Genomic DNA, 72,089 nt, shown 5'->3' with positions numbered 1-72,089 from the left:
CAATTATGTCAGTCTTACTTTTGGGACATTCTTGTCTTTTCTCATTTAAAATATTTATTGATTAGTTCATATGATGCAAGCAATTGTTGTTGAGGATATTTGGAGACCTCTGTCTACCTTTCTACTTTGCTCATCCCATTCTTTTTCTTCCTGTTCTAGCTCTCAATCTTCATTCGATTTGTGCCTATGCGCATGTTTCTCTCTGCTTCTCAAGCGGAGGTTAGCTTCCTTTCTCCCGTCTCTAATGACGTCAAATGTCGCAGGGCGTGCTTTCTTGCGCAGCAATACTGATTCCAAATGATCTATTCGCGCCATCTCATAACTCCCATTTTTAGGCCATTGCAAATCTTCTACGTGTCTGGTCTGCCTGTGGCAAATTTCACAAAACATTATTGCCCCTATTCCATACTTCACATACATCTCAAACGCTGGTGACCCTACGGGTGGTACAGTCTGGCCAGTTTCCAAAGATTTTCTGCCGCAGTGGAAAAATCCCACTAAACAGGAAGACGATTTCCCAGGCATAGTTGATATTATTCGTACCTTACCCTGGGCGTTTGATCTTCCAAGAGCAACTCTCAACCAATATCAGGACTATTAGAATTGGGGCACGACTCACCTGATCAATCAGTTTGTCTATCAAGAAGACGCAATTGGTTCATATACTGGCGCAACCAAGGATCGTCGTGCCTGCGTATCTGGCTCAATCTGCCTCGTTTCGGGACCCTCGCCTTCTTGCTCTCTGGCCGGACACGTCATTCAGGGCCTGGTTGTGTACAGATCTGCAAAGGAGTCTCTCATCAATTTCACAGGGGCGCCCCAAACACCTCTCGATCCCAGCTCGATGTCATCAATTTAACAGGGGCGCCCCAAACACCTCTCGATCCCAACTCGACGGCCTCGTACTCAATTCATTTTTTCCACGTTCTTCAAATTTCAATGTACACAATGGAGCAAATGGGGAGGGTCCCTGTTCGGGCACCATTTTTTGACGGGCCCATGGGGGACCCTCGTGCATGTAAACAATGCACAATCACCACACATGAACTGAAACGCCAGACACGAGTTTCAATTCTCAAAATCAAGGGTTTATTGCAAAGCAAATAGTCTCAGTCGGCCGACCGGATCTCATGTCCCACAACGTGAGTTACCCAGACCTCGTGGGATGCAAGAAAACGAACATTTTACATCAGTTACATATATACAAAAAGATCATCATATTATCAGTAGTGACACATCAAAAACCGCCCATAATGTATCTTCTTTAGCAAGGGTTTGATGATTGACAATTATGACGAATATGACACCCTTAAAGACATTTATTCAGCAACAGTTGCAATCTGCAAAGGTGCAGACACTATTATTTGTTTCAGGGAACATAGTGCTCTTGTTCTGCAAGCAAACTGTGTTAGTAGGAGAAACAAATTCCAAGCCCTCTTATCTCCGGGTTTCTATTTGTGAGCTAGAGGTCAGCTCGATCTACAGGGGCCCACGAAAGGGGGGCCGTAAAGGAGAGCATAATTCAAGCCATTACTGTCTATTTCTACAGTTTCTGCTGTTTCTGCCAGACTAGCTGGCACATGCTTGGTGATTAAATGCCTTTCTGCTTACTTCCAAGGACTTGTGAGGGAGGGAAAACAGTGTGTTGCTGTCAAGGCTATCTGGGCTAGTCTCTTGGCATGTAACTTGTGGCCTTGCTCTGTGCATGAGCAGAACAAAATAGAATTCACTTTTAGCAAAGCATTAGAACAGAAAAGCAAGAAAAAGCAAAATTGCAAAATGGCGAATTCTATTGTTACAAAATGGACGCTCTATGGTTATGCTAACGATTCTGTACTGACGATGCTAGACATATGATGTGGTCGGTTTTCGGCCAACATAAAATACCATCTATGCTATGGTAGGGTATTTTCTAGACTAACATTGCAAGTGAAGCTATTCGCACTGATCAACTGATAGTGACACATGTGTATCGATGTCTGTCAATGTCATATTGGTGCGTTGACTTCTCAAAGACAGGGATGTGATCTTTCATCCCACTGCATGTGAAGCCAGAGTTGATGTGCGATCATGGCACAGTTTGTGCTGAGGGCAACAGTTTAAGAGCTTGTACCTCAGCAATGTGTCCCTGTATTGTCTGCATGCTTACAGGTCAAGCTGTCAGAGATGTCTGTTGCTACATGTAATAGGGTGGACAGCTGCCCAAGCAGGTGTGTGAGACCTCTCCACACGCTCGTATGGCCATGCTGTGCATAGCCAGCTCATGACTGGATTGTGGGATCCTGCATACAACTCGGTGTCTTGACACCAATGTCTTCCCAGCAGCACCCCAGACCAGCTATGCCTCCATGCATTCAGTGGTTGGCCATTTTACCCAGTGACTCAGTACCCAACCCTTTGCACCTGTTTTATGCTGCCCAGGGACACACTGCATGGGGGGCTTTGCCAGGGGGGGCCCAGTCCTTGGTCTGCATGTGCCCGTTGTGATCCTTTGGAATGCCCACTCATGTGATGGTGGACCTTGGGTATGCATGGTAGGCCCAGAGGGCTGGCTGTCTCTGGTTGTACTACAATATGGTATGTACTCCTGTTCAAGCTCCTCATCAGTGAAGCACTTCTGTATATGAGGAGGCATGACCATTTTAGGCAGGCCTCCTGCTCTGTTACCCCAAGTACACAGTTAGCAAGTTGGCATATTCGCCTTACTCTGGCCTACTGTTGAGAGTGTGTAAGAGTCCTGTCTGTCCTTCACTTGGTTCCCGCTGACACATCAAGGCTCCGCACATCCCCAAGATGGACAGAGGCCATTCACCACGCAATGTGTCAACAGTGCTTTGCCAGCTGGGGGCACTATTCTGAGTGTGGCAAGTACTTTAGCAGCCCAGCAGGGTGCCTGGCTGTCAAATGACTCCGATGACGTGTACCACACCAGCAAGTTAGCCTGTCGATCTGGCTCCCTGCAATCAATAAGTTCATTTGCATACTTGGTTCATCTTCAGTTGGACTGCTTGTCCATCCATGGCTGTTGAGACTGGCATCTACATACCACCAGAGTTGTGAAAGTGTTGAATGGAGAGCATGACCCCTCAGGGAGTGTCAACTTACATTTATGTCTCTCCCCTCCAAGCAGTGCTGCCGCAGAGTAGGCCAGCAGTTACCAAGTGGTCATGTGAGAGCACAGGGATAGTGGTATGTACAAGAGGTCTGGCCTACTCACAGTTGGTGTGGGCCCACATGGTCCATGCCCTTGCATTTCTCAGCTGAGCTTCTTTGTCAAATGCAGTCTGGGGCAAAGACAATTCCACAGGGTGGCAGGACACCCTTCACTACACCGGAGGTGTGGGCATGTGCAGCAGCTGCCCCTTTCTCACAAGATTAGTGCTTGGACCAAGGCTCTTCCTCCCACCCATCCTTCTGAGCTGTTAGTGCATAGATGACAAACAGGGAGACCTACCCTTTAGCATTGACCCATCCCATGAGGTCACGCAGACAGGCCCGAGGGTGTGTGTCTCATCCCAGGATGGCCACCTGGGCATCTGTCACTTGGCTATGTACTCAGTTCAGAGGTGGCACAATGCAACTTTAGGACATTTTATTTGTGTGGATCCCCGATACATGTCCAGGAATCCCTCAGTCACATCGAGTGATGTGGAAGAAAACAGTGCACTGTGCCATTTATTCCTACAACTGCGGACACAGGTCATGTGCCATGAATTGTCATCTTCCCATCACTGCTCAGAGGTCACAAGTCTTTTTGATGGGTCTCAACCTACAGATGTTGGTGACAGAAGGCCAGGACCTGGATGGTGGTATTATTGCTGGCACTGCCTTATGGTCACATGTCCATCTGTCCCTTGGGCCAGTTATTTTGTTCATGCACAAACTGCCCATGTGGCTGGGTAAGTCCTTCCTGATGGCCTGAGTAATAGCTGGTCCAGCTGTGTCCCACATGTGTCTGCAGCTGGGCTCAATGGACCCCCCTTTGTGCATGCATTTTATTCTGTGGGAAGTGTCTCCCTGTGTGATGGACATGTGTAATGAGCTTGAGCGGCTCCTCTGTGCTGGTACCGGGGTCTGACTACATACCTTTATGTGACAGTGGCTGAGCAAGGCCAACAGTTGAAGGTTCAGGCCAAAAACTGATCCCTGTAGGTGTACCAGGGAAGTGCTAGTGTGGCTCCATAAGGGAGATTGGTATTTCTATGCTGTGTCATTGGCATGGCACCAGTTGTGCACATTGTGGCCACACACTTGTGTGCCACTGTGTAGAGCATGGCAGGCAAGTTTCCCGGTTCCATGTGTGACTCCTCGTTGCCATCGTGTTTGTAGCTTTTCTGCACTGCATGTGTATGCATGCAGAAAAGTGATTATGCGATACAAGTAATGATGTTAGTGAGAAATGTGCCCAGGTGCAATTCACATGGTCTGACAGGGTTCAGAATTGCCAGGTGCTGAGAGCTATTTAGGCCCTGATAACAACCATGGGGAGTCTGTTTACTTTACAACAAACAGCTACAGGAGCTTTGGTTGACTCCCCAGGCAAGTGGTGACATGCATATATAGCTATGTGATATTAAGCCTGTAGTTTTGGGAATGTGTTTTACGGAGATTGAAGGACAGAAGTAAGCAACATTTAGAGGTCATTGAACACTATATAATGGGCAAGACATGATGGTTTGCATCTTCACACATGTTGGATTTGCTCTGCATGATGTACTTGCTCCTGCCCAATGGGTGATGCCTGATATCCAGGCAGTGCTTTTTACACCTGGTTGACAACTCCGAATTCCGACCTGTGGCCTGGCTGCAGATTACAGTTGGGTCACTTTGGCATTGGTATTGTGCCATGTCATGTTTCTTACAATGGGTTTGTGGCCACAGGTCAATGTTCTGTGTTGACATGTGCAAGTGTCATGACTGGAACTCATCACTGTCCCTACATTCATCTGTCAGTATTCGTGCCAATTGCATGGGTGTGTGTGTGTGTGGTTGTTGCTGGTTGACCCGTGCTGACTTAATGTTACTGTTCATGTTGTGTATGCTACACATGCTTTGTCACTGTTGACTAATATCAGTGTTCATTGTCTACCTTCCCACAGTGCTGCAGCTGCCAAAGAGGGTGGATGCAGTGCTGTGGAGTGGAGACGCAGAGGCAGGGCCTCCAGCTCAAGGCACAGAACCTAGCCACTCACTGTTAACATCTTCTCTTCCAAGGTGATGTGGCCGGGGAGCGTCTGTACCATTGGGCAAGGCTGCTGGGGGTAAGTCCCAGGAGGTGATTGTGGCGGGGGATACCTCAGAAGCGGTGGGACAGGGTGCTTCCACACAGGGACCATTGGTGAGGCAGGCCACATTGAAGTCATGGGGGGGATGGAGTTGGAGCTGGAGGAGAGACCCACTGCAACCCAGCCCACGGGGTCAGGTGGGGTCATCAAGCAGGGAGTCCAGGCTGCACCCCTGTCCCAGAGACATGAGGGTGTGCAGTCCACCGTGGAGTGTTCTGCACTACCTCCTGTACCCTGGCCATATGCTGCAGCATTGACCACCTTCCTGGATGCCTCAACCTATACCGATCCCCTGGTTGGTGCTGATTAGGCCACCCGAATAATGGTACAGCCCCTTCTGGCAGGTATAACCAGGCAGACGGAAGCTATCCGTGATGCTGGAATGGCTTCTCACAAGGACCTTGTACAGCATCACAGGCAGGTGTGCATCTACTTGGACCAGTTGGCATGTGCACTGCTATCGTGTGGTCATGATGGGCTGGCCACATCACTGGCCCCCTCCTCCACCTCCTCCTCTGGAACCCTGTCATCACCCATGCAGGCTTCCCCGGCACATACTACCATGGCCCCCTGTGCACCAGTCACACCACCACTGCCCCATCTGGTTGAGCCTTCATCCCTGCCCAAGGTTGGAGTCCCTGAGACAGCATATGAGGTGGTCCATGACCTGCCCAGGTGTCCACACAAGAACTGGCAGTGGAGGGACAGCAGGCACTCCAGGGCAGTGCCAGTGCGTTACCCCTCTGATGACGGTCATCAGGTTGGAGTGCGTACCTCTGGAGCTTGCACTCTGACCTGCAGCAGCAGATGGTGACTGTAAGGGGGCATATGAGGTGGTCCCTGACCTTCCCAGGTGTCCACACAAGAACTAGCAGTGGAGGGACAGCAGTTCCTGCAGGGTAGTGCCATTGCGTTACCCCTCTGATGACGGTCATCAGGTTGGAGTGCGTACCTCTAGAGCTTGCACTCTGACCTGCAGCAGCAGATGGTGACTTTAAGGGGGCAGATTTTTACAGGGAATTTCACCCAGAGCAGGCAAGTGGCCCATGTGAGGCAGGAGGAACACAGGGGAGCCCTACAGGCCATGACCTCTGTGTTTGGGTTATACCGGAGGCAGCTGGTGGCAGAGAGGCAGCAGACAGTGGAGGCAGCATTGATGGTGGACAGGGCTGAGGTGGCACAAGAGGTAGGCCTACAGGCAGAGGATGGTGAATGTGAATCAGCCCTGGTTGAAGCATTGTCAGACATTTTAGATGTGATATGATATGATATGATTGTTTATTTATATAGCGCCTATACACAATGTGTTTCAAAGCGCTTCAAGGCAAAGGAGGGAACAAGGGAAAATACGACGACATTCTTACAGGCCAAGAACAGTAAGGATGTGAAATTAACTATCGTACTCGGCCTGACGACATTTCAGATAGTGCAAGAGCTAAGATATAGATAAGGAAGGGAGGGGGAGAGTGGGAAGGAAATGGAAACAGACAGGCGACTACCGTACTAGGCCTGACGACATTTCTGGTAGAGCCGGAGAAAAACAAAAGGTGAGGGAGAGGGGTGCAGAAAGGGAGGAGAGGAACAAAACAAGCGGCTATCATATTAGGCCTGACGACATTTCAGATAGTGCTGGAGGGGTGGTGGGGAGGAAAAAAACAGTAATGGGAGGGTGGAGGAAACAGACGAGGTTGCTATCATATTAGGTCCAGGGACAATTCTGATAGAGTAAGTGCATAGAAGAAAGTAAGGGGAGGAGATAGGAAAAGGGAGAAGGTAAAGGAGGAGAGAACAGAGAGTAGGCAGTCAAAAAGAGTGGAGAAGCAAGAGTGGAGAGCGAATACAATTGCAGAAGTCAGTAGTAACACATAATGTTGCAAGCCAGGATACAAGATGAAGATGGGAACAGCATGATTCAGGGCCACCATGAGTACAAGATGCAAAGGAAGTCCACCATGAGAGTTGAGAAAGAGTGACGCACCGTGAATGAAGTCCATAAAAGTCAAATCCAGCATTGGCCACAAGACGGTGATGGTGAAGGAAGGTACCAGGTGGGCAGGGCTTGCTAAGTGGTGAAACAAAGCAGCAGGCAGGAAGACACCAGGTGGGCGGGGCTTAGGCCAGGTGACCTAAATCCACTTGCACCTGCTCCCCATCTGTAAAGGAAGAGAAGCTGGAGGGCTCCTTAAGTAGGGAAACAGAGCAACAAGCAGTGTAGCCTGCTGTCATTGTATATACTTACATAGCATTAGGTATCACTTTTTATGTTTATCCCTGGAGAGTTTTAACCTTCCCATCATTGTATTATTTTATTATTGTATTGTAAATAGTTCATTCAGTTCATTCCATGCTTCTTGCAGTTGCTTTGTCTGTGTGCACATTTACTTTTTCATGTTCTCCCAGTGCATATGTTCTGTGTCAGTCATTTGGATTGGGGCCTCAATGTGTGTGTCATGTTTTTACTGAGATGTTTGCTGGGGGACGTGTGCAGATGTGTTTGACATGTAGGAGTGGGGCCATCAGACAGCTGGAGGGGGCACTGGCTGATTATCAGATTATATTCTGTGTCCAGGGGCACTGCATTTCTGGTGTCAGTATGTTGGTGCTGTTGGAGTATTTAATTGTTTGTGATGGTATACATACATGTATGGTTGTGGTGATGTATGACATATCTCATGATGCTGTTTGGGGTCTCTCATTGGGGATAGATACTCACTTGTTCATGTGTGTTTCGACATGGTCCAAATTGTTTTGTTGTGTATTATGTCTGGTGTCAGCTCATTTGCCTCTGCGTATTCACTACTGGAGTTGAGGTTATTGTATGTTGAGTTTCTTTCACATCCGCTGATGTTTAGGAGGTCCTTTGGCACTTTCTTCCAATGTGCATGTGCCCACACTACATTCACTGTTGTGGGTATTTGGCATTGTGGGTGTTGAGGTAGGATATGGCCTCACTGTGGATGAGTGGGCTACACCCTTCAGTTGTGCAATCAATGGTAGATTGCTGTGCTCCTCTCAAGGTACAGCCACCCACTTGCACACATTTGCAATCAGCCACTACCTGCTCTAATTTCCTCCAACTTCTCTGCCACTGGAATGCAGCTGTGTCCCAAGATTGATTCTACATTCTAGCTGAAAACGTTATCAGTCTCCTTGACTCGCACACTCTCTGAGAACCTCCACATTACTCAACCACAGGCCTGTTCAACTTGGGCAATAGCAGTAACTTTGCAACCACTACCTACCTACCATTGCACAGGGTAAAATGCAAACATGCATTGTATATCAGTTGGACAAATCTATGATTCCTCATACTTTGGACCTCTAAGGCTATTTGTCTTCAGCACTTTGAGGCCATTGCAATGGCATAAAGGTACTATAGAAATACAACATTGCATTTGTATCTCACATGTACATGGAGTTGTCAAAGTGTATCTTGTGCAACAGTGGGAGGTGTCAGGACTTGAGGGGGCTGCCAGGGGTGAGGGGTGATGGGTGGAGGTGAGTGGGGTTAGTGGGAGTAGGGCGGACTAGCAGGGACCGCCTGGGGTTGGGATGGAAGTGTTTGGGGGGTAGTGGGAGGTGTCAGGACTTGAGAGGGCTGCCAGGGGTGATGGGCAGGCGGGTCGTGCAGCGGGAGTAGGGCGAACTAGCATGGGACTGCCTGGGTTTGGGCCGGAGGTGAGTGGGGGTGGTGGGAGTAGGACAGACTATCAAGGGGTCGCTGGTGTTCTGCGGAGGTAAGTGGGGGTGGTGGGACTAGGTCTGACCAGCTGGGGGCTGCCTGGGGTTGGGGTGGAGGTGAGTGGGGGTGGTGGGAGTAAGGTGGACAAGTAGGGGGTTTCCTGGTGTTGGGGTGAAGGTGAGTGGGATTAGTAGGAGGCATCAGGAATTGAGGAGGGCTGCTAGTGGTGATAGGTAGAGGGGAGTGAGGGGAGTTGGAGGTGTCAGGACTAGAGGGGGATGCCCGGGGTGATGACTGGCAGTGAGTGGGGGTAGTAGGAGGTATCAAGACTTGAGGGGGCTACCAATGGTGATGGGTGGAGATGAGTGGGGGTAGTGGAAGTCGGGTGACCACCAGGGGGGCTGCTTGGGGTGGGGGTAGAGGTGAGTAGGGGTAGTGGGGGCTGCTAGGGTTGATGCACAGAGGTGAGTGGGGATAGTGGGAGGTGTTAAGACTTGAGGGGGATGCCAGGAGTGATGGGTGGTACAGGTACCAGCCAAGGTACATCCACCCACCTGCACACATCTGCAATCAGCCACTACCTGCTCTCATATCCTCCATCAACTCTGCTGCTGGAGTGCAGCTGTATCCTATGATTGATTCACATTCTAGCTGAACACGTTATTAGTCTCCTTGACTTGCACACTCTCTGAGAACGAACACGTCACCCAAGCACAGACCTGTTCTACTTGGGTCTATAGCAGGGACTTTGCAACCCCTACCTACCTACCTTTGCACAGGGTGCAATGCATACACACATTGTAAATCAGTTGGACACATCTATTATTCCTCATTATTCCTCATACGTTAGACCTCCAAGGGAATTTGACATCGGCATGTTGAGGCTATTGCAATGACATAAAGTCACTATACAAATACAACATTGCATAACATTGCATTTTTATCTCAGATGCACATGCAAAGTGTATCTTGTGCAACAGTGTGGTGTCCAGTTGACATGTAGCTGCATGTGCTCTACCAGTGAGTCGTGGTGGAAGCTACAGTCCTGGATTCAACTGCCACGCTCCCAGTTGTTCATGGTGGAGGAGGCTATGTGACAGGTGAACTCCATGTTGGATCCAGGCCGTTTAGTCAAGTTAGGTTGTTGCTATACATTGGACTATTTGGGGAACGCACTATCAGGGGCTACCTGGGGTTGAGGTGGACATGAGTGGGCGTGGTGGGAGCAGGGCAGCCTAGCAGGGGGCTGCCTGTAGTACAGTTGGAGGTGAGTGGGTGTGGTGCGAGTAGGGTGGACTTGCAAGGGGCTTCTTGGGGTTGGATTGGAGGTGAGTGGGGGTAGTGGGAGGTGTCAGAACTTGAGGGGGCTGCCAGGGGTGTTGGCTGGAGGTGAGTGTATTTACAGTAAGGCAGGCTAGCAGGGGACTGACTGGTGTTGGGGCAGAGGTGAGTGGGGGTAGTGTGAGGTGCAGGGCTATAAGTGGCCACCAGGCGTGATGGGTGCAGGTGAGTGGGGGTAGTGGGAGTAGGGCGGACAAGCAGGGGGCTGCCTAGGGTTGGGGTGGAGGTGCTTGGGGGTAGGAGACGAGAGGACTTGAGGTGGTTGCCAGAGGCAATGGGCAGAGGGGATAGGGGGTAGTGGTAGTAGGGCAAACTAGTAGGGAGCTGTCTGCCTTTGGGTCAGAGGTGAGTGGGGGTGGTGAGAATAGGGTTGCCTACCTGGGGGCTGCCTGGGATTAGGGTGGAGGTGAGTGGGGGGTGGTGGGAGTAGGACGGACTAGCAAGGGGCTTCTGGGGTTGGGGTGGAGCTGAGTGGGGGTAGTGGGAGGTGTCAGGACTTGAGGGGGCTGCCAGTGGTGATGGGCGGAGGTGAGTCAGGGTAGTGTGAGTAGGGACGACTAGGAGGGTGCTTGCAGGGATTGGGGCAGAGGTCAGTGGGGGTAGTGGGAGGTATCAGGACTTGAGGTGGCTGCAAGGGTTGATGGGCAGATATGAGTGGGGATAGTGGGAGGTGTCAAGACCGGAGTAGGACAGACTAGCAGAGGGTTTTCTGGGGTTGGGGCAGAGTTGAGTGGGGGTAGTGTGAGTAGGGCAGACTAGCAGGGGGCTGGCTGGGGTTGGGACAGAGGTGAGTGGAGGTAGTGGGAGTAAGGCAGACAAGCATGAGCCTGTCTGGGTTTGGGGCAGTGGTCAGTGGGAGTGGTGGGAGTAGGACGGACTAGCAGGGAGCTGCCTGGGGTTGGGGTGTAGGTAGGTACGAGTGGTAGGAGTTGGGTAGACTAGCAGGAGGCTGCCTGGAGCTGGGGTAGAGATGAATGGGGGTAGTAGCAGGTGTCTTAGATTTCTTATCGGAGCCTCGTTTGAAAAGCCAATGGAGGACTGACCAGAAACACCCCGAGAAAGAGCAGAGGCCGCCCACCACCTCTCCATCAGATGCAGATGGACCACCTCTAACACCATCTACTGGTGTCCAGTGATATGGCTGCGGCCAAAAATCCTGCGGCCCAAAAGACCTGTTTTGTTTTTTATAAATGTTTCCACTTTTCGTTGCATATATATGCGGGGATGGGTTGGGGTAATTATTGTAAGGGAGGTTTGGTGGGTGGGGGATAGGATCGGTGGCTGCGGCAGTCTCCCCCCGCAAACAAATGTATTGAACGGAGTTAAAATAAATGTGACCTTTCCTGCCGCAGGATTTTTGCGGCGACCATATCACATTGAAGCCATTCAATGGTGACCCCTTAAATGAATCGAATGATTGCAAGTGATCAATACACATGTTGTAAGAATCAGCTGAGCATGGAAAATAAACAATGAGAGAGTCACAGATATCGTGGCCGTTTCGTGGGGAAGGATATTTCTGCAAGCGGCTAAAGCAAGTCTGAATTCATGTAACAAAAGCAGACAGCAGTACGATTGCCAAAAGTCATAAAGTTAAAAAATAAACAGTAGAAGCAGTGATGGTGAACAATAGAACTATCAGGTTATATCAAGTAGGACAAATATGACGCCTATGTGCAAGAAACAGAGAGAAAAAAAAACAACAACACACCATAAATCAAATAATCCTGCACATAGCATATACAGTAGGTACAGGGTACACAGTAGGATCCCAATACAAGAATAACAATGCAAGTAAAATCACATGGATGAGAACTATCATGAAACACATCACAAAAGCATATCCGCCATGTACATCCAGGAATACTCCCCAGATGTCAGTGAATTTATCAGTGTCTCCAGGCTGCTTGAAAATGGGCCTCTCATGCTAGACCCAGTCAACAACTCCTCCACCCAATCATCCATACAAGCCTGATTTGAAGTGGAAGGTATATGCTGCTTCTTTTCGCTTCCCAGCAGTTGGCCACTCTCAAACTGTCATAAATCATGAGCGAACTAAACTTAAGGGCGACGTGTCTGACGAGCACCCAGCCCGCTCCTCCTAATAGCCACAGCAGATAAGCTCATGCCTACAGCAGCAGCCTAATTTCCAAAAGCATTAGGTCTCCGGGGTATGGCGCTGTGAATGGATCTTAGGAAATAACATATCCACATCACATAACTACCCCAGCAAAGAAAGACTTGAAATGGGCGCATTTGCAATGAAACATCCTATGAAAACTACCCTAGTAAATAGGATACACAATTCGTGCATTCCCTGGGCCTAATTCATAGAGAGTTCTTCAATGGGGTTGTGTCATTATAAAAACACTTCTGTGAATCAGGCCCCCTGTCTCTTAGCTTTTAAGCAAACCCATGTAATATACAATTAAGAAGTCAGTAAACCTTCAATCCAAATTCCATGGATTCATGGTTAATCATTAGGCCCACATCTGGCTAGCAGCAAAGAAGGAGGAGGAAGTGTGAACTATCCAGACTGTTCTGTGCTGTAAGGTGGAAACAGAAGGCATTTTCTACTCATCCTCTTCCTCGTTGCATTTTTTACATGAATGAGGTGAGTCCAAATCCAGAACTCTGCCTAGAACATTAAACAACACTGTTCACTTTGAAAAACATCTCTTCTTGCATGTAGAGGCCTATAGGTGTAATAATACATTTACCAGAATCTGTTCTGTTGTTACCTCTGTAAAGCCCTCGTTATGTATCTGTATTGGTGTATAATTCTGTAAAGCGCTCTGTTGCTTCTCAAAGTTAGGTCCACGCTCAATAAATGATAATAATAATAGGAATAGCTTGATTTTCTCTGAGGGCAGACATACCTTGGTCCCTGTTGTTCTAGGGTTTCCATTAGATCGAAAGGGATTCTTTTTGGGAGGAATTGCAGACTGCAGGGCGAGTGTGTTTGTTTCTCCTTCTCTTTTAATGTCATCTCGCATGCTAGAAAGTGCACGGTTGACAATCCACCTGCTATTATTCTCCTCCAACATCCATAGGTTTAGTATCAAATGAATACTGACGCATAATATTATCTTCAAGACCATCCCCCACTGCAAGAATTCTCCTAGTGCCCCACAGCATTGATTCTGACTTTCCATTTTTAGACCTGTGACCCGACACCTATTCCAAGCCATGGCCTTCACCCTTCATTGGGTAAATTGCTACAACTGCTCACCAGCTGTTGGGTACATAGAAGGTAAGAGGGTCTCCTATCATCTGTCCATATTGTGGAATCTACAGCCCACTTTCGGAGGGCTATCTCTGATTTGCTTTGTGTTTGAAAAAGTCTGAAAACATGGCTTAATACGATGTATCTGTTGCTTCTGTCAATGCCTGCCGTTTTTATTTTATTTTGTTCCTGTTCAAATAGCGACACGATGCTGAAGGATGAATTATAGTGCTTCAGAAATACGTAATAAACAGAAATAGATATGTATAGAAGAACCCGTTTAATGAGTCGCACAGTATAATTAGGTAAGTTATAGGCCAATATCTGGAATGTAGTTGCAGAACCATTACGAGATGTAGCGCCTGATTCATAAAAATGTGTAAAGTCCCAGATGAAGTAATTAGTTAAAAAAAAAACAACTTTGTACCTACTTGGGCGTGAGAGTTTTTTGCGCGTTGCACATATTTGTGGAATGAAAAGAACAAAGTAACAAGAGGTGAAAGAAAATTGAGTTGTTCATGGAATGCCTACAACATGCCCCCATGCCAACAAAAAACATTGCCAACTAACAATCTTTGCGCCTACCTTTGCCCCACCATCCAGCACCCCAAGGAAATTGCGCATCGTCCCTTCACAACTAAAAGCAGCACATCAGCAAAACTGTGTGCAGTCCCCACACAACTCAAAGAAGCACCTCAGAGAAACTGCGGACCGTTAACTCGTAATTCAATGCAGCACAAAGTGTGGTATCAGGATTCAGAAACTTGTATTCAAAATATTTACACAACAATGATGAAATATGGAGAAGGGTAAAATGTCCAGGTATGAAAGCAAAATAAAAGTCCAAAATGAAATCTTATACTATAGCACTGTGTACACAGGCAGCAGTCTTAAATATCTTTCAATGCTTCCACCCGGGCACAGTCACACTCCTCATCTTCCATGGGGAGGCGGGCCTTTGTTCTTGCATGGAGGGTTTGCAGGCACACAACCATCCGCCTCTCCTCCACCGCCGCTTCCCTGCAAGTATCCTCCAGGATAGCTGCCTGCTCTATTTTCCGCCTCGCTGCCATCTCTGGCCTGGTCCTGGCAATGGTTGCCTCCCTAGCCCTCTGCCTCTGCACTATCAGCTGCCTCTCATAATGTGCTCTGATACACATCATCTGCCTCAGCCACATCCTTTCCATCTGCCAGATGTTACACTTTTCTTGCCTGATTTGCCTCCTCGGGGTTGAATAGCCCTGCATGGTTGACTCATCACATTCCTCATCTGCTGCTGCCTGACAGAGTGTAAGCTGCGTAGGTACCGCCTCTGACTGGATGACACTTGTCGGGGGCCACAGCACCTGCACTGGATGATTGGGGCACATAGGAGGAAGTGGACGAGGGGGCCACACAGAGACCATCTCAGAGCAGTGCTCTTGCTAGCTGGCTCAGGAAGTGGCTCACCGAGTTGTACTACTGAACCAGCTCCTCGTAAGCAGATGAAACAGAATCACAAATTGATGGTGTCTGCCTCACAAGTCAAGCCAGCAGGGTCTTACCCCTCGGTCTCAAGGAGGGCCTAGTTCTTGGTGGAGGCAACCACGCAGGTGATCACTTCTACAGAGATGGCCCAAGCACTGGAGGTTGTGCAGAAACATCCATGGTTCACTGCACATCCTCATGTCTCTGGGCCAGGGGTGCAGTCTGAACACCATCATGGATGCCCCCACCAGACCCTGTGGGCTGGAAAGCAATTGCCCCTCATCCACCTCCTCCTCCATCATCCCTGATAACTCCAGTGAGTCTTCCATTCTCAATGGTCAATGTGTCGCTGCACACTGTCCCACAGCTGCTGAGGTCTCCCTCAACGCAATCACCTCCTGGGACTTACCCTTAGCAGGCTCGACCAATGTTACTGGTGCTCCCCCAGCCAATTCACCCTAAAAAGAGGTGGTGTCAATGAGGGCAGGCTGGGGTGTGTGCCTGTGTCTGGTGGCCAGGTTCCTGCCCTTCCGCTCCACAGCAATGTTTTGGCCCTCTTCATGAGCTGCAGCAACTGTGGAAAATGGGATAAAGAACATTGACATCACTCATGAGTTTCATTAACAGTAACGTTCAGTCAGCACAGCTCAACTAGCACTGACAGACACAAACACACATACACACACAAGCACACATGTGCACGCCCATGCCTTCAGCATGATTAATGACACATGAGTGTAGGGACAATGATGACTCACAATCATGGCAAACGCATGTCAACCCAGCACATTGTTGAGTGGCCACAAACACATTTAAAAAAACATTGCCCATACGAGTTTCCTACTTCGACAGGCCTTTTTGTAAGGTTGTGTAAATAGCGGGAAGTTATCTGAATAGTACTGTACCAAAATGAGCTATATGCCCTGAAGATGGCTCCTTTACTAACTGACTGTGTACACGTGAGTATAGTGTAACACGGACTGAGAGCCGAAACACATGTCGACAATCTGAATAAGAAATGGGTTCACTTATTCTGTGCTCTCCAGAACAGAAAAGACACATTAATTTGTCTTGAAAATATGGTAAAAATATCACCAGTTTACTAACCCCTAGTCACAAAGACATTTCCGTGTATGCCACTGTATTGTACCTATTATTTCTTGTAATTAGTATATATGCTTCCAAAGCACTATATGTATATGAACATGAGTATATATGTTTTTTTGTCAATTGTTTGTTTTCTTATTGATGAATCTGTTTCCTTAGGCCTTTTTATGTACACGATTAATAACATTGTTTTTGAAATACAAAAACAAATGAGTAACAGGATACTCTCTTTCATAAACCGGAAGCACAGGCAATAGTTGACAGTTAAGTAATCCTAGAAAGTTGAGCATTGAGTGCCTTTTACAAAGTAAGGGAGCCGTAACCAGTCGCCTATAGATTGTTGACATTTAAACTCTTCCGCACTGGAGCCTGGTCCCGTGACAAAAATACATTTGTGGTAGTACCCAATAGACGATTGCCTGCTAAAGAGCTCCAGAAACGGATAAACAACCTTGTTTGAAGGACCAAGTAGAAGATGAGTGACAACCTTGCCACCGCCCGGGCCACTGGAGGGGGGCCACCAGAGGAAGAGCAGCTGATTCCATTCTAAGAAGCCACAAGTGGCCTCATTAGCAGTGAGCAGGTGCAAGGCATGGAACACATGGACGCCTTTGTGGGCACATATGGAGAGTGGCATTCATGTGTATCATAAGTATAGACATTAGGGGTTGAATTGTCCATATATGGGTTGCAGTACAGTTGGCTGCCGTTGGCAGTCATCCATGGCCAATGCATATTCACAACCATGTAAACTTCTGTTGCATGGCCTGAGTTCTGGGAGGTGGCAGTATGGTTTCCATGTGTATGATTACTGCGTTGCCGCTGAGGTGCATGTTCATTCTGTTACGTGCTCCTAGGCAATGCCTTCCCAAAATGCCTTCCCAAACTGCCCATGTTGACACACTATGGTGTGACCAGCCTGCCAGGGTCTGAATTCCCAGGGATCACTGCATGGTGTTTCAGGTGTCATGTTTAAACAACCTCATCATTCCAAGGCGGACAGTCTGGTACTCTCCTATTGTACTGCCTGAAGATAAACCTATGCAAAAGGGTAATGGGATTAATTGCACCAATACTTCCTCCTGTCTGCTTTGCATGAAATAAATGTGGATTTTGGATTTGAAACAATGATCAGAGAGTTCTAGATTCAATTTGCCAGTCTGTGATGAAAAAGTTATATGTGTCAATCAGTGAATACATGACAGACACATAGCTTGGTGCTCACATCACTGTACACAACACTCACCCTAACATTGCAATGTCTGTGACCAGGAAAGATCCATACTTGTCCTGACATGTAAATGAATCGGACAATGGAATGAAATGGCAGCAACAATGCCTACTCAGAAGGGGTATGAGGGCTCTGTTGCTCCTTGTTTTAGGAGAATTGATGAGGATGGGCTGGATCTCAATCTGAATATGCCCAGTCACCAGTAAAGAAACATGTTTCTGTAAATAATGGTCACAGACCGTTTACAACATCCTAGGATAGAGACAATCTGGTTCTCGTCCACGACATGGCACTGAATCTGCTTTGCTTGACTTAAAAAACCAACTCCTAAGAAACATGGACAAGGGCAAATGTGCAATCCTCTTACTTCTCGACCTGTCAGCTGCGTTCGATTTAGTTGACCACAAAGTCCTAAAGACACACCTCACAGACACGGCTCACTTCTCCACTGAGACCACTGCCTGGATTACATCCTTCCTGGAGGGCAGAGCTATGAGGGTCTTCTCAGACCAAGCATCAGCCACCTCCTCCCCTATTAGTTGGGGAGTACCACAAGGTTCCTGCACCTCCCCTACACTCTACAACCTATTTACCCTACCACTTTTTAACAACCTAGAATAATATGGCATAACGTTCACCAATTATGCTGATGATACCCAAATTCTTCTCCCATTATCTGGTGATAACGAGCAAGACCTAAAAACCTTACAAAACACATATGCTATCATCCAGCGATGGATGGCAGCCAATAGCCTCTGTCTCAATGGGGACAAGACAGAGATCTCACTAGTGGACCCGAAAAAGAAACCCTCAGTAAACTAGACAGCAAATACTGTAACTTCAAAATTGAGAGCACTGTAATTACAGTCTCCTCTTCGGTAAAAAAACTCTGGGAGTGTACTTAGATTCAACCTTGTCCATGGCTAGACATGTAAGCTACATCTTCTCAGCAGCAGCACTGACAACTAAAATAATCAATGCTGTAAAACCCCACTTATCCACTGAAAATTGCCTCAACATCGTCAGGGCCACCATAGGTACAAAACTGGACTACTGCAACATCCTCCTACTGGGCACTTCTGCCAAAAACATTAAAAAATTACAAATTACACATAACAACGCACTGAGAGTAGCCCTCAGTATTCCCAGGAGGGAGCATATCTCCCTAGCAATGCAAAAACGCCCATTGGCTTCCATTCAAAGAGCACATCTTGTTCAAGACTCTCACTATAACCCATAGATGCATATCCCAATCTGCTCCCAGCTATCTAACTGAACAAATACATCAAGTCCAGACACTCAGACCTAAAAGGGACTTGTACACACACCAACTCTCAGTCCCGACCTTCAACAGAACCAAAGCCGGTGGCTCAAGTTTCAAATATCTAGCACCAAACTCCTGGAGCTCACTGCCACCTAAATTGAGATCTGGAACATCCCTCTTGGCCTTCAGAAAGGCACTGAAAACCATTTTATTCAAGTAAATAGGCACCTAACCCACTACCTGGAACACACATAATGGCTGTAACCAATGTTTTACTATGTCCACATATTGTATTTATGTCACTGTTCCCATTTAACCCTGGAACACAAGCAATTTCTGTAACCATTCGCCTATTGTTGTCCTCCTATTTTACCCATGTCAAGTAAGCTTCATGTAACAGCACCACGATGCCCGAGGGCAGTTGCGCGCTTTGAAAATGCAAATAAATAAAAATAAAAAAATGCAGTCCTCAAGGCTTTCTCACAAACTGGGTGTGAAGGCCAACATCTAGGCTGATGGGCTAATCTGAAGTCTATACAGGACTCCATGCATGCAGATGCAGTGGCACACCGAGAAGCCCTGAAGCAGGAGATGTTGGCATCTAGAGACTCCATGGAGAACTTCAAGGCTTCACTACATGGTTAACTTTCAGCTTCAAGATCCCGGCTCCATGAGGAGATGGATGGCTTGAGGCATATGCTATCCCAGCAAATTGATGTGTCAAGAATGAGCACACATGCAGACTCTGTGGCCACTCGGGAGGAAGTTCATCATGAATTATCTCCTGTTGGGATGCTGGTCCATGCATCTGATTCACAGGTGGTCCTAGCCAATGAAGAAAAGGCTTTGGCACTGCATGGACAGGATGCAGAGACACCCCTGCCACCACCTGAGGGTCCACCGCAGAGTGACAGACTCAGTCCGGCCACGCCACTCCATCTCAACCATCTGTGCCCTGATGTCCATCAGCCTATGGAGGGGTGTATTTTTTGTTGTTTTGTTGTTGGCTTTTTTCTATGCCCTCATGTGGCCATGGATACACACCCTGCCCTCTCCAGGGTGGAACATTGTTTCTCATTCCAAGATGGACATTTTGTTCACAGCCTGTCCGGGAAGAACACATTTATCTTTGTAACCTCTGTTTTGGATGGACTAAGCTTAGTTTTTTTCACCCCTGTCTGGGATGGACACATTTTGTTTTTTTGTTTTCTTCATTTGGGCCTTGAGAGATTTGCTGTTGGCCTCTTGAGGCCTTTATGAGTGAAGGACTGGACATGCAGCCATGTGCAGAGGAGCCAACTGCCATGGTTCACTTGACTGCAACAGGATCACACATACAGGTGCACATCACACTAAAGATTATGGATGATATGTGCAGTCTGCATGATTTACTCCTATTGCATGTAAATTCCAATGCCCCATGTTGTTGCAGGGATCCTGAGTCATCCTGTGACTGCACCCCTTGTGAGGTCCACCGGGCACCCTTTCACCTGCCTAGTCCCCATGCCCTCTGCTGGACACTGGCCTTCCATTCAAAAATGCAGAGGAACAGTGTTTGGTGAAGGTGAGGAGGGAATCAAATGAGTGCAGCTCTGCCAGCAGGTAAGGCTGGGCAATGTCAATCATGTCAATATCTGGTTATGACATGCTTTATGTCATAACATGTCATGCTTTATGTCATAATATGTCTAGCTCCTGCTCTCCATCCTCGGCGGACCTCAGTGTGCAATGGACGGCATTGACCAAGATATAACAGTTGGATCAAAGCGTGGATCGGATGAGCTTTTCTCTTCTGTTTCTAACGGACCCTTAACCATGAGTGCAGGTAAATGCTATCCTGTTTAGTTACCTAATCATGTTAGTCATGCTTGTTGGTTTATAAAGCTGTATCATGGTAGTCTTAACAGTTTGGGTGATATTGAGCCAGTAAACCAGCATGCCGACTTGATATTTTCTGCTTGATACAGCTATACCGTAGTAAGGAATTTATACACGTTAAAGTTACCCTTAATCACAACAGAATGCAGGCACTGCTAACTTTGACTATGTTCCCATTCTGTATTATACCATCAGCCACCCCCTGCACTAGAGGTCATTACTATAAGTTTGACGAAGGGCTAGGTAGACTGAGATGTCCGCGTCACCACCCTATCCCTTGCCCTACTCCATTCCTTCCCACACTACCCCCCTTTCCTACACCAACCTCAACCAACTTACATCCAGCCTCCACTCTGTGCACATCACACGACAAGCTGCCCCCTGTGCCTATAGCCTCAACCACCTCCCCTCCTAACATTGCTAAGCGTAGTGAGAGACTAACTAGCAGACTACCGTCCAGCAGGCACTCAGCAGTGGAATTTACATATAAATCCATATGCGCAAATTGCCCTGGATGCACGGACAATGACTGCAGGAGTAAAAAGAAAAAGTGCACACCTTCACTGAACAACATAGGGGACATTAGCCCCAGTCTACCAACAAAGGCCCTACAAGCACTTCCCACCAAGGGAGCATTACTGAACGTCATTGGTAGCACACGCAACTGAGATTGCCGACATTATCGAGAACAATAACCTTGATTTCCTTGTAATGACAGAAAACTGGCAGCATGAAGCAGCAGGCCCCTCTACTGCCCTAGCCATCCCAGATAATTACTCCATTCTCCGTGTAGACAGACCCAATGCTCGCAGAGGAGGAATAGCCATCATCTTTAAAGACACTCTTAATATAAGACCAGCCACCCCTACATCGCTGACATCATGTGAACTCCTCTCAATTAAATTCCAAACCTCACCGAACAGCACCATTACAATACACACTATTTACAGGCCTCCAGGACCCCCTGGGTCCTTTGAAGAAGATATCACAGCCCTAGCAGCCAGCACCACCAAACCTACAGCTCAAAATATCATCCTAGGAGATTTCAACCTTGGCTATAAGTATACGAGAGACCCACACGCAACCTCATAAGCCTCGGCACTATTAGAACAAGGTTATACTCAAGTTAGCACTAAACCCACACACGAAAAAGGAAGGATACTTGACTGGGTTGCGGTTATAAATTGCACCATCACCCTACCTGACCCGACTCCACTAGTATGGTCAGATCACCATCTTATCACCTTTGAATTGCATATTAACAACCTGGAAAAGAAAGAGCCTATCATTGCTCCACCCTGCCTCACAAGGAATAAATGTAATGTTACAGCAGATGCTTTAGTTCCTTTGGTAGCCCCCCTACTCAATGCCCTACCGGACACCAATGATCCCAACAATCTAATTAACATCTACAATGAGACCATGACTAAAGCTATTGATACTATTGCCCCACTAAAGCTACGTAAAAGTAAACCCTTAGCCCACCTTAACTCGTGGTTCACTCCAGAGCTAAAAATACTCCGCACGGAAAAAACAAAATGGGAATCACGCTGGAAATCATCCCCCACCCCTGAAAATAAATCTAACCTTGCCATTATTACTGCTACCTACAAAAATAAGATAATCCAGGCCAAAAAAGAAACCTATAATGACAGAATAGCTCAAGCCAGTTCCAGTACTAAATAATTATTTAACATCCTAAGAGAACTAGAGAACCCCAACCCACCGCCAGAAACTTGCACTAAGGACAAAGCTTGGTGCACCAGCATCCAAAATTCCATCTTCAATAAAATTAAAGGTCTACAGACCAAAATAGCTGACAAAAGATCCCAATTATCAGCCACTACACCAGCACCTACTCCCACCCATTACAACAACTCAGGTTTCACTTTAAAAAAAGTCACCATTCCTGAAGTCCACAAAATCATTGCATCTCTTAAACAATCTAACTCTAAGGGCGATAGCTGGCCAGCTCAGATTATAAAAGATGCAGCGAGAGACCTTGCCCCATTCATTACCAAATTTGTAAACTCCTCATTCTCGAACAATTCCGTCCCAAGTAACCTCAAACAGTCCTGGGTTCTACCACTACTGAAAAAACAGACCCTTGACCCGGCTATACCCACTAACTACAGACCAATTACGACAGTCCCCTTTCTACTGAAAATTCTGGACAGAATAGCCTACTTGCAAATACAGGATTATCTTGAAGATCACAAACAACTGGGTACCTGTCAATCTGGCTTCAGACCTCGGCATGGAACAGAAACTGCACTTGTCGACCTCAAAAGCCAGATCGATGAATTGAAAGACAAAGGAAAGATGGCCATCATACTTCTACTCAACCTCTCTGCGGCGTTTGATCTGGCGGATCACTCCATACTTTGCAACCACTTATCCTCTGCGGCCCACATCTCCAGCTCTGCAGTTGCCTGGATCCAATATTTCCTCGCTAACAGAAGGATGCGCGTGTTCTCACCGTCATCAGCGGCTGACCCTACCCCCATCACCTGCGGAGTCCCCCAAGGATCCTGCATCTCGCCCACTTTGTACAACATTTTTACAAAGCCACTATTCGACAAACTTGACCGTCTGGGTGTCACCTACACAAATTATGCAGATGACACCCAGATACTCCTACCCCTCTCAGGAACCTATGATACAGACGTCACGCAGATTAACGAAGTTTACATCATCATTCAGGCATGGATGGCCACACATGGCCTCTGCCTGAATGATGATAAGACAGAACTACTCCTAGTCAGATCATCTAATAACCTTCTTAAACTAAGTTCTCACTATACAAACATCCTCATGGATGGGAACAATATACCCATAGCCAAACATGTAAAAACGTTAGGTTTCTACCTCAATGCCCAGTCTAACCTAACTAAGCAGATCAACATGACCTCTTCGGCCACAGCTTACACCAGCAAGTTGATCAGAGCCTGAAGACCGGTACTATCCCCATCAGTTGCCTTACACTGGCAAGGGCGCTCATACAATCCAAATTGGATTATTGCAACAGCCTTTATCTAGGAGCAAACAAGTCCATCGTAAATAAACTACAGATTATGCAAAACAACGCACTTAGAGCAGCGTTGAATATTCCTAAAAGAGAGCACATTTCAGAAATTAGAAAGCAACACAGGTGGCTTACTATACTTGACAAAATTGCCCTAAAAACTATCTGCCTCACACACAAAGCGATTAACTTCCAAGCCCCCCCCTATATCACAGACAAGTTCACATGGAAGGTATCCAATAGATTCACAAGATCTTCCAACACACCATCCTTGGCGGTGCCTAGATACAAACTAAAAAAAGCCGGAGGTTCTAGCTTCCCGGTATTAGCCGCTCAGCTATGGAACACTCTCCCTCAGAACATCGAAACCATTCAAACCTTCAACAAATTCAGAAGCCATGTTATCACATGGATTCTTAACAAAACATAAAATAGTTGCTCATGATACCACCAACAGCTAGGTGGCTGCTCAACTAGTATACGTGTCACCCATCCTACACTACCAGCTATGACCCATTGTATAATATGTATAATGTTTAATGTATACATGTACCATTGTAATTATACAAATTGTATTAATGATTACAACTGTCTATACTATGCCATGTAACCACTTCCAGCCTCAAGCGCCCAATTACATCCGGGTCAGGTGCGCGATATAAATAAAATAAACAAACACACAAACAAACAAATAAGTGTGCACCACAATATTGCCATGTTATGGCACATGTAGAGTTTTCATGGGTCATGTGACTTAGGGATGGTGGTTGTCATTGCAGATGTGAGTTTGTCCACATGTCTGCATGTGTATGTCTCTGTGATCATCTGTGCATGTGCATTGCATTTCTGGTTGCACTTCTGCAAAGGACAGCAGACTCAGGAGACTGTGTGGAACTCATTCCCCTTGAGCCATTGGCAGTCTTTGACACATTCTACAACAGCATCCTCATCCTCAGACATCATGGACTCGCATTCTGATTGTTCACCTCTTGGCCCGCTGACCATTCACAAGTCTTCTTCTTATCCCCCCCATTATGTATCCTGTGGGGTCCTGCAGATGTACTCCCTGTCCACCCTACTCCTCAACCTGTGCCAGAGCCCACGCCACAAGCTTATCTGCTCAAAAGACCTTTCCTGCTACAACTACACATCTTACACACACATCCATTCACAGATAAACACGACCCTGGCTCCCCCCCATCATGGCCTTGCCTCAGGAAATGCAGATCTGCCCATATGTCTCCCTGCACTACACAGTACAGGTTTAGCAAATTTGGAACATCTAGGTTTGTAATGGTTTGCACATGTGGAACCCTGACAGCCTTTACCAGCGTTCCCCATCAAGTCACTTATACATTACTGTTGTTTTTCGGTATGTTCACTACTCTTGAATGTATTGCATGACTTTTGTTTCCATAACTTGTTGTTCATATCCAACACTGTGAGTGACTGCACTGTATGTGTATGTCCATTGTGGGCACATGCATGTGCAACATCATCCCATCTCCACAGCTTCTATTCATCTGTCATCCCATAAGCGTTGGCAATACATCCCTGCCCACTTCCATGGAACGGCTCATCCAGGGTGTGTGATCTGCTAGAGGGGGAAGCAACAGCTGGGAATGATGACCTGTCCATGAACTTCAGTGTCCAACAGGAAGGTGTGGGGGTTGGTGGGTGGTGTGGGTGTGGCACAGATCTTTTTGCTTGGATATTGCGAACATGGGTTTCCTTTTGGTTTACATGCCATTGTGTGTTGGCCATGTTGTTTTTTGGATTGGGAAGCTGCAGAGTCCTCTTTCTCAGGTGGCCTTTGTTTCCGAGTCTGCCCTTTCCCCTCACCTCCTATTGTCTTTCACCCCCAAACTGTGATATTTTTCCGTCAATGAGCCTTCCGGGGCTCTCTGCCCCTGTTGCCATCTTTTCTTGTCCTTCTGTCTCTGTCTTCCTCTCTCCAACCCCTTCTTTTTGCGCTCACCCACTTTAACGGCAACCATCTCTCTCCTCATCACTCCCCAAGAGCCAAACACCTCCTTGCTGCTCCCAATTTCTCTCTCTCACCCTCATTCTCCAGAGCTGCACATTCATCACTCTGTCTCCTCTCTCCATCTTGCCCTTTTTCATCCTTCACATCAGCTTGCACATTTGTACTTCCACTCCCCAGATGTTGACCTCCTCACTTGCTGTCCTTTTTTTCCCCCTGCATTCAAGGGTGACCCAAAAGGCACATGTGACACCTGCCAATGGGTGTGCACAACTTGTATGCCTGCAATCAATGGCCCGGCTTGTGCCCACATTCCAGGGCGGACTAACCCCTCTGTGCAGAATGCAGAATGTGCTGTGGTGGAAATGTGTTTGCTTCACTGCCAGTGACTACCCTTTCAATGAGTTGAGATTGTGTTGCTTTAATTGTTGCTCATGCTCTTTTATATGGCCTTCCAGTTGTTGACACTGGGTGTACCATGGCTGTCAAGTTCCCTTGTTCCATATGGGACACCTCAAGGCTGTCCTGTCTTTCCTGCTTGTTTACTTTCATGCACTGAATGTCTTTGCTAGCTGATAATGTTATTTCTGGTGAAATGCTGTGGATGTCAGACAGGTGTGTACCTTGTGCAGGTAGATTTCAAGGCACTTGGGGAAGGGGGGCACAACATGCAGTGCCATTTTAAATGTATTTAATTGTTTTTATAACACACCTAAAACTGTACCTGAGTGTGGTTACTAAGCGCAGATCTGGGATCGAATCTCTGTTGCTCGGCATGGTCCGGTTCCAACACCAGCGGGTTTCCCCGGTGCTATCTTCCAATCACAGTGCAGTACAGTGCCATTGGTGCAGGGGGTCTGTCACTGTGCTGGTTGTTTTTCATTGTGTTGGCTTGAGGTGAGCAGGTCCAGCTGCCTGGGTGCAAGGAGACATGGTGATGGGCGGTTGGCAAGTCATTGCTTGCAGTGTTTTTTATGACACTCAGAGGGACAGAGGGGGCAGCCTCATAGGTGGCAGGAAGGCTGTCACTGTGTGTGGTATTTTCATTGCATAGACCTGTGGTGAGCATCTCTGACTGCATGGGTAGGGGGAGGCATGTTGATGGGAGGCTGGCATGTCATTGCTTGCTTTTTTTTGCATGTGTCCTGCCTGTCACATGTCAGCCCTTTCACTTACCTTTCAATGGTGTATCTACCCAAACTGGCAATCTACTCTAGGTGCTTCTGCTATGTCTGAGGTACACTCCACACTCAGCACAGCATTGCAGACCATGTGGTGGCTACCATGTATGTCTGACTGCAAGAGGTTAGAGGTCTCACCCCAGACATCAAGCACACGCCATAGGCCTGATGTTGTTGTTTGCCATGGCAATGAGTACCATGCACAGTACCCCAGCAGCTATTTACACGACTGCTGACAGCTGCTTAGTGCATCTCAACACTCCCTTCAGTTCCCAGCTCATTGGTACCCGTTCAGTCCAGTCCCTCTGAAGTCTACCTTCCCTTCCTCTTGACTGTTCTTCCTCTTGTCTGTTCCCAGATCCCTTGTTTGTGCCAGTCTCCTAGACTTCTGTTTCACCTTCCTTTTCCTTGTCTGTCTGTTGCCTCTCTGCCAATTGTGCCTTCCTCTTTGACTGCTGCCTGTTTGCCCAGCTGCCTTCTACCGGATCCTGTCTTCAAAGTAATTGCTGAGAAGTTTGTTTTCTGTCATCTTGGACATTCCATCATCAACTCCGCTGTGAGTGTTTCCTACACTGTTCTGATGCCACGTCAATCAAGGCAAGACAAATCGTTGAACTGGGAGTGCTTTCATGGAGGTCCTGGGTTTCCAACCTCTCAGTGATCTCTCTTCAGGAGTTCTCTCATTGGCATTCAGACTACAGCCAGATCAGAAGGTTCATGAAGACCCCCACTGCACCAAGGGATAAGCAAGACCTGGTCCTTCACAGCATGGCACTCAGGGGATGGGGGGGCAGTGGACATGTTGTGGGTGGGGATGTGGTCACTGGTTGTTATGCTTTTCATTGCATTGGCCTGAGGTGAGCAGGCCCAGCTGCATGGGTTCTGGGGAGATATGGTGATACAAGGCTGACATGTCATTGCTTGCAGTTGTTGCATGGCACTCAGCGAGGCACAGGGTGTGGTGTCTTTGGGTGCATCTGTTACCTGTTCTGACCCTGTGTTAATCTTCTCTACTGATGCATTTTGCTAGGGGAGATTGTTGCTGCTATGCAAGGACACTGGACTGTGGGATGCCAGTGCATCACACATCAGCAGTGTAAACTGATTTGGATGCCTACGGAGGGGAGCATTGATACATGACTGGGTACAGCTAGAGCAGGCTTGCAAGGGATAGTTGTGACGTGAGATGGACATTATTTCTGAACTGATCTTGCCACTTTCTCAATAAGTATGCTTATTTAAAAAATGTAGATGTGTAATATGAGCTAAATCGTTTTGTGGAATGTGGTGGCCAATCCACCTGTATATGGTTGTGAGCCACACCTAGAGTGGTCAGGGCAGTCCTCACAGTTGTTAGTTAATGATTCAATTATATACTGTGCTTCCTACTTGCGTTCTTCTGTGTGTTGTTGGGGGTGCATACACAATAGTTGGTGGTGGGTATGTGAAAGTGGTAGGGGATGTTGTTGATTGTGTTGTGTGCTTTTGTGTGAGGAACATGTATACTGTTGTTTGGACTTGCTATGACTGTGTCAGTGGTTGGAACATTTGATTATATGGCTATGGAAACAGACAATTTGCCTTTCCCAGATACACATTCTCAGAGTGTTGTTATGGGCAAGGTGGATTGGCCCTGATTCATCATTGAAGGGCACAAGGGATGTAGCTTCGCAGTGTGTGTTCCACAGTAGCTGGTGTTCACGTGAAGTAGGTTTGCACAAGATAATTTTGTGCAGCCTCTATCTGTGCCCTTTGGTCAGCCAAGGACAATGGTGGTGCCTGTGGCTGAGGGTGAGGTCCCTTCTGCATTACTCCTGTTATGCTATGCTGTGTGGCAACATTGTGCAGGACACAAGCTGCCATGTTGATTTTGCATACTACTGGTGGGGCATATAGCAGTACTCCTATAGAGTGGTAAAGGGAGCGCAAACATGACTTGACCACCCTGAATGTGCGCTCCACTATGCCCCTAGTGGCTATCTTTGCTGCATTGTACCGTACCTTGGCAGGTGTGTCAGGATTCCTGAATGGCGTGAGCAGCAATGCTGAGAGCAGGTAGGACTGTCACCTGCAAATGTGTACATGGTTGTTGTTAGCATTGATTGGCATGCTTTGTTATTCAGTGGGTTACTTGACTGTATGTACATGTGTGTGACAGCTGATACTCACTGATGAGCCAGGTGTTGCCATAGGTTCTTGATGCCAGGGCCCAGTATAGTGGTGACAGGCAGTAAATTAGGTTGTCATGTGTGCTTCTAGGGAAATTGGCATTGGCATGCATGATGACTCCATTTGCATCACAGATGACCTGCACATTGATTGAATGCCAATGCTTCTTGTTGCAGTAAATGTGCTCTGTCAATCTGGGGGGGGGGGGCTGTAGTGCAACATGCATGCAATCAGTGTCTCCAATTACATGTGGGAAGTGTGTTATGAAATATAACTCCTGGCACACTCTCTGCCTTGCCTGCAGTGTGTGTGGCATGTATATGTGCAGACGCACACGTGATGTGATTCAGCCCAGTACCTGGTGAAGACAACAGGATTGCATGGACTGCAAAATGCCCCCAACAATGGCACTGGTGTGCTGGAAAGAGCCTGTGGATAGGCCATGTAGTGCTACCAGCACCTTCTTTCGGGGTTGGTGCATGGGTGCAGTGGTAGGTGATGCAAGGCCGCTCTCCCACTCCTTGACCAGGTCTAGGATCCCATGGGGAGGGAATCTGTACCTTGTCTACACCTGGTTGTCTGGCATCCCAAAGAGTAAACTACGAAGTTGAAAAATACTGCCCTCACCACCCTCCTCCTTCTCCTCCTATGGACATCTATGATTGACCCCACTATAGGCGCATCTATCATGGTAGAGCAATGTTTGAATGGTGTGCTTTGCATGCTTTACATATGTTTATTTTGAGGGTTGGTTCCTTCGCACATAGTATGCTGTGCCTCTTATCATGTGGCTGTAAGATCACAAGGTTTGCATGTGCCTTTTCCTGATGTGAAGTTGGGTGCCGGAATCCCTGAATTCATTTAGGTTTGCGCTTGACTCTTCATGTGATTTTTTTGCGTGGCACGTCCCTCATCACACCCACGTTATTCCTCGTTCTTCCTCATTTTGCAGGGAAAATGGGGATTATGCATGTTCCATCTCCTATTTGTTTGTTTGCGCAGACCCATTACCATACTTTGCGTGGTGTGTCACGCTAAGCGCTCGACTGCATGCAAAGTCATGATGAAACCATGCAAAGTCACGGAAAATCACGCAGAGTCTGATTGCTAAAAAGTGTGCAAAGTCACTTATCAGCACACAAAGCATTCTATGAATCAGGCCCTTAGCACCTTATTCATGGAACTTTTAGCGCAGAGCAAAGTGACTGGCACTGGTGCATGAATTAACACCTAAGGGCACTAGATGGGCCTAATTCATGGTGCAACTAGTACTTTTGCAGTTCAAAGTGACTTTGCACTGAAAAAATACAATGTGCACCGCTCTGTGAAATAGGCCCGGTTTAACGTGTTTGTTGGCAGTGCAAAGTCACTTTGAAGCCCTTAGTTAGGATATGTTCTTGTTAATGTTTACATATGTCTTTACGATGTTCACGTGTCCCATTTCTAAGTAGTTTGTATGTTGTACTATGCTATGCTGCCTTTATTTTCTGTATACTTTGGAACATGATTGCTGAATCATAATAACCTTAGTGACTCCTTTCTTAAAATTAGATCTATTTGTTGATGATCAAGTCATATGGCATGAAGCCAACCGAGCATATTCTATAAAGGATACACCAGGGCAAGCACAAGAGTTGTCTGATGACAAACCACACTTGAACAGTGGGTCTATTCATAGTTAACCTCAGTTTCTGCATACTTGCAAGCAATTCTACATTTCTGCCATCAGCATAAGGATGTTAATGTGGTTATAAATATGTGTTCCCTAACCCATGTTGGATTCCTAATGGCCTCTCTGGGGATGTCCCGAGGCACACATCTCCTTGGACACACAGACCTGCCGGGACACGTAGCCTTTGAGAGCATATTGCCTCAAAACATGCACGCCTGAAAGACAGTGTTCTGCCAATGACAAGCCTGTCATGTGCGAGGATCAGCCACCGTCCCCTTGTTCTTTCTGGTGATATCTCACTCTCTTGAGGCTCGCTTCTCACAACACTTTTCTAGGACAGGTATTGCTTTCCAGGGCGCTCATTTAGACACAAGCTACAGGACAAACCAAAGAGGCCTGCTCCGCTCATTGTCCCCAAGTTCATTTTCAATATAACAGAATTCCTTGTCTTTCCCCAAAACGCTATTATATTTTTGTGATAAAGGAGTCCTTTTATGAAAAAGATTTTAAAAAAGGAATAAGCAATAATGGACTATGGTGGCGTGGGTGCAAAATGCACTTATGAGCTACTATGACATGGCATAAAACTTTTTCTGACTAACCAGCGCTTTCTCCACATATTGTAAGACTGGAGTTTTTCTTTATTATTATTTTTTTTAATTATTTATTTTTTTATTTTTCATAGAATCTGACCAGTCCTAGACTATGTAGACATTGCCGATTGCAGGTGGAAGGAAAACTAACGTTGCTCGTTCCAGCAATATTTTTTTTTTTTTTTTTTTTTTGCAGGAGATGGAATGCCTAGGAATCCAGTGAGGCGAGAAAGGCCATATGGCAATGTGAACGCAAGAGCGCTGGGCCCAGAAGGCACTGCAGGGATGGGAGTCCAGATTGGTTAATAGCATGCAATTAGATCGAGAGAGGATATTAAGTTGGAGCGGGGCATTGCAACACACGAGTAGGCAAGGCAGGGATGGGCGGGAGAAGAATGGCAGGAGACAGCACTATTAGCAAATGCCTTCTCTTTCAACACGGTCACGAGAACCACTGTCCTACTACACCTCGCTGCTGTAAGAAAACGATGACATAATTAAAGAAGTTTCTCTATGCAGCTAGGGTTTTCTTTTTTTGTGATGGGGATACTCTGTCAGGTTGTTTTCTTGAATTCCAATGAGAAGAACAAAACAATACGGATTCTGTTATCTGTTTCAAACTGAGAATGTCTCCTTCACAAGTGGAGAAGCGCCTGCACATATACAGAGATGCTTTTGGCTGCTCTGAAACGTACATTGCTTCACTTACTCCATCAATCCCAGGTCAACGTTTGTTGAGTTTTGCTATTTCATTCGTGTTACAGATTCCTCAACTATTTCCACTTTTCTTCCCCATTCGATATACATGTTCCCATCTGTGTTTTATTTTGGTGTTTGGATCTCTCTAAACATATTATCTAGGAAATGCAATATCAACTTTAAGCTGCCTTTTCTTCTGCCTTGTTTCAGGCGGACACATGTCTGGGGCTGCTTGCGTTTCCCTGCAGAAGGGACCTGGCCACTCCCATTGGTGGCAGTACCAGACTGATTTGCATATGGCTGGAGCCCTTTTGCAATGGCAGGAGTGGGCTAAAAAACGGTGGTGTGGAAGGTTTCCCAGAGCAGGGCCGGTGGTTCAGATTCATTCAAAATCTGCCACCCATCACTTTTTTTTGGTTTTAGTTTGTCTCCCATTGTGGTTGACCACAGATTATTAGAGAAAGAAGGAGTTAGTGCAACATAAACGATCCTTGACACTTGTACATCATAATGAATCACAATTGAATAGTGTTTTTTGCTAATGCTGATACATTTTTGTATATGTGTCCATTAGACAGCAATACGCTTCTCAGCACACACATTTTCTCATTGCAATGGGCACTATATTCATCGCTTGACAACACAGCACTCTATAGCACATTAGCATAAAATAGAAAGATACGGTACTTAAGTGGGTTTCTGCTAATGTGCTAACAAGGTTAATAAGTGGAGACAACTCGGAGGGTTCGGGTATGGTATATGGAGCAGCAAGGGCACTTGTAATCTTGAAATATTTATTGGGGACAGGCAATCTGTGCTTTAATGTTTTGAGGCACCCATGGCACCCTCTATGCAAACCTTCATCATGTATGAGTGAGTTGATGTGTTGTATGTATTATCACTCTGCCATTCCCTGTCAGTCAGTATAGGAGTTCTGAAGGATATTAACAATTCAGCAACGGCCATTTCTTCTTTGGTGGGAGTAGCTGATTATTCTTCCTTTTGAGAAGGAATCATTTTACTGAAACCAAGAGTACTTACCGCAGGGAGTAGGTTCATGTGTATGTGCTATGCTTGCAATCTCAAGGGGAGGGGGGGGGCACGAAATAGCCTATTGCCACCCTTCAGCACAGCCACCTTGCCCTCATGGACCTCCGGATCTATTTCTGGGAAGAAGGCATTGTCTCCAGACAGAAACATGCTCCCTTTTCACTCTTTAGGGTCTGGTAATCATTCTGCTCCAGGAATGGATAATACTGCTCGATCCCATTCTCTGCCACCTTACCTAATGAGTCGAAATAGCCAGGGAGACTGCCAGATTGCCATCCCTCCCACAATCTAGTACACATCCCTGTTTTACATACTGTTGCCTCGCCAGTTTACTTATTTCCCAAAAACCTCCCACAATACCAAGATGTCTTACCAACCCATTTGCCCCCCCCCCCCAATTATTCTGTTTGGCATATGTATCTTGGAGTTACTGATTTGATTTTCTCCATACCAATATTTTAGTTTTCGGCAAGAAGAGTCGCTGGGCTCTATCTATCTTTCCCCAGGGTATCTAAGTTCTCTGCCAGGCCCGTCGAGTGAAGTTCCATGGCTGCATTCCCCTTACAATCTATGGTGGGGCCAGGAAGCTTACAACACTGCTGCTTGACAAGACTAACAGCAGCAAACCTGAAGTTCGATAGCATCAAGGTTTTGAATAACAACCACTGTTGGTACTCTGGGAAAAGATCCAGAACAATGCCTTTCAGCCTGACATAAAATCACAGGAGGAAAAGACGACATGCAAACCAGACTTGGTCTCACTGCACAAGAGGCAGTCCCACCTGAAATGCTAGGTCAAATTTCTTCTGCACATGCCCACTTTTAGCTCTAGACATGTTTCTTTGGGCATTGCAATGAGGTGGAGCTTGGTTCTATAGGCATAGGAGGCCTGGCACCCATACCTGTCCCAGTCAGGGTAACATTAGCATTACAACAACTGTAAAAGTGATGGCTGGAAGGTTCAGAATTGATCCTACCCTCTGGCATAGGACTGGGCAACCCCCTTACCATTATTGTACACCCTACTATGTCATTATAGAAGGACAAAGACAATATGCAAATCTGTTCTGCTCTCTCTCTCCAAAAGGGGCGTTCCAACCCATACTTCTAGGTCACATATCTTGTGCACGAGATGTGCAGACCCCAGAGAAGCAACCCCGGAGAAGACTACCAACCATTTTCTCGAAAATGGGCATCTGCACAGTTAACCTACATGGATGCCGAGTACTTTTAGTGGGTACATTAACCCCAGCCCCAATGCATGTCTCTGAATCGGCCTACTTCTTGTGTGGTGCGGTATGCTGAACTTAGATCCTTCTCGTTCAAACGATTGCAATCATTTGTGATAGCAAAATAAACAGCCCCAGTAACAGCTACCCAATCAGTCTGAATGATTCAACAATATTAGGTTCATTTTAATTCTTTGTGGATGGTTTTCAGAATGTGCCATCTACCAACAGCCACACTTTGGAAATAAGCAATACATGGTTGCTTCTTAGTATTAAAAGGGTGGTGGGATGTTATGCCAACAGACTAATCAAGATCCCCAGGCTAATGTCTTGTGCATCAAAGTCTAAATGATAACCAATGCCTTCACTATGCCTTGAAGTTGTTCAATGTACCATCTTGTCTTTCTAAAATGGTTTTGAGCTATATTGGTATGGTTTCCTTCCTGTTGCTCCTGTCCATTCCATTCACAGAACATACTGAATGTACCTGTATGGAGACTGATCCACTGAGCATTGTGAGTTGGACATATAGATTTGCAAATGAAAAGCCTGAGAGCATTACAGACGTGCACCGGCTACCTTATAACGTAGTCAACAAGGCTAAAACAGAAGCAAATCACTGGGTTTCTGGGGCATCTCGCGGTGCAGTTGAACAAATCTCTCTTCATCTCATTTTTATTTGAGCATTTCAATGATGCTCCAGGTATATCCAGATTTGCTCCAGTTTTGGGGTTTCTGAATCAGGTGTAAGGCAGCAGGTGCATATCTGGGATGCTCACTTGCCCTCATTTGTTCCATTGCAAATCGTTGTGAATCATGTTCAAAGTCTCATATTAGCTATTGTGCTGAACAAGAAATGGGAAACAATAATCAAATTAAAATATATGTATTCATAGTTGGGTAGGTGATGGGATAATATTGCCTTGTAGGCATAGAGAGGGGACTTGATCATGGGATATTGGCCCTGTCCTCCACACCCTGGGAGTTGTGATAACCGGCACTGTTACAAGAGTGGGGGGAAGCCATGTCGACTCGCTCTGTGTAGCTGGCAGTGAAACATGAATGGCGGGCCAGGAAAGCTACTAATGGGCCCCATTTTGGATATACACAAGGTAAATCCCCATGGTCTAGCCCTTTACCTGAATCCCAAGTGGTCTGTGGTGTGTGGCAGTGGCTGCAGATACTTACTGCCACTCTTCAGCTGTGTGGCTTTGCTGCCTGCCACTCGGACGCTCTGTAGTTGTGTTCCATTTCTGCTTGCTCTACGCTGGTATTGCAGGATATAGAGGGGTTGTTGTCAAGTGGTAGGGATACAGGATGTCGACTGATGGTGGGTAGTGCTACATGTTGGTTGTCACGTGATGCCTCTCTCTCAGTTACTCGTTCTGATCCCCTCAGTCTGCACATAACAGTAGAAGACTGGTGAGCATCTTGGTTTAGAGTCATGGCATAAAACAAAGGTGGACTGTTTGACAACAACCTGGCACAATGGGAGCAGGAAATGGCACCCTCTCCACTTCCACCGTCCACTTCAGGGGTGGACTGGCTTTGGTTTACTTCCTTGTAAGCCTCCCACCACCAGCTGTGAGGGGATCCCACCTACTCTTGCAACAACAGAGTACAGGCCTTGTCACAAAGGCCAGCTACTCAATTATTTTGTATTTTGTAGTTTTCCAAGATATTACTATTCGTCCAGGGATTGACTGTGTTGATGTAGTCAGTGACATTGTCTGTGTTAAGAAGAGTAGCATTACCAGTGAACTGCCTATCAATGTGTTTTTTTTCAGCATAGTTGAATAAACTCCAGACATACTGCCTCTTTAGGTTTTTGGTGGAAATGTTGCTATAATCCTGAGCAATGACTGCCAAAGTCATTCAATGTTACTGCTGCTTGGTCAGGCGTAATTTCTGCCAGATTACGAGTGGCGGTATACAGTGATGTAAAGTCCCATTTTTGGAGTCACTATCGCTCCACTCAAATGTTCTCATATTTACTGTGAGTGATTCTTCTGACATAAAAAATCTGCAGATATTTTGGCCTTAAAGTGCAGGATTTACACCCATCATGTCCAGCATCTTGCTGGAATCGAATACACCACTTCTAGGTCAAAACAAGTAATTTGGCAGGGCTGTAAAATTGGCGCAGATTCCATTAATAACCAAAAAGTGGCAGTAACAGAATTACAGGCCCCTTTTTTCCCACGCCACTGAATTAATAATGAGGTCCATAGTGTCACATAAGTAAGACATGGGGATTTAGATCAAGTTTGAGCAAGACAGAGGGAAACAAGGTGCTCTGAGGTACCTGCACTTCACTGGAAACTGTTGAAGAGAAGGGGGTACTCCCAGTATAGGGGAAAACATAAATCCACAGAAACTCAAAAAGGAGTGCATCACATGCAGGGAAAAAATACATTTATTTGTACATCACGTCCTGAAAGAGGAACACAACAAGCCAACTTCAACATGCCCCTTGCAGGCCTAACATTGTATAGGCAAAATCAGGACAATAACATAATACAGTAACAATATGACAACATCATGATCCTAACATTCTTGTTGGCTGGTCGTACCCAACCAGCTAAACAGCTCCATACATTGCTAAACTACTATTGTTCGTTACCATTTTGTTACACAAAGAATACCACCACCGAACATGGTCACACACACCTTGATCCACATAAAGAATGCACCAATTCCAGCTTGTGAGAACAGTTTGATAAAAGCTTTTCATTTTAATTGGACCAGGACAGTTCACACAATTAGGACCGTAACAGCCCACCACAGTGGAACATTGGGCAATGACAAACATGGCACACACCTCCTCTATTAATTTCCCATTCCCACTATCTGTACCTGGTCACTGTGTACCTCCTTATTTTGATACATGATGCTAGTTCGGGTACTTCACATCTTAACACCCTCCCTGCAATAAATGAAAACATGTGATCGGTCCACTGCTGAGCACCACTCCTGTACTATCATTTCTGCTAATTTCTCAATTTAATTCAGTTATTTTCATAGTGTGGCTGCCTGAGGACCCCCAAAGCAGCCTTCACAAACATTTTGTGTTCTTTTCCAATCCATTGAGGCAGCACTTGTTGCCTGGGACCAGACATTGATCCCCTTGAGAAACACATCACTTGCAATAAAGAGCTGGATCCATCTCACACCCCTGCCCATTTGCTCTAAGCCTCTCTGAAGGGCAAGATGAAATGCAACCAATGGTTCAACAGGGGAAAGAAATCATGCAATCAGGATGAGGGGGAATGTCACGGATCTTCATGCAATAAGAAATCCTTGATCTACCCAAGCCGCTCATTCAACAATTATAAAGGGATGCATGTGTGCCCTTGACATTGACAGATGCAGATAGGCTTGAATTTGGCATGCAGGCACCATGTGTGCAGTGCATGCCGGCTGTGCGGACAAAGCACCTGTAGACAAAAGCAAGTAGCAAGGATGACGCGACAACACCAGGTGACAGCACCTGCAAATAAGCAGAGAGTTAGTTTATAAACTACAGCAGTGACCATTATTTATTTTAGTTTTATTGTATTGTTTAAAGCCCTGTCCACAGTGGAGGTAGCCATTTTTTAGGCTGGCATCCTTTAACAACAGCTCAGTAGTGTTAGTTGCGGTCACTGCATGGGTCTCTGCATTCATTCGGATTAGTGCTAGGCCAGGTGTTGTTGAAAAGGGCATATTTTGAGAGACCTGCAAAATTGGAGAATTGAGGGGGCCTACTGAGCTAATATGTAGATTGAATTCCAGAGAGTGGGTGCACGACAAGGGAAGGATTGTTTGTGGGTCCTCTCTTTGTGGAAGAGTTGTGATTTGAGCCTGCTGGTAAATGTGCTGCAAGAGGAGTGTGTGCCACCAAATATATGGAGCTTAGCCACCAGGTGCTCTGGTTTTCTACTTGTGACTGCCTTGTTGATGATACATGCAGTCTTGAACAGTATCCTGGCGAAGAAGACAATGGCCCTCATTACGATACTGGCGCTAAACCATGGCGCTATTAGCATCATGGTTGGTGCCGGTATCGTAACGAGTCCGCCAATGTTCAATGGGGAATAACCACCCCATTCCAAGGTTGGCGGGGCGGTAATTCCCCATTGAACATTGGCCCTTCCCCATTCCCATTTTTGCCCCATAGGGCTCAACGGGACTGGGGAAGGAGCTAAGTACGGTACCGCAAATTGCGGTACCATACTTAGCACCAAGGTTCCTTTGCGGGTCCCTACTTTAACGGCTGGTCTAGACCAGCCGTTCAGGTCGGGTCCCGCAAAGGGACCTCGTAGTAAGGTGCTAATGGGTTAACGGCGCCGCAGCCTTTTACGGCGCCGTTAACCCATTAGCGCCAGGGTCGTAATGAGGCCCAATGCCATTCAAATAGGATGGGGCTATTTCAGTCAAATTTCTGTGCACCCATAAAAAGACATTCTGTGGCGTTGTGGACTGCTTTTAGGGAACCAAGTGTGTGGCTGGGGGCCCCGTCAGGAGACATATTCCTGCTTTAGTGTGTGATACTACAAAGGCCTGCACTATAGTCAAGAAGTTCTGAAGCGGGATGAAAGATTAGGGTAGATATTTGGAGCCTGGCATTTTGGGCCTTCTTAACTATGTTTCTGGAAGGAGAGGCTGTTGTCAATGGCGAAGCCTAGGATTTTGCTAAATTGGAGAGTTGCGTATCAAATCCTTCTAGGTGCATATCACTGAGGCAATTTTGGAAAGGTGCCCTAGGGCCAATCCTGCTTCTGTGTGCTAACCTTTTAAACTAAGTTGCCATAGACATGCCCCTGACTTGAAGAATCGGCTTTGCTGACCAACATCAGCCTAGAACAGAGATTTTTTGTTCACTCTGTACCCCTTGTAAATTCACGGACCACACACTGAAGTGCATCTGCAGCAGGTATAATCTCCTTTTCTCTCAAAATTGCACTGCTCCAACACACCACAAGATCAAGAAGTACTGAATCTGTCAATCACCCATCGTCAAACCTTGGGGCTGAATAATTCTGATGTATGTGGACATGGAGCCTGGTTGTTGTGAAATAGAAGTGACCGACATCTCTCCACTCACGTGTTTACAAAGGCAGGATTTTGGACCATACACCACTAAAGCTTGCGTGATCCTCATACTCCATGTGGGTGGCCGCATGGCTTATGCACTAAGATTATGGACTAAAAGAACTCACAATATTGTTTGCATTCTTTCTCCATTTCAGCTTCATCTATTTATTCATGTATGCATATACATGTGATTAAAATGTCTAATTCGCGTTAAAAAACAATCTGACTGTATTGCTGTATTTACTTTTAGTGTATTCATTACCACACTAGGGCCTCATTACAGGTTTGGTCGCTTTTCAGCAGTAAATCAGCTGAACTACCAACAAACAGATTTACCGTTAACGCCACTTATTTTATTTTATTTTACTTTGTTTTCAGCACACCAAACCCTGAGGTCTCAAGGTGCTAGTTACAGAAAATGCAAGTATATAAGTGAGGTGCAAGAATGCGCATAAGGTCACAGACAACATTTGGTGTGTTTATGCAGCCTGGACGGACTTGCTTCGTGGTACGGGGGGCTATATCAAGTGTACAGTTACAGGCGGCTAAAAGGAGACATAAGTATGGGTGCACAATTTGGAAAGCCTCGCCTCATTGTAAGGGTGGGCTAGATCAAGTCTACAGTTACAGGCAGGCAAAAAGCGACAAAGTATGGATGCACAATTTGGAAAGCCTCACCTCATGGTGCGTGGTGCTACAGGAAGTGTACAGTTACAGGTAGGTAAGGTGCAACATAGCACAGATCTGGAGATATTATGGCGCTAGATTGGTTGCAATTGAGATGGTTTTACAAGATGATATCTGGTGATATATGTAAATTGCAATAAGCAGTACAAAGCTGCACTGGTCATGATCGGTGGTTACAGATCGATTGAAAGTACAACACTGGGCTGCGTATGGGAAAACAGGTAAGCGAAAGTGAATTCTCATGTGGGCAGGGAAATCTAGCAAGGCAGCAACTGCAAACAAGTTGCAGACTGTGTAGAACATCCGGATAGGGAATATAGGGAGCAATAAGGTTTGCAGCATGGTTTGGTGAGTGCGGAATACCGGATGGCATAACTCTAGCATGAGATTCGGGTTTAATCACTGCAGAGATAATTTGGTAGGAAATAAGGCGCGGTGAATAGTGGAAAGGTGGAAGCATCAACAAATGGAAAAATGTAGCATGGGGAAAGAGGTGTGTGAGCAGTGCCGGTCTGCCATGTAGGCTCTCATGCAACAAGGTAATGTGGCATAGTCTGAGCGGCAAAGGAGGCGTTTCCTGTGGATTCACAGGCAAGGCTTGTAGACCACAGAGCACTGTGGGCAAAATTGTTGCAATAGATCAAATGTCCCAAACAAAGTTTTGTAGGTAGTTGAAGTAGGCTCCAGAGTAGGCTGTCAGGGCCAGGCAGGTCTTGTATAAGGCCTCAGAGTGGGGCCCTGGAGATCAGCCGGCTTTGCTGGCCGATGAGAAGCCATGGCCTCAAGTGGAGCCCACTTCAGCTAATCGGAGGGCCAGGGGGTGGAGCCCTTGCAGAGAGAAAGAAAGTGGCTCAAAGAAGCCTGCTGAAAAGAAATGGCAGCGGCCATCATTAAACAGACCGGGATAGCATGAGGGTCCTGGTGCTTCCCAACACCACGAGGAAGCTGAGGGTCTCTCTCCACTGCGGCGGTCCTGGCGGGAGCTGCTACGGTCTTGGGTTTGAAGTAAGAAGTTGATCCAGCAGCATTACTGGAGGATTACAGGTGGCAGTATGGCAGTGTTAGTCCCCATTTACGGAGTGCATAGGACTTCATGAACATTTTGGATGAATTACCACCGGTGGTAATTCTGCCAAAATGCCATGGGGATTTCGGATGTATTACCACTGGCGGTAATTCTGCCAAAATGGCTGTTTGTTGACAGTATATTGGTGGCATTAACTCCATCATTTTGCTGGAGGTTTTTCCTGCATCCCACTTCCAAAACCAAAGCTGGGAGGTGTGGTAATGTGGCAGTAATGCAGCAGTAACTCTGTTACCACTGCATCACCGCTGATTTTAGCAGCAGCACCCAACTTATAATGAGGCCAATATCTCATCCCTCCACTCATCAGACCACTGGGCTCCTCTGCAATAGTTTCTCTTATAAGTGCATACATTTCTTTAGGAGTGAATGGAGTGACAATGCAAGTGCAACCTTGTCAACTGCAGTTTTAGGCCATTTGATGCAATTGCAAAACATATCCTAACATATGTTCAATCAATTTAGGATAATGACTGCTTTCTACAGGCTGCATATAGGCTACATTGTTTTCGTCATGAACATATGTGTACCAGTATATGTTGCAATCAAGCAGGATATCATACCCCACAATGATCTCACCTTCTCCCACATCATGGACTACAGGGGTGTTGCTAGGTCTGGAAAAGATCCGGGGCTGAGCTAATGTCCGGTCTGGCGGGACACAGAGCTAGCCAGCATTTTGGTTGTAGCACCTGAGCGCCTATCTGGGGCCAAAACCAAAAGACCCGGGGCTATAACCCCCTCAGTCACTCCCTAGCAACGCCTCTGATGAACTATGTTGTATTTTCTGTAGATTTTGCATTTATTCTTTGAACCTGCTGTATAAATGGGGACAGAGCTGGCCAGTCTTTCCATAGCAAGTGAGATGGTTGTGTCGACTTGGTGGTAAGGCTGAAGAAGTTGCTGTGTCAGTTTATTTCGCAGATCACCCCCTTGGCCACTGGATAAACTTGATGGAGAAGGCAGTGGAAGGATGGCTCTCCCACCAAGGACCCCGGCTAGGAGAAGCACAAGATGTCCTGTCTGTGCGAACTATAAAAATGGCCTTTTCTAATGAGGCAGGAACATTGCAGTTTCGTCCAGAAGGATATAACGTCCGTGAATTCAATTATTTCATTTCGAATCCCAGACCTGTGCTACGGTGTATCTGTGCTCCAGAAGCAGGGGAACCAACGCGTTTTGGTGTGTATTTAACAACAATGATGCAGGAAATAATGTGGGATTGATGCATCTTTTAATTACATTCCAAGGGCAGTTTGAAGGTGGACACTGTGGCCTTTCAATTTGGCCAAAGGAAGGCTATAAGAGAAGACTCGCCAAACAGCCTTGCATTTTTAGTATGGGACTTGAAATAACAGGTAATGACGCTTTTCTTTTTCCTGCAGAGTCACATTCATGTTTGAGCTTTTGTAGCACTGAATGATGCTTGCAGAGTTGGCGCAGGAGGAGATGATGTATTTATTTTAATGTGAACTCCTCTGCGATTTAGCTGGACCGGAGCCTGAAGCCCAATTACTCTAGAGCCTGCTTATTTCTGGGCAGACTTGCAGTGGCACATCCATTATATGCAATTGCGAAACTGTAATGAAGCCAATAATACAAATTGTCTCTAATTAAAACAAAATGCATTAACTTTAAAAAATGTAATACCAACAAAAAACTTTTTTAATGATCTAGTGGCCTGGTGTGCATCCCGAGTCATTTGGAGAAAAGGGTCCAATTAAGAATGGACAAAAAGCTGTGGATGAAGAAATTAAGCAAACACATTTGATAGAACTGTGTTCTGTGCCACTCATTTAATGATGCATGCATGTTCCAAGGGGAGAACGCTATGCAATGTTCAGAATCGTGCATTTATAAAAGCAATGGCACAGGCATTCCATTCCTCTCTTGCATTCTATCTCCTAGGAGCAAACTGGTTTTACAGGGTTACTTTAGATGCAACAAAAATGCCAATTTTCAGTAATGCCTTCAATCATCACCCTTCAATGATGCTAGATCCAAAATGCTTAGATTGTAGAGTGTGTTTTAATGTGTCATTATATAGTGCATAGTGGCACGTTATAAAACACCATCAAAGAAATCCACGTAGAAATGCAGTGAAATATTGACTATGTTTAGAAAACCAAAACCCTTGCTTATATTTTTTTAAACAGAGGTGCACATTGCATATTTGTATTATTTCCACCAACAACTGATTGATTAGATTAAAAAGATCTTTGGGGCTCATTAAAGGTCCAGTGGTACGGGTCCGGCCTTAACCACCGGTGCTACTGGCGGCTTGCCGGCAGACCCGTAAATATTTACTGGTGCCTAACTTCCCGGTGCCACTGGGAGATTACAACCCCGTCAGCCGGAAAATCAGGCGCCGGTTAAATGTTGTTCTCTATGGGAATGGGGACACAGTCACACCGGCAGGTTCTGAATGAGGCCCTATGTGTTTGAATCGAATTTATACTAGACCATCTTTTCCCATTTTCTTTTTTTAAAACGGAATCCCAGGGGAGACCTCCACCGCCACACACTCCCTCTCCACCCCGAAACCACTCTACCAATATTTCCTGACTTTAGCCTCAGCTCCATATGTACTTTTTGGTGTTAACAACATGTTAAACAAAAGTTGAGAAAAAAAAAAAAACGACCAAAACGTACACATCTGTGTAAAAGTTACATAGAATCAGGCAAGAAGACTATTTATGAAGATATTGTAATTACAAATGATCTGTTACTTATGGCAAAACAATGATTCATATCTGTGTATTCCCTCACTTCTGTTGGACTGGGCAAGTTCTACATTAGGGTGATGCAAGGCAACTGCCTAGAACTCCACTAGCATGTGTGCATCATGTGGTGACATATTTGCCCCTAAACATCAAATATGATTCCATTGCAAGGCAGCATGGCACCAAAATGACACTTCTACCGAAGCAGCAAAAACCCATGCATTATCACACATATTACAGAGAGAGAGATATCGTGCCAATGTTAGAATTGTTTGCAAGCAATGGCATTTGACGTTTTGCATTATCTGCGTATGAGAAATGTCATCATGTTGGTAGATGCATCATTTCACCAAAATAGGGACGCAATATTGTTCACTTATTAAACAGTTATAAAATGGTTCCAACAGAAAGACACTGGGGTACTGTACACAACGTAATTCCTAAAACAGTACATGAATATGCTAAACGAAGACAATCAAATGGAATACCAATATACTAAATAACACGTAAGAATAGGAGTATCGCTATAAGAGAAATATTCTGACTTAAACAAATTGTGAAACTCATGAATTATGAATCAGACCAAAATTATGCAATACAACCTTTGTTTTTTACTCATCAGCCCTAGTTCACATCGGAGAAATGACACAGGTTCTACCAATATTAGTTGTTACAGTTCATGCTTGGAGCAGCCGATGGTTGACGTTTGCAAGAGCTCTTGAATGTTAATACATGGAATTTGTATAGCCAGGGTTCAGTTTAGCAACAATAATACTGTAGGTTGGAGTTGAATGTAATCAGTATAAGGACAGACGAAGAGTAAGGGAATTAATTTAGATTGAGGGACACTATTCCAATTGAGAGCAAGTTTAGCAGATTTAGGCACACCTGTATCTGTTTAGGCCGAGGAGGTTGTTAAGCCATGCACACATTCACATGCATTGTATCGGCAGAACAACATTAAAAAGCAGGAAGAACCAAAAATAGGTTTTTTGGTGCTCAGGGCATGAAAAAACATCACACGTTTGAATTGCATTCTGTAGGTGAAGCAGAATGCCAAGGTAGGGAGAACACCAGGTGCCTTTTGTAGGAGTTGGAGAATGTGAAAGCAGTGAGAACCTAGTGTGAATGTTATAGTTTGAGGCGAATGCCAAAGCAGTGTGAAATCCACATGTCTTTCTTAGGCAGAGAAGAAGGTCAAAGACATGAGAATCACATGTGTATTGTGTAGAAGGAAGAAAAGTCAATAACAGCTAGAACCCTATGTACAATTTGTGTGCAGAGAGAAAGCCAAATCAGGGAGAACCACATTTGCATTTTGTATTTGGAAGAGAGGCAGTGTTAAGGAGGTGTGATTTTGCAGGCAGAAGAGAAGGCGAAGGCAGTGCTAGGCACAAATGCACAATGGCGGTGTGAGAGAAGACATAGGGCCTCATTACGACCCAGGCGTTAAGGGTTAACGCCGTCGTTAACCCTTAACGCCTATTCTGATTTTAACGGCTGCTTTTAGCAGCCGTTAAAATCCATGGCGCTAACCTGCCATGATGCTAATTACGCCACCGTAATTTACGGTGGCGTAATTAGCGCCTTCCCCACTCCCATTATGCCCTATGGGGCAAAAATAGGAATGGGGAAGGGAAAATGGGAAATGGGGATTTACCGCCCCACTCACCTTGGAATGGGGCGGTAAATCTTATTATTTGCTGACAATGCTGTCTTGCCCTCTCTTACCCTGGGTGGGGTTATGCACACAGTTGAATATGTTACACATATCTGTGACCAAAATGGCCTAGCTGTCAATGCTCAAAGGACACAAGCGATAGTATTTAGGAGGTCTAGGTCAAAGATAATGTACAGACTCGTCTTGAAGTTGAGAGATGGTCCGGTGGCGCAAGTCAGGTGGTATGATTATCTGGGGTTTAGAGTAAAAAAGGATTTCTCCTGGTGGGATCAAGTAAAGCACTCCACTTTAACATTGATTAGTGGTGAAATATCGAGCACAGGGATGGAGCGCTGAGTGTTACTTTGGAAACGTAAAAAGGCCAAGCTAAGCAAGCCTCTTTATATGGGGCAGAATTGTGGAGGATGAATGACATCAGAAAACTTTCTTTAAAATATTCTGGGGCTACCCCCTAACGTGCCAAATCTTCCAGACTTTATGGAAATTAACCTGCATAGCATTAGTTTTATCTGTAAAGCAAAGCCGGGCAATCCTGGGGCCCGAGTGTGGGCCAATCCTATCTTGGGCAAATATAGGGACACATTAAAGAATTTATTGACCCAAGAGGGTGGGTATAGCTTATCCTGATTTGTGGCCGTCATTGTGGAATTGGCATTAATTAGGTTGACCCGTTATTGGCTGAATCCAGAATCAATCCCAGCAAGCTATAAAAATAAAATAATTTTAGCTCATGCCGCAAGATGGTATGGGATTATGGAGCAAGATGGGCTAGAGAAACTGCAGCTCAAATAGCGCAGTCTAGCAGCCTCACTAGTGGGTAGCACTGTTCACAAATAGTAATGTCAGAATGGCCAGGTCTTTGCCCATATAACATTACGATGGCCTAATTTTAGGGTGCAGCAATGTTCAACAGAGGCTAACTATGGGGTTAATTATAGGGCACAGCACAGTTCAATACAGTGGCTAATTAAAGAGTGCTGCACATTTCTATCTCAGAGTGCAGGAGGGGTTAATAACTAGCATATAGAAATGGTTCAGATGTGACATATGGCTACCTTACGTAAGGTAGGCTCAATCCAGAGTATAATTATTTTACACACTTAGGCTGAGTGAAAATGTGGCTACATTACACAGCTAGGTTATACGGTAACAGATTGTAAGAGATGTGTTTTTTTAATGAAGTACAGTAATGGCTGTACTCCTTGCCTACACCACCCTTACCTTAGCCATTTGCAGTAGGTAGTTTGTGCCCAGTGTCCCAGGTGGCCACGGGCAAACACATAGTGGAGCTGCTCAGTGGGGAGCTGCCCTTTGTCTCTGGCCCTTTGTTGAGGGCTGCCCGGGTGGAGGCTGCCCTGGGATTTGTGAATAAGGACAATTTCCCAGGTCTGATAGCCAGTCATGGAGTGGGTAGGTGGGAGTGGGTTAGGAATAGGGCAGGGGAAGGGAAATGGAGGCTGGAGGGCCGTGGGAATGTGGATGACGCAAGGGGCAGGTGGTGGGTTGGAACAAGTTAAATTGAGCAGCTTACTAGCTAATAATGGTCCACACAGCTCTGAGGCCTGGTAAAGTGTGCTCAGATAAGCACACAATGTGGAAGGACTGACTGCCAAGCAGCACTGCCATACAGCTGCTTCCTCAATATAGATGGCCAAATCAGGGAGGGGAGACTGGAGCGGGGCAGGGATAGAGCAGAGGAAGGGAAAGAGGAAGGGAAAGGGAGCCTGGTGGGGCTGTGGTAAAGTGTGTAAGGAATTTCAATCAGGCTCACACCCAAGTCTCGCCTAGCATGTAGTGCGCAAATGAAACCCTTATTTATTTTTGACTATAAGTTCAATATTCTGAATGATATGCCACTCATATCACACCCTTCTCAAAATACACCCCCTTGTCACACTGAACCAGGAATCAGACTAGTTGGCAAAGGTAAATATTTATTTAATATGCAAATCACACATAGGTTTACTATAGGTATGTATATGGGGCAGCAATTACCCAAAGGGTGAAATTACAGTTCATAAATAAGCAAAGCAATTGCATTTACTTATAAGGAGGCAAAATTGAAAACTCAGGGAAAAAAGAATAGTCTTATTTTACACACAAATATCGTTTAGGTTAATGTTCCCCCTGCAAAGTTTTGTTTAAATACAAATGAGCAAGCCTACACCAATGTGAGTAATCAGCCGGTTTTCGGGAATTAAATACAATTCCTAGGGTTATAGGCAATCCTCACTGCCACACAAGAGAGAAAACCTTATTTTGGCAAATGACACTTTGAAATGACATGTGAAAATGGCTTTGTGAAATACTGCAAAATGGTCAAAATACTAAAATGCAGACAAATTCTAAAGAAAGCAACACTAATCAGGTCCTAACATGCATGGGCTATAATATGAACCACAAGATAGACTTCAGAACAGGATGGGATGGAAAAAACACTTTGAAATGGGCAAAATACATGTGTACTTTGGCTGAAATTGCAAATTTTCGGCAAACTTTTACTATGTGAATACACTGTTAGTTGTGGAGATGGCTAAGGATGTTAGGTATCAGTGGGAGTTGAAATTGTGTTTCTATCTTTAAAACTGAGGGAGTTATAGAGGTTTTAGTGAGAGATGTTTTTTTAAACTAAAGGCGCAAATTTGCACAAGGACTTAAAACCAGAAAATATGGGTTATGCTTTTACTCAAGATTAGAGCGTTCAAACTAGACAACCAGGTTGGGACAAAGTAAGCTCTGAGACTGATTCATGACTTCAGTAACAGATCCCCAGCACCTTCCCCGGTGGAACCAGTACAAACACTCGAAGTGGGATTTATAGATAAGAGTTACACAAATAAAAATGACTATGAAAATTATGCTTAAGCAAGTAGACAGGATAAGATAGCACTAAAGATTGTGACACAGTTACTGGTTATGAAAGTAATGATAGTTCAGAGATTAGGGTGGGACAAGATAAGGCAAGGTATACAATAGTTCTCTAGCGTCATGTTAATACTCACAATCCAATTGGGTCGGTCTATCCGGGAAGGACAGCACATCAGCTAGGCCGGTCACCGGAACTGCACAGGATCTGCCCTTCTTGTCTCTGGATATTTCAGATCAGCGGGATGGCAGGTTCCCCAGGCAAGCATTTAAGGTAGCAAGCCAGTTAGTTTCAGATGCTTCCCCCACCACAGCGATTCACTGGGTTGTGAGGATTATCTGAGGCTTGAGGCCTAGCTGAAAATGTTTCAGCTACTGCTTGGCCTGGTAGTTGGCATCTAGATCTAGAAGGATGTTGAAAGCTGGATGTTGAATGCTGGATCAAAGTGCTTCGCTGGAATCAGAAGAGTGTGTGTGTGTGTGTTGTCAGATGTCCCTAGTTATCCTGTCAAATGACATCACCAAATGGGTGTATGGGCCGGCTTAACTAAACTTGCCCCTGTGAAATGGGATTGGATCAGAGCCACATCTCCACCTTGTATCGGGGTGATTGGATCGAAGACAGATGATGTCTGGTTTATGGTTTGATTTTTGCAATACTTAGAAACCTCCCCTAGCCACTAGTATCACATCAAATCTTGTCCTAACTACATATTTGTACATTTGCATACAAGTATTAAATATTTTATGTAGTATCTGTTCATCAAAATCCCACAGCTGTGAGACCTTGTTTCACCTTTCTGCAGCATTTTGTCTATTTTGCCAGGAAAACAATTCCCAAAATGCCTCCAAATGTTCACAAATATGCACATTTACCAAAGGAATGTGTGTGCAAAGTTTAATAATTCTAGCATCAATACAGTTCTCATAAAACCACATATATTGCCATTCCTGTTCAGAATAAGCTACACAGTTCCACCAACTTTTCAAATTTAGGGCCAAAAATTAGATTAACAAATCCGCCCGTTTTATAGTTTTCACCACTTCTGATCGTGAGTTATAAATCTCTAAAAATGTTCATTACATATTCTTTAGCAGCAAATTGTCAGCCTTTTGTCTGTATCTGGAGAAAAGCAGCAGCCCCCCCATTTGGGATTTCCTTCTGCAAGCCTAGTTTATGACTTCTTCACACGTCCATTTCCTGGCATGGAAAATCTGCCATTGTTCAGTCCCGGACAGCAGACACAAGTCTGGCATACCCCACAATTATCATGTGTCAGTGAGCATCTGCTGAGAGCAAGGCCCTCCCCTTGGGTAGAAACCTGTTTTTCAACCCCTTGCAGGCCCAGCCAGCCTAGGTTAATTCTTAATTTCTTGATCTGAAATCCAGCATAAAACAAACTTGTTGCATCAGATAACATATATAATTTACATTCTAGATTTAACCTGTGGGATCAAAACAACTGAGATCTGTGTTCCTTTCAGCAACAGTCCTTTTATATTTGCTAATCCGGCAGACCTTTAATTTAGACCACCTTAAAATGTAATCAGGAGAGCCCATTTGACAGGGGCTGTCACTCACAGGTAGCCCAGTGGGGATGCACAATTCTTTTTTTTGACAGGAGTTGTCATTTACAGGCAATCGAGTTTTGCTGAAAAGGTGTTTTGCTCTTAACATTTCAGGACCTTGTAAATTCACAGTGCTTCATTAGATTAAATGAATTTTAGCGCCAAGCAAGATTTTGAGCATTGGAAAGTGTTATGTACAGGCATTTTGAAGTTTCAGCAGCAAAGTAACTGTCATTTACAGGCACATTTTGGAGTTTCACTTGCAAAGCGCTGATTCTCCCTCTGCACTCTATGTTTACTTGTCATGGAGCCCACTGGCACTTTTTCTGCAGCGTGTGCTCTGTTCCACCACACATGAACCATGGGTGGTAGGTTGTGCAGTCATCTTTTTGTATGTAGAAGAAGTGTCATTTTACTGTTTCCCGCACCATAGATAGCAGAGTGAGGCAGCATAGTATAGCAGAGTGGGTTAATACATCGCACAAGTGGATGCTGCAGGGGAAGGGTGGTGGGTTGGAAAAAGTTAAATTGAGAAGCTTACCAGCTGATAATGCTTCACAGAGCTCTGAGGCATGGTAAAGCGTGCTTGGATGAGCACACAATGGGGAAAGACCGACTCCTGAGCAGCATTGCTGTACAGCTGCTTGCCTCAATATGAATGACCCAATCAGGGAGGGGAAAGTGGTAGAGGCATGAGGAGAGGGCAGGGGAAGGGAAATCGGGGCTGGAGGGACTGTGGTAATCTGGATGCTGGCGGGACAGGCGGTGTGTTGGAAAAAGTTAAATAGAGCAGCTTACCATCTGATAATGCTCCATGGAGCTCTGCGGTCTGGCAAAGTGTGGTTGGATGAGCACATGATTGGGAAAGCTTGGCAGAATATCAGAACAGGAACAATCCCACATACATTCTGCAGGCTCATGAGAAGGCCAAAGCAGTGAGAACCAAACATTAATGTTGTAGGTGGCTCAGAAGGCATAGCCAGTGTTACACTCATATATAATGTGAAGGCAAAGGAGAAAGTCAAAGCAGTGAGAACCACATATGCATGTTGTAAACAGAGTAGAATCCCAAAGCAGCCAGAAACACATGTGTGTTTTGAAGGCAGAGGATATCCCAACACAGTGAGCAATCCATGTTTATATTGTAAGTGGTGGATAATGCCAAGGCAATGCTCGGTCAAAAAGCATTCATAGGCCAAGAAGGCAAACCCAGTGTTAGCCACATGTGAGTTTTGTAGATGAGGAAGTTCTATTAGTTACACATGCATTGTTGAGGAGGAAAACAATGCCAAAACAGTGAGAACTCACTATCCATAGTGTTTGGCTGACAAATAAGCCAAAGCAGGGAGAGTATCCCATGAATGTTTTAGGCAGAGAATCACAAGGATGGGAGACACTGATAGGCCATGTATAGTGTGATTGTAGAGAATGGCAAAACAATTAGAAACCCATGTGTAAATTGTAGCCTGAAGAGAAGACAAAAGCATCATAAACACCTCCTGTGGTTTATAGGCGGAGGAGACAACCAAAAGATTGGGAACCTCCAAGGCATTTTAAAGGTGTGTTTTGAAGGCAGAGGTTATCCCAACACAGTGAGCAACCGATGTTCATATTGTAAGTGGTGGATACTGCCATGGCAAGGCTAGGGGCATGTGCATTTTGTAGGCTTAGAAGACAGCATGTGCAGGGAGTACCACTGAGTATTTTCTTGGTAAAGTATATTGAATAGATTGACAAAGTAGTGAGAGCCAATGTGCATTTTGTAGGTGGAATATGTAAGGTTTTGTCTTATTGGGGTAAACTCTGGATTCAGCGGTATTTTCCGTACCGTAAAATCTTGGTGGTAAATCGGTGGTAAATTGGCCTTACACTCAGAGTGGGTTTGGTATTACTCTATCTTGGTGATTATATATTGTTAGCTTGTATTGGTGGTAATTTTAGTGGTGTCTTATTTTGTGCTACTTTCAGAATTACCTCACTTTTGTGGTATAGTGGTGAGCATGTTTTATTTTACACTACAGCCCTACTATAAACAAAGCTTTCCTTTCTAATTGAATGTCTCCTAGTCACCTGTAGAGAACCCCAGACTTAGAACACTTCAGAGAACCCAATGAGTTTATTCAAGACGCAACCTATAGTTTGTGGCTGGTATTACTGGCTTATGTACATCCAATAATCTAAGTGCCAGATTAGGAACCCCTTCCTTTCAACATGCAAGGAAGGCATCACTCATTATATTTTACACACACATCTTCCTATCTTGTAGATATTTACTACTGACTTTCTCTTGTTTGCTATTTCAACTACAGTGGTAAATTGGTAAATGCACTACTGCACTGATATAAACCTCCCCTCTGTGCTTCACTTACATAAATAATTCACAGATGCATGAATGACACTAAAGCCTCAGTTGTTTTTATATACACTGTGTATTACATGTCCTTTACAAGCCGCAAAATCTTATCACATGATATTTACAGCATCACCTGAAAGATATAAAGAACAACAGAAACAAACATGTATTTTGCAAACACACATTTATGTTCCCATACTTTGAACATAGAGAGAGAAATACACATACCATTTTTTCTAACCTCCCTGCACTGCAATAAATCCTAGCAACACACGGATGGCATACTATCTTTTCCTCACTTGTCACTTATCTTACCAAGACCAGTGAAATCTGAAATTCCCACACAACCTCGCTGTCTTCGCAGACCCAGATTTAGTGCCATACTACCTTGTATGTGGGGAGCTGCCAGCTCTCCATGCTCATAGCCAGTGCTTGACCCACATGGAGTTCAGCAGATAAGGCACCGTCCGTCTCTTGGTCCCAGCACGAACTGCAAGCTCCTTTTCACTTCATTTCTTAGGAAAACTCTCATTCAGCCCTCTGCTGACGTGGCTTATCTGATATAATCACTACCAATCAGAATAACAAGAATGTGCCCTGTGCCAGCCTTCATTTTTCAACTGTCTCATTTTCCTTCCTGTATTTTACATATTTTTGTTGTCCACAAGCTGAAGAAAACGCTAATGTGCACTTCCTCATGGAAAAATTAATTTCAAACAGTGCACCCAATACATGGATTCTATTTCATTGTGCACAGAAGACTGCATTATAATGTTAGAGAAGTTGAAATTAGTACTTTAGTAATGTTTGTACAAGGTTAATCAGTTATGTATTCTAATGCAGTTTCCATACATGAAACATCCAATATAAAATTGTGCACCTCCTTATTTTAACTGGCAGTACACTGAGTTTTTTTTTTTTTAATGTGTTCTGACACTTTGCCTGCTGGCTGTTACTGAAATAATGCCTGCATTTTGATACTGGGCCTGGCTGTATTTCACTGCTGTATGTTGCATTTTGGCAATAAAACCCCACATATCCTTACATATGACTGCACCTCCATGCTGCATGTTGCATGGCAATACAACCCCATATATAGCCTTACAAGTAGAATAAGACACTCAAGGGCATACAAGCATTTTTAGGCAGAGGAGAAGGTCAAGGCAGTGTAAGGCATGTATGTATTTTGTAGGTAGGTATCTAATTTGTAAATTGATGAGAAGGCCTACAGATTTTTTGTTACACATGGCACTATGTTATATGATTCACATATTACTTTTTATATGGGATTAAAGGAACTCTACATCCTTCCGATTTTCACTAACCACTACGATTCACCAAAGGTTTAGACAATGGCCTTTTCTATAAATATGGGTTTGTTTCTACACACATGGAGTGATTGTTAGAAATGTACTTTAGAGTGTCCTGGTCACTAAACTTTAATTTCAACACTTGAACTGGAGGAACTACCTGATTTGATTGTGGTGGCTTTATGAATTTAAAAATGTGTTTATTTTTGTAATGAAATAGAAATGTGACATTATTTGAAATATAACATACTTAGTGAAATGTGTCTATCTAGTTTTCAGTGTTTTTTTTCCTTTCCCCTGAAGATGGGGTTTCTTTACCCTAAATCTCTTTGAAATCTTTATTTCGACACAAGTAAAATACATCTGAACAAACCAGGCACACAAATGCCGTGAATCATTCATGCTCTGAATTTGGCTAAGGTATAACTTTGATAAATTGTATAACATGTTTTGGCTGTTTACACAGTTCTATGGTGTGCAAGGAACTGGGGAGTCCTAGAATTAAGACACCATTCTGTTATATGTATTGTTCACAACCTCGTGTCAGGGTTGTTTTACCTCCTTTGCACCCAAGTTTGTCTCTTAACCATTTGTCTACATGTGGTTGAAGTCATATTAAGAGGAGGTGTGCACTCCATACAAATATATTTTGTGGACATGTTTTTTTATAGGTAGAGGAGGATGCCAAGAAATTGCTATGCAGTTGTCACATTTGTAGGTGGAGGGGTCAGAGATTGCCATGTTAGACAAATGTGCATGTTTTAGATGTGATTAAAACCAATCCCGTGAGAAGCCCATATGCATTTTGGAGAATGTCCAAGCAGAGAGAACCTGTCATGCTTTATAAAGACGTAGTAAAAAGATAAAGTATTGAGAAGCCCATGTGAACTTTCCAGGGGTTTATAATGACAGTGCGGTCCTCACCTGCATTTTGTCAGTGGAAAAGACCAAAGCAGTGGTTAGTTTAAAGAAGCAATAATACAAAAACGAAACAAACAAGGGAACAACCTTTCTTGATCTTTGCAACCAGGCTGGGGAACCCTGTACCCTTCAACTTCAGACTTACATCCATCCTCATGCAATTCAGAAAGGAGCTCAAAACATGTGTCTTTAAGGACCTACCTCTTCATGCACCATAACACCCATATTCCACCCAGAGCTGACACCACCTCACTCTTAATTTCTACTTCTATTGCTAAAATGTAATGTTATACATGTCTGTTGTAACATTTCACCCTAATGCATAATACTATTAACCTCTCATTTACAGCACACCACTGGTTCTCTGAGCTATGAATGTGTTCAATAAATAAAAATAAATTAAATAATAAACATTGAGCACTGAGAACCACACGTGCATTTATAAAGTGGGGTATAAACCTAAAACAAGATGACCCCTCATACATTTTGTAGCAGAGAATGCCAAAGCAGTGATAAACACTTGCGCATTTTTTATGCTAAGGAACAGATCTAAGCATGTTGACCCCACATGCATTTTGTAAGAAGAGGAGAACACCAAACCATTAAGAACACATCAGCATATTGAATGTGAAGGAGAGTGTTTAGCAGTGAGAATCAAACATGCAGCGGAGAAGGCCACAGAGATTCAGACAAGCGTACAAAGACAGAAACCTACTACTGAAAGAGCTGAAGCAGGTAGCGAGCAGTGGTGCACTAGAATGCAGCAGCAGCCGAGAGACAGCCCTCATGAGCAACATGTTCCTGTTACACAAGGTGAGGCCAGTCATCAACCTGAAAGGCTGTTTAACAGGCACTTCAAGATGGAAGAAGTGCACCTCCTCAAAGACATCCACCGGAAAGGGGATTGGTTAAGGAGGATGATGTCAAAGATGCCTGATGATTCCAGTTTCCAGAGAATGCAGCAGGTACCTTAGCTTAAAAAAAGCAGATATGGCAATTCAAATGTCTCCCATTCGGTCTAGCCTCGGCGCCTTGTGCTTCCACGAAAATCAGGAAAACAGCAGTGGCGGCCATGAGAGAAAGGTATATGCATGATCATTTACCTAGACGATATCCTTTTGCTAGCCAGCAACAAATGAGTGCTTGTCGACCAGATGGAATGGACAGTCCAGCTACTGACATCCCTAGGAATTCTAATAAAATCACAAAATATCCAAACTAGTCCCCAAGTAATTCCTAGAATTTCTAGGGTGTGTGGTTGACACAGACAATGGAACTGCCAGCCCCCAAAATGAGGACGATAAAGAAAGAACTAAGAGCAGCCATAGCAAAGTTTGTGATCACTCCAGAAAATAGAGAGGATTGTCGGGCTATTAGCAGCCTCCATCCAAGCCATCTTCCTGAGTCCATTTGCCATCTGTGGGAGTGGCTGGGGTACCACCAATCAGTGTCCCTAGGAAAATTATAACTAAAACGGCAGCTTCAGAACATGGAAGCCTGGAACGGGCAAGTGATTTTTGGTGATGTACCAGAGCTAGTCAGAATCCGATGCCAGCACAGGAACTGTCCCTCTATATCAATTGCATGGAACTGCTTGCAGGCTCTTTTCTGATAAGAATCTTCACCATCTACAAGGCCGAGTGTTGCATCCTGCTAAGTATGGACCACATTTGTTCTGCCCGATACATAAACCACCTGGGAGGTATGCGTTCGCAGATGCTAGTGGAGCTCACAAAGGATATGTGCCATTTTTGTCTCGATTGGATGACTGTGACAGCGAAGTATCACCCGGGCATGCAGAATGTAGTAACATACTGGAACTCTCGCTAATGGCCCAATTCCAGCAACTGGATGCTGCAGAGGGGTATTCGTTCAGACATTCGCCCTTTGGGGTCCTCTGGAAACCGACCTAGTCACATCCAGGTTGAACAAACAGTTGACATTTTTCAGCTGGAAACTGGACCCGGAAGTGAAATGGGTGGGCACTTTCCTGCAAGCATGGCCAAGCACAGTACATTATGCTTTTCCCCCTTTTCATGATGTTATCCAGGGTTCTAGCGAATATCAGGAGAGAGAAGGCAGAAGCAGCTATCGTAGCACCGAACTGGAAGTCACAAGCGTGGTTTCCCATTCTGATGGAACATTCGTTTGATTTCCCTCAAGTGCTTCCTCTCAGGGAGAATCTTCCTTGCAGATTGGTCTTGGTATTGCCATCCTCTGATGAGGACGTGCCAACTACCTCTGCTAGCGTGCAGGGTATCAGGAGCAGATGGAGCCTGAGAGGCAATTCGGGATTGGCTGTAGACTAATCCTCGGCCACCTCTACACGCAAAAAGTGCTACGTAGCTTGGGGGAGATGGTGCCTATTTTGCAGCCGGTGCAAACTTCATCCTGTTTCAGCCCCTTTAGTACAGGTACACTATTTTCTAGCATCTCTAGCCAGAGGCGGAAAAGCTTTTCGAATGGTAGGGGTCTATAGGTCAGCTATTTCAGCAAGGCACGATCCGTTGGACGGGGTCCATATAAACAAACACCCAGTAGTGGCGAGGTGGATGCGGGCATTCAAGTAAATACACAGCTCATCCTCAATACGTGCAGCTGTGGCATTGACACAGTCTTGCGGATATTTACAAGCTACCCTCATAACAGATTTTTCTGACCATCCACTTTCCGGGAAGCTGGTGATGCAGTAGTGTATAGTATCCTCTAGAAGTTATGTGAAAGTGCTCTAAGTAGATAGGAGGCCCTTTGGTTCAGAAGGGGTGACTTTTCTCTGTAGAAAAGTGGACTAAGAGCCCCTTGTCAGATATATTGTATCACTATTTTCAGGTTCATCCTAAGTTTTGTGTAGCCAACTGTATCAAGGAATATGAAGCAAGGACAGATGAGGTGAAGCCGTCAGGAATGTCACAGTTGCTAATCATGCGTAGGAAGCCAAATAAGGCAGTAGCAGAAGAGACTTTAGCATGATGGGTGCATTAAGTCATGTCCCTGGCAGGGATAGAAGTGAAGCAGTTTGAAGCTCATTTGGTTAGAGGCGCCATGGCTTCCAAAGCCTTTGGGCCTGAGCGACTCTTCAGGACATTTTGAATGCAACTGATTGGTCCAGCAACTGTACTTTTAAGACCTTTTAATTTAAGCCGATAGTGAGTGTGACAGCGGCTGTAATGCTTAGCTTTGAACAAGCATAATGATTGCCTCCGGTCTTAACAAAGAATGAAGATTATCCCTGCTGTAGCACAAGGAGTCTTTATTCTATTAAAGACACTGAGGCAAGAATTATCCTGCCCAGTCGCGCAGAGCACTGGTGATCAGTTGTATGTAGTAATGCTTATTGTGTGTTGGTGATGTGTTGCATCGTATGACCCTCCCTAAAGCATGCCTTTTCTGGCAGGAGATGAACAGAAGGCTTTCTGAGTAATTGGGATTTGGTGTGGCTAGTTACCACAAATGGAAGTCCTCTCGCAAAGAGTGGCTGTTCAGTCACAGTCGAAGTTGGCATGGTGGTTCATCCAATCCCAAACGTCATTGAAAAGCCCAAGCTGTGGGAAACAATCACCTCAATATGACATAGAAAGCAGTAGAGATATATACAAGAAAGAAACAGAGAAGCATGCAAAAGATATCAATCATCAGAGTGTTTAAACAAAGCCAAATAAGGTTATGAGTTTTTCCACTTCATGGAAGGAGTTAAAGAGACTAATCCAGGTTTTCTACAAGATTGCTTAAAGACCACTGTGGGAGAACCTTTAGGACCTAGAGAAGGAAGTCATTACCCTGGTCCCTTGGGATGGGACATTGAAGGAGTTACTTAAACTATAAGACTGAAGCAAGAAACCCGGAGAAGGAAAACATTTTGCTTGTGACGGAAACACAAACTTCACTTTAGTTAAAGCCTACGTTTCTAGTCTTATGGTGAGATTAGGTGGTTTCTGACAGAGACGGGAAAAAACATTTATTTTGACAGACATTCTGAAAGGCTGCACACGTTTTCCTAATTTGAGGCAGGGCAAGCCCCTTAGAAGTAGGGAGAGATAGATGTCTTTATTTATTTATTAATGTTTTTAGGCCCCAAAATTACCCTTCCTTGTCAGTCTCATTCGTTTTCACCCTCACAATGTGCATTTTGTAGGTGTAGGGGAAAGCCAAAACAGTGATATACCAAAATGAATCTTGAATGGTGCGGTCCACACACTTGTTTTGTGGGTGAAGGGGAAGGCAAAGGTATGGGAAACCACACATGCATTTTGCAGGTGGAGAAGAGGTCCAAGGCATTGTTACGCAGACATATATTTTGTAGACAGGGAGAATGCCAAAGCAAGGATAACTATATTTGTTTGTATATGCTGAGACCAACGCCAAAGCAGTGATATCCACGAGTGAATATTGTTGTTATGTTATGTTAGCAGAATTTATAACGCGAACGTTCATCCGAGGGCATCTTGCCGAGAGGATAGAAATGACAGGCTAAAGGAGTCAGTAATTTTAGCAAAAAAGAGCACTTTTAAGCAAATGGCAGAAATGCAGATGGTTCTCAGTCTATTTAAGTTTAAGTGTAAGGCCATTCTAAAGCTTACCAGCTGCCACAGAGAAGGCCTGACCACCAACTCTCTGAAGGTGGAATTTAGGGACCAAGGAGGAAGTTCTCCCCAACCTGATAATAGTCTCGATGGACCAAACAGAGAGTCTTGAAAACTATGCGCTGTTTCACCAGCAACCTGTGCAAGCGAAGCAGAACCGGACTGATATGGGAACCATAAGGTGTTTCAGGGGCAACCCGGGTGGCCAGGATCTGCAGTAATTGCAGACGGTGGATAAGACCCACTGGCTGAGCCAGGTAGAGAGCTTTACAGTAGTCAAGCTTACTGGAGACAAGAGAAGCCACAACATTAGAAGAGAATGCCATAGCATTGAGAACCCATGTGCATTTTGAGGACAGACGATAACAGGAAAGCAGTTAGAAATCCATGTACATTGTATCCATGGAAAAGTCAAAAGCAGTGGATGTCTTTGACACATGCATTTTATAGTCAACAGAGAAGGCAAAGGAAGTCAGAAACCTGTTGCTTTTTATAGGCAGTGGAGAATACCAATAGCAGGGAGAACTACATATATATTTTGAGGGCATAAGTGAAGACCAAGGCACTGAATATGGTGGAGGAGGCCAAAGCAATGAGAAACATCTGTGCTATTTGTAAGCACAGGAAAAAGGTCAAAGTAGTGAGAACTACAGGTACATTTTATTTGGCACGGGAGAACATCAACACATTGATAACACATCTTGCATTGTGCAGGTAGATGAGAGGTATACAACAGTGAGAAGAATTACCTATGCAATGTTTGCGTGCAAGAGAAGATCAAAGTAGGGAGAGACACATGCATTTTGCTGGCCTGGAAGGAGGCAAATTCATTGTTATCCTTTCTTGCATAATGTAACCACAATGGAAAGTGCAAGGCAGTGAGAAGCCAACATGCCTACACAGGCAGGGGAGAAAAATAAAGCAACATGAACCCCACATAACATTTTGTGTGGAGAACAAGGCCCACACAGAAAGAAAATCATGAACATTTTTGTAGGCAGAAGAAAAGGCCAAATCAGTGCATTTTGTAGGATATAAATGGGCTAAGGCATTGTTAGGAACAAGAACATTGTTTGGATGGAGAAACAGGAATCAAGAAACATACATGCACGTTGTAGGCTTGAGTAAATGTTCCAGCAATGAGAACCCCACATTGACTTTTCAGCGGGTGTAGAGACCAAAGCAGTGAGAAACACTCTTGATTTTTATTGGCAAGGTAGAGGTCCAATTCAGAAGTATCCCCCCTTACATTATGTAGGCAAAGGAGAAGCCCAACACATTGAGGACCCTATGTGCATTTTCCAAGCAGATGAGCACAGCAAGGATACATTTATCCCATGTTAATTTATTAAGATGAGATGAAGGCCAAATCAGGGTGAAACACATGTCTATTATGTTGATGTAGAAGGCTAAGGAAGTGAGAACTCCACATGCATTGTATACGCATTTAATGATGCCAAATGAGGGAGAACCACATGTGCATTTGCTAAACAGAAGTTAAAGCCCAGACAGTGTTGGGTGCATGTGTATTTTGTAGGTGGGAGAAGGCCAAACAGGGAGAATCATATGTACATTTTCCAGGTGTAGCAGAAGGTCAAAGTCCTATCACCCTCACATGCAGGTTGCAATCATAGGAGAAGGCCAAAGCAATAGGGATCCCACATTCACAATGCAAGGAGAGGAAAAAGCCAATGCAACGAGAAACCCATTTTCATTGTGTAGGTGGATGAGGAGGCTAAAGCAATATGAACAACATATGCAATGTGTACAAAAAAGCAAAGGACACACCTGGATCCTGTAAAAGAAAGACCATACACTGTATAGAATTGCGCAGACAGCAAGAAGTCCAAATCAATGTCGGCACCAAAAGTATTTTTTAGACAGAGAAGAAAGACAACGCAAGGAAAACACACATGTATTGTGTAGGCAGGGGAGTAGGTCAAGGCAATTTTAGAAACATTTGAATCTTGAAGGATTAGGAGAAGGCCAACTCAGGAAGAACCATATGTGCATTTTTTGCATTGAGGTAAATGCTTAAACCAGGAAAAAATACAGTTGCACTTGGCAGAGGAGAATGCCAAGGTTGGACAGTCTGCTTTTAGTAGGGTGAAGGTTATTTAAGTCTTTGTGTTTGAAACGACTTCACTGGGCAAATATGGCAGTGGAAGCAGGGTATGCAACTGTTGCACATTTATTCACCTAGCAGCCAATATATGCATTGGGGGTTCCAAGGTAGTAAGTACATTGTCTCTGCGCCAGTAGTATTGATCAAACAGTAGCTGCAGATCTCTTTTGGAAAGAACAGAGGAGTCTGTCTCAAGTGAATTGTGTGTAATTGAAAGAAATGCAAGTGTGCATGCAATTCTGTCTCAGTGGCATTAAGACACAGAGGAATTTGGATGGAGAATGCTGAGTCCCCATCATCTGAGGTATCAGCAGAAGAAAAAAATGACATCATCTCAGCAAAAGAATTGCCTCAGACGAAAACCCAGAGGTGACTCCAGAATATGTAAGAGCTCTAAAATACTTAGAAACATATGACAGTGAAGTGTGAGACAATGTTTATGCTCCTTGCCCTGTCTCAGGGTTGAAACTCTGACACTTCATTAATGGTAAAACTGATAATCTTGGAGGCAATGAGGCATAATAAAAGGCTGCCTACATTAACAAACACATACATTTCTCAAGTGCAAGCTGTCCACAGAAAGTAAGCTTTAGTAACTCCCTGTGTGCCAATATGCAGTCTTTTCCAAAATCGGTCTGAAAAAACACATGCCCGTAGATTTGCAGTAGGTCACACCAACACCACTGGCAACACACACAGCATTCACTAAAAGGTACACTGAGCAAAACTGGGTGGGGAGTTATTTCACTTCAGAAAAGCAAAAAGTACATATGACCACTGTAAAGAAGTTTAAAAAATGTATACCGGCTACCCCTACCTTTTTCACGCATTCAAAAATACTTTTTAGCTATTTTAAGTTCCAGGGTTGAAAGATCCACTGCACACAACCAGAACTCTGTTCAAAACTGTTTAATATTTAATCAAAAAACAATTCATTTTACCCAACAAAACACCAGAGGTGACATCCCTTATCAACTATCATGGACGCCCCAATACATTTTTAAACACTGTGTCACAAAGTGAGGTTAGTATATAAAGGTGACACTATCTTATACCGCAACAATACTAAAAAAGAGAAAGACTCGTTCAGGTACACATTGAATCTAGAACTATCGAAACACATGTATTTTCATGTATTTTCACAGAGTAATTAAAATCCTAATGTCAATGTAATCACACTCAATCCAGGTGTTATTTGATCATATATCGAATACAGAAGAATGGCTTGTTTTCAGAATGACCAAATAAAACAAAAACGGATGTCTGACTCGTGTCTATTTGGTCAGGCTGTATGTTGACATATTGTGCTTCGGCAACTAATATGAGCTATGCGTGTCCTAGGCATATCTCATCTGCAATGTCAATCCCTCTTGCGCTTCTTTGAAGCCCTTTTCTACCTAAACGGTCAAAAGCTTTTTAACACATAAGATGTTTGGCGGTCTGAAAAGAACATGCCGGTAATTCTGATTACCGGCACTCATTTCAGAGTGCAGCACTTTGAGAGGGAATGCAGGTAACACAGGTGCCAGGATCAGGGTACACTCTGCTACCGTTGCCGGTAGCACAGGTAATAGAAACTGCAGGACCATGGTGAATCAGTGCCGGAAACTCCAGCAGCATGGAAAAGAAGGCTGCATTACAATAGCGGATTTCCCAGAAACACTGGCACAAAAATACCAGTGCCACCGGGAAAACTGTACCAGAAACACCAGCACCGCTGAGCATTTGGTAACCAGATCCAGGTGTGGAGGAACAGACCACAGGTGCACTCAATTTTCCAAGTGGCACACAAGGAGCACAGAAACTGTTGAAGTGGACCACACCCGCACCACATACACCTTCAAACACAACCATGCTGCCACTCGAAGAAGCAGTCATGGACATGGAGGTGCTGCATGCAGTAGTGCAGTTCTATGAGCCGGAGGTGCAACAGTGGCAACATGCCAACAGGCAGTGGAGGAGGAGGATGAGAAGGAGAATGCAGAGGAACAGTGGCCAGCAAGTTGTGCCCCAGAGACGTGCACCTATACCCCACACAAGGGGCACAACCTGGCCCATGACTGACAGGCAGATCCACACATTTTACCACCTGAACAGGGAGACCATTCTTGCAATAGTGGACCTCATCTTGGATGACATCCAGAGTGTCATTGGCATCCAGACTGCCATACCCACCCTGTTGAAGGTGGTGTCTGTGCTGCATTTTCTTGCCACAGTTACATTCCAGCACACAGTCGGATGCTGCATGGCATCTCCCAGCCAGCATTTTCAATTGTGCTTGTGCATGTCCTAGATGCCTTCCTGCATCATGTGTCCCAGCAAATCACCCTACCAATGACAAAGCACAGGTGAACGCCATCAAGGTCCAATTCCATGCCCTTGCGGGCATGCCTAATATATTGGGAGCAGTGGACTGCACATAAATAGAGCTAGTGGCTGCCCATGCCACAGAGGAGGTGTATCGAAACAGAAAGCTGCACCACTCTATGAATGTGCAGGTTGTCTATGATGTGTCCTGACCATCAAACAATGCTGCACATGCTTCCCAGGTCAACACATGACTCCATGGTCCTGAGCAACAGCACATTGCCTGGGTACATGATGTTTAATGGTGGACAGCAGACATGGCTATTGGGTGAGTCAAAGGATCAACACACACACCACATTGCATGTGCACCAGGGCATGGGGCGGGGATGTGCACTGTCACCAGTGCATGACCCACAGGCAGCATGTAAATGCAGGGACACATTCTGCAGGCAAGAGTGGGTTGCCACGACTGCCATGTACCACATGAGTCAACGGAATGGCACACCAGCACAAACTAAGCATGGATGGACAGGCACATATAATGGACCACAGGTACCAGAATGCATCAATCTCATGTGACAAAGCACAGCACATCCTCACTATACCCCACCCACCACCACCAACCATTCCTTGGGAGTCAGATCCTACACATTCCTGCCCAGCATTACCTGTCACAGGATGCAGCAAGGTGAATGAGAGCCCGCAAATGTTCAGACCCAGATGCATGTGTCACACATCCACAACCCACCAGGCATGCACTGTCCAGTCACCTCAATAATATGGCCCTCACTGTGTCCATTTCCATTCAGGTGACTCGGGATAGCACTTGCTATCATGGCTGATGACCCCTGTGAGACATCCACAGAGCCATCAGGAAACAGCATACAAGTGTGCACACATCTTGTCTTTTTTCCCTGGATGTGGGTAAGGAGCAGATATTGCCTCTGCCTAGAAACTCTCAAACTTCATATCACAGGTGGAGGGTTATGGAGAGGACTAATCTCCCCTAAAAGGTTCTAATGAATTCTTCTTGAAGATCCAAAAGGAGTGATGAACCCAAACCTGTGTAAGCTAAAGGCCCCTTGAGAATGGAGGAAAGCAAACCTGCTTTAAGGGGTCTAATCCCTGTCCATTTGACAAGTGGGATTTGTCTTCTTGCATCATACCCAAAGTGCTTTGGCTACAGCAAGTGTCAAAAACAGCTAGGAAGAAGGGGTATAGAGAAATTCAAGATGGTGGAATGCTTTGCTAACTATGCTGAGCTCCCACTGGCTACCCTAACCCTGCCCCTTTCTCATCCCTGCAGCATCAAATGCCCTTTGGTAACACTCTGGTGTGAGACTAGTCCTTTTGGTTAGGGTATTCCTGTTGAATATTTTTTTTCCAAGGACAGTTCCTACTGAGATCTGTCCTATTGGAAAGAGGTATTCTGCAACCTCACAAGGGACACAAATTAATTATATTCTATCAGGCAAGCTGGCTGTGCAGAGAAAGTCTGTTTAACTAGAATACACACAACCCTTCCACAGTTGACCTAAGGTCACAGGGTTGACATGTGTATGTTTCAAATCAGATGTGCCTTTTCATAATTAAGTGTCCTAACACCCAACACCAAAACTCGGACACAGCTTATGTTTAAAGTTTAAACTGCCACCATAAAGACATGACATCATAATTTTGTGGTTTTGGAAGAGAGGTGCCTCCTTATTGCATGTCTTGACTGTAACAGCAGGTGACAGAAGGGCACCTGTGAACTTTGATCCTTCTCTGTGCCAATGGAGAGCAGTTTGCTACATATCAGGAGACTGATGCAGCAGGACACACGTGTCACTATGCTCTTGGCATTGAGTTTAGGGAAAGGGGGTCTGCTTAGCAAACACATTACTCATGGTGTAGGGTGTAGGTCAGAGGTAACCAGATAGAGATGATCTACTTGCAGAAACTCTTGGGAGTATGTCAAGTTATATTATGACGGTTTGGTCTGCAAAATGCTGCCATTTGCATTGTCTACAAGCCCTTGGGTGGAGGAGTGAAGGGAGGATAGTCGGGAGAGAGGGAAAATGCAAGGTAGCTTCTTTGTTGTGTTGATGCATGCAGATCAGCAGCAGCTTCCACTGAGAGTGCAGGTCTGCTTTTAGTTGTCATGTGACAAGAGTGCAACCTTTTAATTTCTTTGGAAAGCAGTGATAATGGTAATCTCTAAGTATGACATGGGATAAGGCAACATGTACATGGAAAAGAAGATACAAGTACCTGAGTACATTGCACTGATCTGGGGTGAGGCCTAGGAAAAGAGTTCTGCCTGTCTGCACCTATTTTACATAGTGCCTGCACTGGGAGGAAATGTGGAGTGTACTCCCAGAATTCAGGTCAGTAAGGAAAAACTCTGATATTTGTAATTTGCTGTGTGGGAGTGGATTAGTTGTTTTGCATATATTAGGCATCATCACAAGTTGGTCCATATTGCGGCGGTAATAACACCAGGATAACTCCTGGGCAAATAGCGTTACCACTACCCTGTCTGGCGGTATTAGGTTATTGCCCATTCCCCATTTGGTCCATTGGACCCTATGGGGCTGGGGGTGCAATTAGCACCAAAAATGCCCATTCCACTGCCACATTTACCAACAACATTAAGCTGGGGGTAAATGCGGCCATACTCCTTATTGGGTGGATGCTTAAATGTGGCGGTAATAGCGTTACCTCAGCATTTAAGGGCTGCTGCCCAACTCGTGATGAGGCCGATAATGTTTTAGCACGAAGGTGGAGAGTGTTAATGCAGGGAGGTTAGTCAGAGGCCTTGTGTGCAACTAAGAACATCCATCTGGTTCTCACATGGTGAAATCATGTTAGGGGCATCCCTAAGGTGACATCTCAGTTATTGTGCCTTAGGACACTTGTTTTCACACTTCTTTAAACTGAGCTCGCCCTTCCCCCCACCTTGAATACACCTATTTGGTCTGGGCGCCTCCACATGTTACAGCTGCGTATATTGTCTATTACAATCAGTCCCCACAATCTCTTTTAAAAGAGCCTCACCCCCCTCCTGGATATCCTTTGAGCCCTCCTATGGGGTTAGACCCATAGTTTGAAGACCCTTTGGATTGGGTCCTTGACAGAATATGTTCTGAAATACACTTCACAGTAATGGTATTTCTTGCAGTGGACAGTGAGAAGCTGCTGGTCTCAGTTGAGAATTGGGGGAACGCCAGGAGGAGTGGAAGACATGGGATCCATGCAGCACTGGGTACCATGTCGGGAGTGGGTGAACATCGTTTGCAAGTAAAGTACATAGTTTGTATTCCAGGAAGGGTAAAGTCCTAGTGATATTCCTAGGAACAACACAGCTAGCTAAAAGGCCAAGGCGTGGTATCTAGAAGCCAGTCATGCAAACGTTTCACTTAAGATAGCACAAAACATGGTACGAGACTAATTGCTATAGAAGCCTGGGGGACAAATCACAGTTAGACAGCAGGTAGCAAAACCTCAGAGTGGGAACATTGTAGTGAGACACAAGCATCAAAATTATAGTGTGGCCACCTGGCAACAGTCAAGTAGAAGCGAGAAACTAGAACTTTGATCATGTTAGGAAGAGATTTAAACACGCAAGACACAAGTAATAAAGCATAACATGTCAAGCAAGGCATAAATGGGCATAACCAGGCACATTAGAGGTCGTAGCAAAGCATGTAAAAACATAACATGGCAGAGCAGCCTTGTTGTCTACTCCCGAAACTCTTACCATTCGTGTCTGCAGACTGCTGATAATTCACTTTCTCACTATGCCTCTGTTAATAAGTCAATCTCGCTCTCTCTCTCTCGCGCTTTTTCTATTTCTCGCAAATAGGTACATTGTGTACTATGCACAAAGCTGATCTGACAATTGGCAGATGAGGTAAGGGTGCAGTCTGTTGACTCCACTCATTACCATGAGAAGAGTTTCAAGAGTCGTGGGAGGTAGACACTTTAGACACAGGGACTGAACGGGAGATCACACGATCTAAGAGACAAACATACTTTGGGGATGGTTTGCAGCTGATGTGGAGGGACATGATAGGGCCAAAGAGGATAGCTAAGGCATAACTTGATTACTGTTGTGCTGTTGCTGAATTCCATTGTTACTTTCTGTGGAAGATTTGCCTATGCTGTATACGGTGTCACCTGATCTTAAAGGGGAGACAATGACTCAGGAGGAGATGGGAGTAGCACAACCACTGGTTATACGCCCTGTGTATGTCTTATTTTACTTTCTCATATTCACACTGTTCATTTGTCTCTCTCTCTCTCTCTCTCTCTGTCTCTCTCTCTCTCCCTCTGTCTCTCTCCCTCTCTCCCACTCTCTCTCCCTGGCTATCACTATCTCACTCTCTCTGTCTCATAGATACATTTTACAACAGGTCCAAGATTGGTGAATTTGCAAATTAGGAAATGGGGGATATCCCAATACTCCACTCATAACCGCTATCTACATGCTAAGGGTATGGGACAGAGGAAATGTTGGTTAAGAGAAAATCCTTGTTTAAATATAACTAACCTAGGCACTAACCTAGGCACTAATTTCATCCTCTTTAGTTGGTTGGTTTGCAGGGTTAGCTGGGACTTTGCCCATCAGGGCTTTGAAACAGTGTTTATCAGGCATTCGGGTGGTGGCCAGAATCCCTGGTAGTTTTTCTCAAATGTCTACTTCAGTGTCTCCCAGAATCCTCAAACTCCTCTCACGCTGTGCACAAAGCCATAGGACAAAATGAGCCTGCCACTCAAGGCATGCACATATCCATGCATAGTGTCATATAAAGAGATCAATGAATACTGCATGTCATAACTTTTTAACAGATATATACAACAAAAATGCCACTGGACAGCTTCCCACCTACACACGCACTAGGTGTGTCTAGTTGCAAAAAGTGCTACCAATCATGTCGGTCGATGGATCAAGACAGGAACAATAAAGATAAACATTTTTTAATCAATAAGTATAAAAACACTCGGAACAATTTCAGTATAAAAAAGACAAATAAACATTTTGGGGGTAATTCATAGAATTCAGCGCACAAGTAGCGCACGCGGCTGGCGCACAGTGTGCGCGTTCGAATCCATGCGCCAGCCGCGTGCGCCAAAACCTATTTCCGCGCACAGCGTATTCATGGATTCCAGCTACGAAAACCAGCCATGGCGCACAGTGGCGCAGCGACCCTGCAGCAGCGCCAGTTACGCCCCCAAGAACGCCTCTCGCGCAGGGAAAAGCCATCAAAATCCCCAATCCAAAGCAAAGGGCTGTGCTAACCCTGTACCAGCACGGCAAGCGGGCTACGTGTATCACTGGGGTGCACAGGAAGTACCTCATGTCATTTCAGCTGGGTACGTGCATTTCAATGGTGCGCAGGAAGTTTCACACGCGATTCCATCAGGGTACATGTATTTTAGGGGTGCGCAGGAAGTTCCACACGCGATTTCAGCACGGTACATGTATTTCAGGGGTGCGCGGGAAGTTCCACACACGATTTCAGCAGGGTACGTGTATTACAGGGGTGCGCTTGAAGTTCCACACGCGATTCCATCAGGGTACGTGTACATCAGGGGTGCGCGAGAATTTTCACACGTGAATTCAGCAGGGTACGTGTATATCAGGGGTGCGTGGGAAGTTCCACACGCGAATGTCCTGGCTATGTGTATTTCGGGGTGCGCGGGAAGTTTCACATGCGATATCAGCAGGGTACGTGTATTCCAGGGGTGCGCGGGAAGTTCCACACACGAATGTCCTGGCTACGTGTATTTCGGGGTGCGCGGGAAGTTCCACACGCGAATCTCCTGGCTACGTGTATTTCGGGGTGCGCGGGAAGTTACACAGGCGAATCTCCTGGCTACGTGTATCTTGGGGTGCGTGGGAATTTCACACGCAAAGTCAGCAGGGTACATGTATATCAGGGGTGGGTGGGAATATCCACACGTGAATGTCCTGGCTACGTGTATTTCGGGGTGCGCGGGAAGTTTCACACGCGATATCAGCAGGGTACGTGCATATCAGGGGTGCGCGGAAAGTATCACACGCGAATGTCCAGGCTACGTGTATTTCCGGGTGCGCGGGAAGTTTCACACGCGATATCAGCAGGGTACATGTATTCCAGGGGTGCGTGGGAAGTTCCACACGCGAATGTCCTGGCTACGTGTATTTCGGGGTGCGCGGGAAGTTCCACACGCGAATCTCCTGGCTACATGTATTTCGGGGTGTGCGGGGAGTTACACACGCAAATCTCCTGGCTACGTGTATCTTGGGGTGTGTGGGAAGTTTCACACGCAAAGTCAGCAGGGTACATGTATGTCAGGGGTGCGCGGGAAGTTACACACATGAATCTCCTGGCTACGTGTATCTTGGGGTGCGTGGGAAGTTTCACACGCGAAGTCCGCAGGGTACATGTATATCAGGGGTGCGCGGGAAGTTCCACACGCAAATGTCCTGGCTACGTGTATTTCGGGGTGCGCAAGAAGTTTCACACACGCTATCAGCAGGGTACGTGCATATCAGGGGTGCGTGGAAAGTATCACACGCGATGCCATCAGGGTACGTGTATTACAGGGGTGCGCGGGGAGCACCACACGTGAATTGCACGTGTGGGTCCTCCCAGGTGTTCCCTCTACACCCTCCACGGCCCCTGCAGGTGCCTCACACCACAGGGGCCTACCCTGCATATGTCCTGCAGGCACCCCATCCACCATGACCATGGCCCCCAGCCAACCCACATGTCAACTTGCACTACTGCCCACCAACGAATGTCCCCCTGCACCCTCAGCCACCAGGGGCACCCTCCACCAGGCCCCCACCCATGTCTCCCACCACCCCAACCCCCCAGCAGTGCAGGGGCACCCTCCACCAGGCCCCCACCCATGTCTCCCACCACCCCCAACCCCCAGCAGTGCAGGGCCACCCTCCACCAGGCCTCCACCCGTGTCCAACTCATGTCCCCACCACCCCCACCCCCCAGCACTGTGAGGCACCTGCCAGCAGGCCCCCACCCATGTCCAACTCATGTTCCCCACCACCCCCCCCAGCAGTGCAGGGGCACCCTCCACCAGGCCCCCACCCATGTCTCCCACCACCCCCACCCCCGAGCAGTGCAGGGGCAGCCTCCACCAGGCCCCCACCCATGTCTCCCACCACCCCCACCCCCCAGCAGTGCAGGGGCACCCTCCAACAGGCCCCCACCCATGTCTCCAAGCACCCCCACCCCCCAGCAGTGCAGGGACAGCCTCCACCAGGCCCCCACCCATGTCCAACTCATGTCCCCACCACCCCCACCCCCCAGCACTGTGGGGCACCTGCCAGCAGGCCCCCACCCATGTCCAACTCATGTTCCCCACCACCACCACCCCCCAGCAGTGCAGGGGCACCCTCCACCAGGCCCCCACCCATGTCTCCCACCCCCCCACCCCCAGCAGTGTAGGGGCAGCCTCCACCAGGCCCCCACCCGTGTCTCCCACCACCCCCACCCCCCAGCAGTGCAGGGGCACCCTCCACCAGGCCCCCGCCCATGTCTCCCAGCACCCCCACCCCCCTGCAGTGCAGGGGCAGCGTCCACCAGGCCCCCACCCATGTCCAACTCATGTCCCCACCACCCCCACCCCCCAGCACTGCGGGGAATCTGCCAGCAGGCCCCCACCCATGTCCAACTCATGTTCCCCACCACCCTGAACCCCCAGCAGTGCAGGGGCACCCTCCACCAGGCCCCCACCCATGTGTCCCACCACCCCCACCCCCCAGCATTGCAGGGGCAGCCTCCACCAGGCCCCCACCCATGTCTCCCACCACCCCCACCCCCCAGCAGTGCAAGGGCACCCTCCACCAGACCCCACCCATGTCCAACTAATGTCCCCACCACCCCAAACCCCAGCACTGTGGGGCACCCTCCACCAGGCCCCCACCCATGTCTCCCACCACCCCCACCCCCCAGCAGTGCAGGGGCAGCCTCCACCAGGCCCCCACCCATGTCTCCCACCACCCCCACCCCCTAGCAGTGCAGGGGCACCCTCCACCAGGCCCCCACCCATGTCTCCCACCACCCCACCCCCCAGCAGTGCAGGGGCAGCCTCCACCAGGCCCCCACCCATGTCTCCCACCACCCCCACCCCCAACCAGCAGTGGAGGGGCAGCCTCCACCAGGCCCCCACCCATGTCTCCCACCACCCCCACCCCCAGCAGTGCAGGGGCACCTTCCACCAGGCCCCCACCCATGTCTCCCACCACCCCCACCCCCCATCAGTGCAGGGGCAGCCTACACCAGGCCCCCACCCATGTCTCCCACCACCCCCACCCCCCAGCAGTGCAGGGGCACCGTCCACCAGGCCCCGAACCATGTCTCCCAGCACCCCCACCCCCCAGCAGTGCAGGGGCACCCTCCACCAGGCCCCCACCCATGTCTCCCACCACCCCCACCCCCGAGCAGTGCAGGGGCAGCCTCCACCAGGCCCCCACCCATGTCTCCCACCACCCCCACCCCCCAGCAGTGCAGGGGCACCCTCCAACAGGCCCCCACCCATGTCTCCCAGCACCCCCACCCCCCAGCAGTGCAGGGGCAGCCTCCACCAGGCCCCCACCCATGTCCAACTCATGTCCCCACCACCCCCACCCCCCAGCACTGTGGGGCACCTGCCAGCAGGCCCCCACCCATGTCCAACTCATGTTCCCCACCACCACCACCACCCAGCAGTGCAGGGGCACCCTCCACCAGG

This window comes from Ambystoma mexicanum, chromosome 6q, assembly GCF_040938575.1.
Source record: "Ambystoma mexicanum isolate Mex_15411 chromosome 6q, UKY_AmexF1_1, whole genome shotgun sequence".
NCBI lineage: Eukaryota > Metazoa > Chordata > Amphibia > Caudata > Ambystomatidae > Ambystoma > Ambystoma mexicanum.
Note: the sequence above shows the minus strand (reverse complement) of the source record.